The following is a 71,164-nucleotide window of genomic DNA, read 5'->3' on the forward strand; positions in this document are numbered from 1 at the left end:
AGGGTTAGGGCTAGGGTTAGGGCTAGGGTTAGGGCTAGGGTTAGGGCTAGGGTTAGGGCTAGGGTTAGGGTTAGGGTTGGGGCTACAGTTAGGGTTGGGGCTAAAGTTAGGGTTAGGGTTTAGATTACATTTACAGTTGGGAATAGGGTTGGGATTAGGGTTAGGGGTGTGTCAGGGTTAGAGGTGTGGTTAGGGTTACCGTTGGAATTAGGGTTAGGGGTGTGTTTAGATTAGGGTTTCAGTTATAATTGGGGGGTTTCCACTGTTTCGGCACATCAGGGGCTCTCCAAACACGACATGGCGTCCGATCTCAATTCCAGCCAATTCTGCGTTGAAAAAGTAAAACAGTGCTCCTTCCCTTCCGAGCTCTCCTGTGTGCCCAAACAGGGGTTTACCCCAACATATGGGGTATCAGCGTACTCAGGACAAATTGGACAACAACTTTTGTGGACCAATTTCTCCTGTTACCCTTGGGAAAATACAAAACTGGGGGCTAAAAAATAATTTTTGTGGGAAAACAAAAAGATTTTTTATTTTCACGGCTCTGCGTTATAAACTGTAGTGAAACACTTGGGGGTTCAAAGTTCTCACAACACATCTAGATAAGTTCATTGAGGGGTCTAGTTTCCAATATGGGGTCACTTGTGGGGGGTTTCTACTGTTTAGGTACATTAGGGGCTCTGCAAACGCAATGTGACGCCTGCAGACCAATCCATCTAAGTCTGCATTCCAAATGATGCTCCTTCCCTTCCGAGCCCTCCCATGCGCCCAAACGGTGGTTCCCCCCCACATATCGGGTATCAGCGTACTCAGGACAAATTGGACAACAACATTTAGGGTCCAATTTCTCCTGCTAACCTTGGAAAAATACAAAACTGGGGGCTAAAATATAATTTTTGTGGAAAAAAAAATATTTTTTATTTGCATGGCTCTGCGTTATAAACTGTAGTGAAATACTTGGGGGTTCAAAGCTCTCACAACACATCAAGATGAGTTCCTTAGGGGGTCTACTTTCCAAAATGGTGTCACTTGTGGGGGGTTTCTACTGTTTAGGTACATTAGGGGCTCTGCAAACGCAATGTGACGCCTGCAGACCATTCCATCTAAGTCTGCATTCCAAATGGCGCTCCTTCCCTTCCGAACCCTCCCATGCGCCCAAACGGTGGTTCCCCCCCACATATGGGGTATCAGCGTACTCAGGACAAATTGGACAACAACTTTTGGGGTCCAATTTCTCCTGTTACCCTAGGGAAAATACAAAACTGGGGGCTAAAAAATAATTTTTGTGGGAAAAAAATTTGTTTTATTTTTATGGCTCTGCATTATAAACTTCTGTGAAGCCCTTGGTGGGTCAAAGTGCTCACCACACATCCAGATAAGTTCCTTAGGGGGTCTACTTTCCAAAATGGTGTCACTTGTGGGGGGTTTCAATGTTTAGGCACATCAGTGGCTCTCCAAACGCAACATGGCGTCCCATCTCAATTCCTGTCAATTTTGCATTGAAAAGTCAAACGGCGCTCCTTCCCTTCCGAGCTCTCCCATGCGCCCAAACAGTGGTTTACTGCCACATATGGGGTATCACCGTACTCGGGACAAATTGGACAACAACTTTTGAGGTCCAATTTCTTCTCTTACCCTTGGAAAAATAAAAAATTGGGGGCAAAAATATAATTTTTGTGAAAAAATATGATTTTTTATTTTTACGGTTCTGCATTATAAACTTCTGTGAAGCACTTGGTGGGTCAAAGTGCTCACCACACCTCTAGATAAGTTCCTTAGGGGGTCTACTTTCCAAAATGGTATCACTTGTGGGGGGTTTCAATGTTTAGGCACATCAGTGGCTCTCCAAACGCAACATGGCGTCCCATCTCAATTTCTGTCAATTTTGCATTGAAAAGTCAAACTGCGCTCCTTCCCTTCCGAGCTCTCCCATGCGCCCAAACAGTGGTTTACTGCCACATATGGGGTATCAGCGTACTCAGGACAAATTGGACAACAACTTTATTGGTCCAATTTCTCCTGTTACCCTTGGTAAAATAAAACAAATTGGAGCTGAAGTAAATTTTTTGTGTAAAAAAGTTAAATGTTCATTTTTATTTAAACATTCCAAAAATTCCTATTAAACACCTGAAGGGTTAATAAACTTCTTGAATGTGGTTTTGAGCACCTTGAGGGGTGCAGTTTTTAGAATGGTGTCACACTTGGGCATTTTCTATCATATAGACCCCTCAAAATGACTTCAAATGAGACGTGGTCCCTAAAAAAAAATGGTGTTGTAAAAATGAGAAATTGCTGGTCAACTTTTAACCCTTATAACTCCCTAACAAAAAAAAAAATTGGTTCCAAAATTATGCTGATGTAAAGGAGACATGTGGGAAATGTTACTTATTAAGTATTTTGTGTGACATATCTCTGTGATTTAATTGCATAAAAATTCAAAGTTTGAAAATTGCGAAATTTTCAAAATTTTCGCCAAATTTCCGTTTTTTTCACAAATAAACGCAGGTACTATCAAAGAAATTTTACCACTATCATGAAGTACAATATGTCACGAGAAAACAATGTCAGAATCACCAGGATCCGTTGAAGCGTTTCGGAGTTATAACCTCATAAAGGGACAGTGGTCAGAATTGTAAAAATTGGCCTGGTCATTAACGTGCAAACCACCCTTGGGGGTAAAGGGGTTAATACGCACAAGATTATACGCACCACGAAGATCTATCTTGGTGAACCAACTAGCCCCCTTAATCCGAGCAAACAAATCAGATAACAGCGGCAAGGGGTACTGAAATTTAACCATGATCTTATTTAGAAGGCGGTAATCTATACAAGGTCTCAGCGCACCATCCTTCTTGGCCACAAAAAAGAACCCCGCTCCTAATGGCGACGATGACGGGCGAATATGCCCCTTCTCCAAGGACTCCTTCACGTAACTCCGCATAGCGGCGTGCTCAGGCACAGATAAATTAAACAGTCGACCTTTTGGGAATTTACTACCAGGAATCAAATCGATAGCACAATCACAATCCCTATGCGGAGGTAGGGTATCGGACTTGGGCTCATCAAATACATCCCGGTAATCAGACAAGAACTCTGGAACCTCAGAAGGGGTGGATGACGAAATAGACAGAAATGGGACATCACCATGTACCCCCTGACAACCCCAGCTGGACACAGACATGGATTTCCAATCTAACACTGGATTATGGACTTGTAGCCATGGCAACCCCAACACGACCACATCATGCAGATTATGCAACACCAGAAAGCGAATAACCTCCTGATGTGCAGGAGCCATGCACATGGTCAGCTGGGTCCAGTACTGAGGCTTATTCTTGGCCAAAGGCGTAGCATCAATTCCTCTCAATGGAATAGGACACTGCAAGGGCTCCAAGAAAAACCCACAACGCCTAGCATACTCCAAGTCCATCAAATTCAGGGCAGCGCCTGAATCCACAAATGCCATGACAGAATAAGATGACAAAGAGCAGATCAAGGTAACGGACAAAAGAAATTTTGACTGTACCGTATCAATGGTGGCAGACCTAGCGAACCGCTTAATGCGCTTAGGACAATCAGAGATAGCATGAGTGGAATCACCACAGTAGAAACACAGCCCATTCTGACGTCTGTGTTCTTGCCGTTCAACTCTGGTCAAAGTCCTATCGCACTGCATAGGCTCAGGTTTATGCTCAGATAATACCACCAAATGGTGCACAGATTTACGCTCACGCAAGCGTCGACCGATCTGAATGGCCAAAGACATAGACTCATTCAGACCAGCAGGCATAGGAAATCCCACCATGACATCCTTAAGGGCTTCAGAGATGCCCTTTCTGAAAGTAGCTGCGAGCGCACCTTCATTCCATTGAGTGAGTACGGACCACTTTCTAAATTTCTGACAAGATACCTCTATCTCATCCTGACCCTGACACAGAGCCAGCAAATTTTTCTCTGCCTGATCCACTGAATTAGGTTCATCGTACAGCAATCCGAGCGCCAGGAAAAATGCATCAATATTACTTAATGCAGGATCTCCTGGCGCAAGAGAAAATGCCCAGTCCTGAGGGTCGCCACGTAAAAAAGAAATAATGATCCTAACTTGTTGAACTGGGTCACCAGAGGAGCGAGGTTTCAAAGCCAGAAATAGTTTACAATTATTTTTGAAACTCAGAAATTTAGTTCTATCTCCAAAAAACAAATCAGGAATAGGAATTCTTGGTTCTAACATAGAATTCTGAACCACAAAGTCTTGAATATTTTGTACTCTTGCCGTGAGCTGATCCACACATGAAGACAGACCTTTAATATCCATCGCTACACCTGTGTCCTGAACCACCCAAATGTCTATGGGAAAAAAAAGGCAAAACACAGTGCAGAGAAAAAAAAATGGTATCAGAACTTCTTTTTTCCCTCTATTGAGAATCATTAGTACTTCCGGCCTCCAGTACTGTTATGATAAGGTAATTCAGTACCACAATGGACATAGAAGTCAGAGCATATACAGTGACCTGACAATAACCCAAAAACAAAGAACGAGCTCTGAGTCGTGGGAACTCTGCTGACCGCAATCCCTAATCCTCTCCAACCACACTAGAGGCAGCCGTGGATTGCGCCTAACGCTCCCTATGCAACTCGGCACAGCCTGAGAAACTAGCTAGCCTGAAGATAGAAAATAAGCCTACCTTGCCTCAGAGAAATACCCCAAAGGAAAAGGCAGCCCCCACATATAATGACTGAGTTAAGATGAAAAGACAAACGTAGAGATGAAATAGATTTAGCAAAGTGAGGCCCGACTTTCTGAACAGAGCGAGGATAGGAAAGGTAACTTTGTGGTCAACACAAAACCCTACAAACAACCACGCAAAGGGGGCAAAAAGACCCTCCGTACCGACTAACGGCACGGAGGTACACCCTCTGCGTCCCAGAGCTTCCAGCAAGCAAGAAAAACCAAACAAGCTGGACAGAAAAACAGCAAACAAAAAAAAAACACAAGAGCAACTTAGCTATGCAGAGCAGCAGGCCACAGGAACGATCCAGGAGGAAGCAAGTCCAATACTAGAACATTGACTGGAGGCCAGGATCAAAGCACTAGGTGGAGTTAAATAGAGCAGCACCTAACGACTTCACCACATCACCTGAGGAAGGAAACTCAGAAGCCGCAGTACCACTTTCCTCCACCAACGGAAGCTCATAGAGAGAATCAGCCGGCACCCCGGCCTTAAGCCTAGCCCGCACTTGTGCCCCGGCCTTAAGCCTAGCCTGGGCACAAGTGTGGGCTAGGCTTAAGGCCGGGGCACAAGTGCGGGCTAGGCTTAAGGCCGGGGCACAAGTGCAGTGCTGGCTAGGATCAAGGCAGGGGGCACAAGTGCTGGCTAGGCTTAAGGCATGGGCACAAGTGCTGGCTAGGCTTAAGGCATACAGCTAACTCTTTGCACTCTTTGCATAATGGGTTAGGCACCCATAGGGGTGAAAAGCTAGCTTTCACCCCTCTACTCTGTACTTGGACATTTAAGACTAGATCCTTTGTTGTACAGTGCGGAGCCTCTCCATAACCCCATGCTCCAAGCGACCAGGCAATTCATGTCTGTCCTCCGTAAATGGGTAATGCCTTCTTCCCCAATTACAGTTGTGCATGCGCATTCAGATGGGACAAGAGCAAAGAGCGTAAAGCTGGCCCTATGTGCATAACCAACATGAAGCTGAAGACAAAAAACAAACAAACAAGCATTCAAGGGGCTCAAAAGTGCGGGCTATGCTTAAGGCCTGGGCACAAGTGCGGGCTAGGCTTAAGGCCTGGGCACAAGTGCGGGCTAGGCTTAAGGCCGGGGCACAAGTGCAGGCTAGGCTTAAGGCCGGGGCACAAGTGCGGGCTAGGCTTAAGGCCGGGGCACAAGTGCAGGCTAGGCTTAAGGCCGGGGCACAAGTGCGGGCTAGGCTTAAGGCCAGGGCACAAGTGCGGGCTAGGAATAAGGCTGGGGCACAGGTGCGGGCTAGGCTTAAGGCCGGGGCACAGGTGCGGGCTAGGTTTAAGGCCGGGGCACAGGTGCGGGCTAGGCTTAAGGCCGGGACACAGGTGCGGGCTAGGCTTAAGGCCGGGGCACAGGTGCGGGCTAGGCTTAAGGCCGGGTCACAGGTGCGGACTAGGCTTAAGGCCGGGGCACAGGTGCGGGCTAGGCTTAAGGCCGGGGCACAGGTGCGGGCTAGGCTTAAGGCCGGGGCACAGGTGCGGGCTAGGCTTACGGCCGGGGCACAAATGCTGGCTAGGCTTAAGGCATGGGAACAAGTGCCAGCTAGGCTTAAGGCCTGGGCACAAGTGCAGGCTAGGCTTAAGGCCTGAGCAAAAGTGCAGGCTAGGCTTAAGGCCTGGGCACAAGTGCGGGCTAGGCTTAAGGCATGGGCACAAGTGCAGTGCTGGCTAGGATCAAGGCAGGGGGCACAAGTGCTGGCTAGGCTTAAGGCACGGGCACAAGTGCTGGCTAGGCTTAAGGCATACAGCTAACTCTTTGCACTCTTTGCATAAAGGGATAGGCACCCATAGGGGTGAAGAGCTAGCTTTCACCCCTCTACTCTGTACTTGGACATTTAGGACTAGATCCTTTGTTGTACAGTGCGGAGCCTCTCCATAACCATATGCTCCAAGCGACCAGGCACTTCTTGTCTGTCCTCTGTAAATGGGTAATGCCTTCTTCCCCAATTACAGTCGTGCATGCGCATTCAGACGGGACGAGAGCGAAGAGCGTAAAGCTGGCCCTATGTGCATAACCAACATGAAGCTGAAGACAAAAACAAACAAACAAACAAGCATTCAAGGGGCTCAAAAGTGCGGGCTAGGCTTAAGGCCTGGGCACAAGTGCGGGCTAGGCTTAAGGCCTGGGCACAAGTGCGGGCTAGGCTTAAGGCCTGGGCACAAGTGCGGGCTAGGCTTAAGGCCTGAACACAAGTGCGGGCTAGGCTTAAGGCCGGGGCACAAGTGCGGGCTAGGCTTAAGGCTGAGGCACAAGTGCGGGCTAGGCTTAAGGCCTGGGCACAAGTGCGGGCTAGGCTTAAGGCCTGGGCACAAGGGCGGGCTAGGCTTAAGGCCTGGGCACAAGGGCGGACTAGGCTTAAGGCAGGGGCACAAGGGCATGCTTGGCTTAAGGCAGGGTCACAAGTGCGGGCTTGGCTTAAGGCAGGGGCACAAGTGCTGGCTAGGCTTAAGGCCGGGGCACAAGTGCGGGCTAGGCTTAAGGCCTGGGCACAAGTGCGGGCTAGGCTTAAGGCCTGGGCAGAAGTGCGGGCTAGGCTTAAGGCCAGGGCACAAGTGCGGGCTAGGCTTTATGCCTGGGCACAAGTGCGGGCTAGGCTTAAGGCCTGGGCACAAGTGCGGGCTAGGCTTAAGGCCTGGGCACAAGGGCGGGCTAGGCTTAAGGCAGGGGCACAAGGGCAGGCTAGGCTTAAGGCAGGGGCACAAGGGCGGGCTTGGCTTAAGGCAGGGGCACAAGGGCGGGCTTGGCTTAAGGCAGGGGCACAAGGGCGGGCTTGGCTTAAGGCCGGGGCACAAGTGCGGGCTAGGCCTAAGGCCTGGGCACAAGTGCGGGCTAGGCTTAAGGCCTGGGCACAAGTGCGGGCTAGGCTTAAGGCCTGGGCACAAGTGCGGGCTAGGCTTAATGCCTGGGCACAAGTGTGGGCTAGGCTTAAGGCCGGGGCAGAAGTGCGGGCTAGGCTTAAGGCCGGGGCCCAAGTGCAGTGCTGGCTAGGATCAAGGCAGGGGGCACAAGTGCTGGCTAGGCTTAAGGCATGGGCACAAGTGCTGGCTAGGCTTAAGGCATACAGCTAACTCTTTGCACTCTTTGCATAAAGGGTTAGGCACCCATAGGGGTGAAGAGCTAGCTTTCACCCCTCTACTCTGTACTTGGACATTTAGGACTAGATCCTTTGTTGTACAGTGCGGAGCCTCTCCATAACCCCATGCTCCAAGCGACCAGGCAATTCTTGTCTGTCCTCCATAAATGGGTAATGCCTTCTTCCCCAATTACAGTCGTGCATGCGCATTCAGACGGGACGAGAGCGAAGAGCGTAATGCTGGCCCTATGTGCATAACCAACATGAAGCTGAAGACAAAAACAAGCAAACAAACAAGCATTCAAGGGGCTCAAAAGTGCGGGCTAGGCTTAAGGCCTGGGCACAAGTGCGGGCTAGGCTTAAGGCCTGGGCACAAGTGCGGGCTAGGCTTAAGGCCTGGGCACAAGTGCGGGCTAGGCTTAAGGCCTGAACACAAGTGCGGGCTAGGCTTAAGGCCGGGGCACAAGTGCGGGCTAGGCTTAAGGCTGAGGCACAAGTGCGGGCTAGGCTTAAGGCCTGGGCACAAGGGCGGGCTAGGCTTAAGGCCTGGGCACAAGGGCGGACTAGGCTTAAGGCAGGGGCACAAGGGCAGGCTTGGCTTAAGGCAGGGTCACAAGTGCGGGCTTGGCATAAGGCAGGGGCACAAGTGCTGGCTAGGCTTAAGGCCGGGGCACAAGTGCGGGTTAGGCTTAAGGCCTGGGCACAAGTGCGGGCTAGGCTTAAGGCCGGGGCACAAGTGCGGGCTAGGCTTTATGCCTGGGCACAAGTGCGGGCTAGGCTTAAGGCCTGGGCACAAGTGCGGGCTAGGCTTAAGGCCTGGGCACAAGGGCGGGCTTGGCTTAAGGCAGGGGCACAAGGGCGGGCTTGGCTAAGGCAGGGGCACAAGGGCGGGCTTGGCTTAAGGCCGGGGCACAAGTGCGGGCTAGGCCTAAGGCCTGGGCACAAGTGCGGGCTAGGCTTAAGGCCTGGGCACAAGTGCGGGCTAGGCTTAAGGCCTGGGCACAAGTGCGGGCTAGGCTTAATGTCTGGGCACAAGTGTGGGCTAGGCTTAAGGCCGGGGCAGAAGTGCGGGCTAGGCTTAAGGCCGGGGCACAAGTGCAGTGCTGGCTAGGATCAAGGCAGGGGGCACAAGTGCTGGCTAGGCTTAAGGCATGGGCACAAGTGCTGGCTAGGCTTAAGGCATACAGCTAACTCTTTGCACTCTTTGCATAAAGGGTTAGGCACCCATAGGGGTGAAGAGCTAGCTTTCACCCCTCTACTCTGTACTTGGACATTTAGGACTAGATCCTTTGTTGTACAGTGCGGAGCCTCTCCATAACCCCATGCTCCAAGCGACCAGGCAATTCTTGTCTGTCCTCCATAAATGGGTAATGCCTTCTTCCCCAATTACAGTCGTGCATGCGCATTCAGACGGGACAAGAGCGAAGAGCGTAAAGCTGGCCCTATGTGCATAACCAACATGAAGCTGAAGACAAAAAACAAACAAACAAGCATTCAAGGGGCTCAAAAGTGCGGGCTAGGCTTAATTCCTGGGCACAAGTGCGGGCTAGGCTTAAGGCCTGGGCACAAGTGCAGGCTAGGCTTAAGGCCTGGGCACAAGTGCGGGCTAGGCTTAAGGCCGGGGCACAAGTGCGGGCTAGGCTTAAGGACGGGGCACAAGTGAGGGCTAGGCTTAAGGACGGGGCACAAGTGCGGGCTAGGCTTAAGGCCGGGGCACAAGTGCGGGCTAGGCTTAAGGCCGGGGCACAAGTGCGGGCTAGGCTTAAGGCCGGGGCACAAGTGCGGGCTAGGCTTAAGGCCGGGGCACAAGTGCGGGCTAGGCTTAATGCCGGGGCACAAGTGCGGGCTAGGCTTAAGGCCGGGGCACAAGTGCGGGCTAGGCTTAATGCCGGGGCACAAGTGCGGGCTAGGCTTAAGGCCGGGGCACAAGTGCGGGCTAGGCTTAAGGCCGGGGCACAAGTGCGGGCTAGGCTTAAGGCCGGGGCACAAGTGCGGGCTAGGCTTAATGCCGGGGCACAAGTGCGGGCTAGGCTTAAGGCCGGGGCACAAGTGCGGGCTAGGCTTAATGCCGGGGCACAAGTGCGGGCTAGGCTTAAGGCCGGGGCACAAGTGCGGGCTAGGCTTAAGGCCGGGGCACAAGTGCGGGCTAGGCTTAAGGCCGGGGCACAAGTGCGGGCTAGGCTTAAGGCCGGGGCACAAGTGCGGGCTAGGCTTAAGGCCGGGGCACAAGTGCGGGCTAGGCTTAAGGCCGGGGCACAAGTGCGGGCTAGGCATAAGGCTGAGGCACAAGTGCGGGCTAGGCTTAAGGCCGGGGCACAAGTGCGGGCTAGGCTTAAGGCCGGGGCACAAGTGCGGGCTAGGCTTAAGGCCGGGGAACAAGTGCGGGATAGGCTTAAGGCCGGGGCACAAGTGCGGGCTAGGCTTAAGGCCGGGGCACAAGTGCAGGCTAGGCTTAAGGCCGGGGCACAAGTGCGGGCTAGGCTTAAGGCCGGGGCACAAGTGCGGGCTAGGCTTAAGGCCGGGGCACAGGTGCGGACTAGGCTTAAGGCCGGGGCACAGGTGCGGGCTAAGCTTAAGGAAGGGGCACAGGTGCGGGCTAGGCTTAAGACCGGGGCACAAGTGTGGGCTAGGCTTAAGGCCGGGGCAGAAGTGCGGGCTAGGCTTAAGGCCGGGGCACAAGTGCAGTGCTGGCTAGGATCAAGGCAGGGGGCACAAGTGCTGGCTAGGCTTAAGGCATGGGCACAAGTGCTGGCTAGGCTTAAGGCATACAGCTAACTCTTTGCACTCTTTGCATAAAGGGTTAGGCACCCATAGGGGTGAAGAGCTAGCTTTCACCCCTCTACTCTGTACTTGGACATTTAGGACTAGATCCTTTGTTGTACAGTGCGGAGCCTCTCCATAACCCCATGCTCCAAGCGACCAGGCAATTCTTGTCTGTCCTCCGTAAATGGGTAATGCCTTCTTCCCCAATTACAGTCGTGCATGCGCATTCAGACGGGACAAGAGCGAAGAGCGTAAAGCTGGCCCTATGTGCATAACCAACATGAAGCTGAAGACAAAAATAAACAAACAAGCATTCAAGGGGCTCAAAAGTGCGGGCTAGGCTTAAGGCCTGGGCACAAGTGCGGGCTAGGCTTAAGGCCGGGGCACAAGTGCAGGCTAGGCTTAAGGCCGGGGCACAAGTGCGGGCTAGGCTTAAGGACGGGGCACAGGTGCGGGCTAGGCTTAAGGCCGGGGCACAGGTGCGGACTAGGCTTAAGGCCGGGGCACAGGTGCGGGCTAGGCTTAAGGCCGGGGCACAGGTGCGGGCTAGGCTTAAGGCCGGGGCACAAGTGTGGGCTAGGCTTAAGGCCGGGGCACAAGTGCGGGCTAGGCTTAAGGCCGGGGCACATGTGCAGTGCTGGCTAGGATCAAGGCAGGGGGCACAAGTGCTGGCTAGGCTTAAGGCCGGGGCACAAGTGCGGGCTAGGCTTAAGGCCGGGGCACAAGTGCGGGCTAGGCTTAAGGCCGGGGCACAAGTGCGGGCTAGGCTTAAGGCCGGGGCACAAGTGCGGGCTAGGCTTAAGGCCGGGGCACAAGTGCGGGCTAGGCTTAAGGCCGGGGCACAAGTGCGGGCTAGGCTTAAGGCCGGGGCACAAGTGCGGGCTAGGCTTAAGGCCGGGGCACAGGTGCGGGCTAGGCTTAAGGCCGGGGCACAGGTGCGGGCTAGGCTTAAGGCCGGGGCACAGGTGCGGGCTAGGCTTAAGGCCGGGGCACAGGTGCGGGCTAGGCTTAAGGCCGGGGCACAGGTGCGGGCTAGGCTTAAGGCCGGGGCACAGGTGCGGGCTAGGCTTAAGGCCGGGGCACAGGTGCGGGCTAGGCTTAAGGCCGGGGCACAGGTGCGGGCTAGGCTTAAGGCCAGGGCACAGGTGCAGGCTAGGCTTAAGGCCGGGGCACAGGTGCGGGCTAGGCTTAAGGCCGGGGCACAGGTGCGGGCTCTTCCTGAGCATAACCCTTCCACTTAACCAGATACTGGAGTTTCCGTCTTGAAACACGAGAATCCAAAATCTTTTCCACAATATACTCCAACTCCCCCTCCACCAAAACCAGGGCAGGAGGATCAACAGATGGAACCATAGGTGCCATGTATCTCCGCTACAATGACCTATGGAATACGTTATGGATGGAAAAAGAATCTGGAAGGGTCAAACGAAAAGACACAGGATTAAGAACCTCAGAAATCCTATACGGACCAATGAAATGAGGTTTAAACTTAGGAGAGGAAACCTTCATAGGAATATGACGAGAAGACAACCAAACCAAATCCCCAACACGAAGTCGGGGACCCACACAGCGTCTGCGATTAGCGAAACGTTGAGCCTTCTCCTGGGACAAGGTCAAATTGTCCACCACATGAGTCCAAATCTGCTGCAACCTGTCCACCACAGTATCCACACCAGGACAGTCCGAAGACTCAACCTGCCCTGAAGAGAAATGAGGATGGAACCCAGAGTTGCAGAAAAACGGCGAAACCAAGGTAGCCGAGCTGGCCCGATTGTTAAGGGGGAACTCAGCCAAAGGCAAAAAGGACACCCAGTCATCCTGATCAGCAGAAACAAAGCATCTCAGATATGTTTCCAAGGTCTGATTGGTTCGCTCGGTCTGGCCATTAGTCTGAGGATGGAAAGCCGAGGAAAAAGACAAGTCAATGCCCATTCTAGCACAAAAGGCTCGCCAAAACCTCGAAACAAACTGGGAACCTCTGTCAGAAACGATATTCTCTGGAATGCCATGTAAACGAACCACATGCTGGAAGAACAATGGCACCAAATCAGAGGAGGAAGGTAATTTAGACAAGGGCACCAAATGGACCATCTTAGAGAAGCGATCACAAACCACCCAAATGACTGACATTTTTTGAGAGACGGGAAGATCTGAAATAAAATCCATAGAGATATGTGTCCAAGGCCTCTTCGGGACCGGCAAGGGCAAAAGCAACCCACTGGCACGAGAACAGCAGGGCTTAGCCCGAGCACAAATCCCACAGGACTGCACAAAAGAATGCACATCCCGCGACAGAGATGGCCACCAAAAGGATCTAGACACCAACTCTCTGGTACCAAAGATTCCAAGATGACCAGCCAACACCGAACAATGAACCTCAGAGATAACTTTATTTGACCATCTATCAGGGACAAACAGTTTCTCCGCTGGGCAACGATCAGGTTTATTAGCCTGAAATTTTTGCAGCACCCGCCGCAAATCAGGGGAGATGGCAGACACAATTACTCCCTCTTTGAGAATACCCGCCGGCTCAGATAAACCCAGAGAGTCGGGCACAAAACTCCTAGACAGGGCATCCGCCTTCACATTTTTAGAGCCCGGAAGGTACGAAAGCACAAAATTAAAACGGACAAAAAACAGCGACCAATGAGCCTGTCTAGGATTCAACCGCTTGGCAGACTCGAGATAAGTCAAGTTCTTATGATCAGTCAAGACCACCACGCGATGCTTAGCTCCTTCAAGCCAATGACGCCACTCCTTGAATGCCCACTTCATGGCCAGCAACTCTCGATTGCCAACATCATAATTTCGCTCAGCAGGCGAAAACTTCCTGGAAAAGAAGGTGCATGGTTTCATCACCGAGCAATCAGAACTTCTCTGCGACAAAACAGCCCCTGCTCCAATCTCAGAAGCATCAACCTCGACCTGGAATGGAAGCGAAACATCTGGTTGACACAACACAGGGGCAGAAGAAAAACGACGCTTCAACTGTTGAAAAGCTTCCACAGCAGCAGAAGATCAATTGACCACATCAGCACCTTTCTTGGTCAAATCGGTCAATGGTTTAGCAATACTAGAAAAATTGCAGATGAAGCGACAATAAAAATTAGCAAAGCCCAGGAACTTTTGCAGACTTTTCAGAGATGTCGGCTGAGTCCAATCATGGATGGCTTGGACCATAACAGGGTCCATCTCGATAGTAGAAGGGGAAAAAATGAACCCCAAAAATGAAACCTTCTGAACACCAAAGAGACACTTTGATCCCTTCACAAACAAAGAATTAGCACGCAGGACCTGAAACACCGTTCTGACCTGCTTCACATGTGACTCCCAATCATCCGAGAAGATCAAAATATCATCCAAGTATACAATCAGGAATTTATCCAGGTACTCTCGGAAGATGTCATGCATAAAGGACTGAAACACTGATGGAGCATTGGCAAGTCCGAATGGCATCACTAGGTACTCAAAATGGCCCTCGGGCGTATTAAATGCAGTTTTCCATTCATCGCCTCGCTTAATACGCACAAGATTATACGCACCACGAAGATCTATCTTGGTGAACCAACTAGCCCCCTTAATCCGAGCAAACAAATCAGATAACAGCGGAAAGGGGTACTGAAATTTAACCGTGATCTTATTTAGAAGGCGGTAATCTATACAAGGTCTCAGCGAACCATCCTTCTTGGCCACAAAAAAGAACCCCGCTCCTAATGGCGATGATGACGGGCGAATATGCCCCTTCTCCAAGGACTCCTTCACGTAACTCCGCATAGCGGCGTGCTCAGGCACAGATAAATTAAACAGTCGACCTTTTGGGAATTTACTACCAGGAATCAAATCGATAGCACAATCACAATCCCTATGCGGAGGTAGGGTATCGGACTTGGGCTCATCAAATACATCCCGGTAATCAGACAAGAACTCTGGAACCTCAGAAGGGGTGGATGACGAAATAGACAGAAATGGGACATCACCATGTACCCCCTGACAACCCCAGCTGGACACAGACATGGATTTCCAGTCTAAGACTGGATTATGGACTTGTAGCCATGGCAACCCCAACACGACCACATCATGCAGATTATGCAACACCAGAAAGCGAATAACCTCCTGATGTGCAGGGCAGTGCCTGAATCCACAAATGCCATGACAGAATAAGATGACAAAGAGCAGATCAAGGTAACAGACTAAGAAATTTTGACTGTACCGTACCAATGGTGGCAGACCTAGCGAACCGCTTAATGCGCTTAGGACAATCAGAGATAGCATGAGTGGAATCACCACAGTAGAAACACAGCCCATTCTGACGTCTGTGTTCTTGCCGTTCAACTCTGGTCAAAGTCCTATCGCACTGCATAGGCTCAGGTTTATGCTCAGATAATACCACCAAATGGTGCACAGATTTACGCTCACGCAAGCGTCGACCGATCTGAATGGCCAAAGACATAGACTCATTCAGACCAGCAGGCATAGGAAATCCCACCATGACATCCTTAAGGGCTTCAGAGATGCCCTTTCTAAAAATAGCTGCGAGCGCACCTTCATTCCATTGAGTGAGTACGGACCACTTTCTAAATTTCTGACAATATACCTCTATCTCATCCTGACCCTGACACAGAGCCAGCAAATTTTTCTCTGCCTGATCCACTGAATTAGGTTCATCGTACAGCAATCCGAGCGCCAGGAAAAACGCATCAATATTACTTAATGCAGGATCTCCTGGCGCAAGAGAAAATGCCCAGTCCTGAGGGTCGCCACGTAAAAAAGAAATAATGATCCTAACTAGTGTTGAGCGATACCTTCCGATATCGGAAAGTATCGGTATCGGATTGGATCGGCCGATATTCAAAAAATATCGGATATCGCCGATACCGATACCCGATCCCAATGCAAGTCAATGGGACCAAAATATCGGAATTAAAATAAACCCTTTCTTGCCTTGTAGGTTCATTCTACATGAAGGAAAACAACTAAGAATAATGCCGGATGTATTTGGGGAGGTGGCGGAGACATTAAAGGCATAGAGGTTTATCCCAATCAAATAGAATAGCATGTTTTTTGTTTTTTTTTTAAGACGTTCGGAGTGACAAAGATATTGACTATGTAAATTTTTTTTTTTATTTTGTCAGATATTGATGTTTCACTATTCCACGCCCTTCCCCTTCTTTTTTTTCTTTTTTTTTTTTTCTTTTCCCACACTTTCATCTTCATCATCATCAGCATCTTTGACATCAACTTCTTCTTCACCTTATTCATCATCTTCTTCATCCTTTACCTTTTTTTTTTTTTTGATTACATTCATCATATTCATTTTATTCAACTATTATTATTCTTCCTATTCTACATATTCTTTTTATTCCACTGTTATTATTATTCCTATTCTACTTCTTCATCATATTCTCATTTGTGACAGGCATTCCCGCAGTTGTTATCTATAAAAGTTGGAAGATTACACCTTCCGTTCTGCCAGTCACAAAAGTTACATTTGTCCGCGTTCAGTTTGGCCTGCAGCATCAGGCTTTATCCAGGGGCACCACGAGGAGGAACGGACTCACCCCCATACACTGCTTAGTCTTCTTCTGCATATAATTTAGATAATATCTTTTGCTCTGATATTAAGTCTTATGCTTAATGTTCTTCTGCTCTTTGTTCTGCAGCCTCTTGTTCTTCTGCTTCTCGGTCTTCCATGTCGTCGTCTCCAGGGTCGTCGTCTCCAGTGTCGTCATCTCCGCCGTCGTCGTCTCAGCCGTCGTCGTCTCCGCCGTCGTCGTCTCCGCCGTCGTCGGGGTGGTCTTCCGGGTCGTCGTCGTCATCGGGGTGGTCTTCCGGGTCGTCGACTTTAGGGTCTTCAACTTGGAAATGTAGCAGAAGGTACAAGAAGGCTGAGAAAATGCCAAGAACCAGCTGATGGAACTGGAACTCGGATGGCTACCCGAAGGTTCAAGAGCCTATGGAACTACCGAGGACCAGCTGACGTTACTGGAACCCGGTTACTAAGCAGGAGGTACCCGTGCTAAAAAGCACTACCAAGGACCGCCTGACGTTGGCGGAACTCGGATACCCAGAAGGAGGCACCTAAGCCAAAGGCTCTGCCCGGAACCAGCTGACGGTACTGGAACCAGGATGGGGAGCAGAAGGTACAAGAGCAAAAGACACTGCCGAGAACCAGCTGATGGTACTGGAACCCGGATGGGTAGCCGAAGGTCCAAGAGCTAATGGAACTACCGAGGACCAGCTGACGTTACTGGAACCCGGTTACTAAGCAGGAGGTACCCGTGCCTGAAAGCACTACCAAGGACCACCTGACGTTGGTGGAACTTGGATACCCAGAAGGAGGCACCTAAGCCAAAGGCTCTGCCTGGAACCAGCTGACGGTACTGGAACCAGGATGGGGAGCAGAAGGTACAAGAGCAAAAGACACTGCCGAGAACCAGCTGACGGTGCTGGAACCAGGTGGTGGACCCGAAGGCCCACAGGAGAGGAGAGAACAGCTAGGCCGTGAGGCAGCCGCAGTTACCGAACCCCAACAGTCCTTCAGGGGGAGCTGGGCCTACTGGCACTACAGAACCAGCCTTGACTACCAGTTCACGCAGCCCACATAGGAAGCTCCTAAACTGGAGGCACCCTGGAGTTGGCTAACTCGACCGCAACACGACGGGGCAACGCATAGGTGTCTCAGTGAGTTTGACAGTACCCGGAAACAGCTGAAGGTGCTGGAACCAGGCTGGGCACGAGGGAGTACCCGTGACAAAAACACTGCCGGGAACCAGCTGGCGGTGCTGGAACCCGGATGCGTCGCCCCAGTGTGCAAGAGCCAATGGCACGACCGAGGACCAGCTGACGGTGCTGGAACCCGGTTACTAAGCTGTAGGTGCCCGCGCTTAAAAGCACTACCAAGGACCGCCTGGCGTTGGCGGAACTCGGATACCCAGGAGGAGACACCTAAGCCAAAGGCTCGGCCCGGAACCAGCTGACGGTGCTGGAACCAGGAGGTGGACCCGAAGGCCCACAGGAGAGGAGAGAACAGCTAGGCCGCGAGGCAGCCGCAGTTACCGAACCCCAACAGTCCTACAGGGGGAGCTGGGCCTACTGGCACTACAGAACCAGCCTTGACTACCAGTTCACGCAGCCCACATAGGAAGCTCCTAAACTGGAGGCACCCTGGAGTTGGCTAACCCGACTGCACCACGACGGGGCAAGCATAGGCGTCTCAGTGAGCTTGACACAACCCAGAAACAGCTGACGGTGCTGAGACCAGGCTTGGCACGAGGGAGTACCTGTGTCAAGAACACTGCCGAGAACCAACTGGCGGTGCTGGAACCCAGATGCGTTGCCCCAGTGTGCAAGAGCCAATGGCACGACCGAGGACCAGCTGGTGGTGCTGGAACCCGGTTACTAAGCTGTAGGTGCCCGCGCTTCAAAGCACTACCAAGGACCGCCTGACGTTGGCGGAACTCGGATACCCAGGAGGAGGCACCTAAGCCAAAGGCTCGGCCCGGAACCAGCTGACGGTGCTGGAACCAGGAGGTGGACCCGAAGGCCCACAGGAGAGGAGAGAACAGCTAGGCCGCGAGGCAGCCGCAGTTACCGAACCCCAACAGTCCTACAGGGGGAGCTGGGCCTACTGGCACTACAGAACCAGCCTTGACTACCAGTTCACGCAGCCCACATAGGAAGCTCCTAAACTGGAGGCACCCTGGAGTTGGCTAACCCGACTGCACCACGACGGGGCAAGCATAGGCGTCTCAGTGAGCTTGACACAACCCGGAAACAGCTGACGGTGCTGAGACCAGGCTGGGCACGAGGGAGTACCTGTGTCAAGAACACTGCCGAGAACCAGCTGGCGGTGCTGGAACCCAGATGCGTTGCCCCAGTGTGCAAGAGCCAATGGCACGGCCGAGGACCAGCTGGCGGTGCTGGAACCCGGTTACTAAGCTGTAGGTGCCCGCGCTTAAAAGCACTACCAAGGACCGCCTGGCGTTGGCGGAACTCGGATACCCAGGAGGAGGCACCTAAGCCAAAGGCTCGGCCTGGAACCAGCTGACGGTGCTGGAACCAGGTGGTGGACCCGAAGGCCCATAGGAGAGGAGAGAACAGCTAGGCCGCGAGGCAGCCGCAGTTACCGAACCCCAACAGTCCTACAGGGGGAGCTGGGCCTACTGGCACTACAGAACCAGCCTTGACTACCAGTTCACGCAGCCCACATAGGAAGCTCCTAAACTGGAGGCACCCTGGAGTTGGCTAACCCGACCGCAACACGACGAGGCAAGCATAGGCGTCTCAGCAAGTTTGACACAACCCGTAAACAGCTGACGGTGCTGAAACCAGGTTTGGCACGAGGGAGTACCTGTGACAAAAACACTGCCGAGAACCAGCTGGCGGTGCTGGAACCCAGATGCGTTGCCTATTAAAGATTGTCTTCCTAGAGCCCCAACTAGCGGTGCTGGAGCAAAGGGTAAGCAGGGGGAGCAGAGTGTAGGCCGAAGCCTGCACTGGTGGCAGCTTTTGGTCGGTTGTGCCAGCATGGCTTGTGCTGGACACGATGCCGGCTACACAGCAGGGGAACAGCTGGCGGTGCTGAACCCCACTAACACATTGGCTGGTGTTTTTCTCTGTGCAGCTAGCACTTCCAGGCTACAACTGGCGATGTTATAGCCCAGGGTCAGCAGGAGGAGGAGAGGAGCAGGTAACCTTTAACCCCCCCTCGGGTGTTGCAAGGTACAAGAGCCACACCTTGAACTGCATTAATGCTGCACAAGTAAAAGGTTGCTCTCTTAATTTTGCTCCCTGCACACGCTGAATAAAACGCGTACACTATTTAGCCCATTATACTGTCAAACAGTAGTGGAGGCGTGACTTGTCTTTTTAAGGAGACGCAGCACAGGTGTACAAATTTACACCTAGGTGCTGGGCGCAGATTCCTTACCGTTGTTATTTGCAGTACAGGAAACTGCGCTCTTGTGTTATCCCTTGGCAATACTCTGTTAGTGCAGGCCGTCTCATGACCTCATTTCATGTTGGCCGGTGCGGTTAACGATGGACATGAATCCCAGACCCACAGTGCCTTTTCCTAAAGTCACACTGCGGTGCTGGGATTCGTGGCCTTGTGCAGTAAATATGTTCGCTGCTCACACATGTCCTTACACCTGCTTCAGACTGGGCGGCCTCAGCTGATCCCTTATTGCCTGCCGCGGCCATGAGGCCGCACAGTCTGAAGAAGGCGGAAGGAGGGGAGTGAAGACAGGCGAACATATGCACTGCTCGTGCCCATCAATCACACCCTCGCAGTCAAAATATATGAGACAACTAGGGGGGTTGTGTCGGGCAGGGCGGACGCACAGGCACAGCCAGCCAACCAATGATGTCAGAAGACGGGCAGCGCTAACAATGGGGGTGCTGCGTGTCATTAGAAAGGAAAGTCACACCTCAGGGACAGTGGAATGGTCTCAATGAGACACATTTTTTACGTGTTGAGTTCCACGTGGGCAAGGAGAAAAAAGTCAGCCACCTTGTACAAATGCAGCAGTACTGCTGTACAAGGTGGCTGTTATACATAGAAACACCTGGGGGTGGGGGGCAGGCTCCCTTCAATTTCAGTTCATGTGCCTGCGTGGCGTTTGCAGGTCACGTTGCAAGCTACACAGCAGGGGAACAGATGGCGTTGCTGAACCCCACTGACACATTGACTGGTGTTTTTCTCTGTGCAGCTCGCATGTCCGGGCAAAAACTGGCGGTGTTAGAGCCCAGGGTCAGCAGGAGGAGGAGAGGAGCAGAGTGTAGGCCGAAGCCTGCACTGGTGGCAGCTTTTGGTCAGTTGTGCCAGCGTGGCTTGTGCTGGACACGATGCCGACTACACAGCAGGGGAACAGCTGGCGGTGCTGAACCCCACTAACACATTGACTGGTGTTTTTCTCTGTGCAGCTAGCAGTTCCAGGCAAAAACTAGCGGTGTTTGAGCCCAGGATCAGAAGGAGAGGAGCAGAGTGTAGGCCGAAGCCTGCACTGGTGGCAGCTTTTGGTCAGTTGTGCCAGCGTGGCTTGTGCTGGACACGATGCCGACTACACAGCAGGGGAACAGCTGGCGGTGCTGAACCCCACTAACACATTGACTGGTGTTTTTCTCTGTGCAGCTAGCAGTTCCGGGCAAAAACTAGCGGTGTTTGAGCCCAGGGTCAGCAGGAGAGGAGCACAGTGTAGGCCGAAGCCTAGTTGAACCAATTTCAAAGGTTACCTTTAACCCCCCCTCAGGTGTTGCAAGGTACAAGAGCCACACCTTGTGCAGCATTAATGCTGCACAAGTAAAAGGTTGCTCTATTTAATTTGCTCCTTGCACACGCTGAATAAAACACGTACACTATTTAGCCCACTATACTGTCAAACAGTAGTGGAGGCGTGACTTGTCTTTTTAAGGAGATGCAGCACAGGTGTCAAAATGTACACCTAGCTGCTGGGCGCAGATTCCTGAGCGTTGTTAGTTGCTGTACAGGAGTCTGCGCTATTGTGATCCCTTGGCCATGCGCTGTGAGCGCTTCCTGTCTTCTGACCTCATTTCATGTTGGCCGTTGCGGTTAGCGATGGACATGAATCCCAGACCCACAGTGTGTTTTCAAAAAATCACACTGCGTGGCTGGGATTCGTGGCCTTGTGCAGTAAATAGGTTTGCCGCTCACACATGTCCTTACACCTGCTTCAGACTGGGCGGCCTCAGCTGATCCTTATCGCCTACCACGGCCAGGAGGCCGCACAGTCTGAAGAAGGCGGAAGGAGATGAGTTAAGACAGGCGAACATATGCACTGCTCGTGCCCATAAACCACACCCTCGCTGACAAAATAAATACGACAACGAGGGGCGTTGTTTCTAGCAGGGCGGATGCACAGGCGCAGCCAGCTAACCATGATGACAAAATACGGGAAACGCTACCAAGGGGGGTGCTGCGTATCATTAGAAAGGAAAGTCACACCTCAGGGACAGTGGAATGGTCTCAATGAGACACATTTTGTACGTGTTGAGTTCAACGTGGGCAAGGAGAAAAAGTCAGCCACCTTGTACAAATGCAGCAGTACTGCTGTACCAGGTGGCTGTTATACATAGAAACACCTGGGGGTGGGGCCAGGTTCCCTTTAATTTCAGTTCATGTGCCTGCGTGGCGTTTGCAGGTCACGTTGCCGGCTACACAGCAGGGGAACAGCTGGCGGTGCTGAACCCCACTAACACATTGGCTGGTGTTTTTCTCTGTGCAGCTAGCACTTCCGGGCAAAAACTAGCGGTGTTTGAGCCCAGGGTCAGCAGGAGGAGGAGAGGAGCAGAGTGTAGGCTGAAGCCTGCACTGGTGGCAGCTTTTGTTCTGTTGTGCCAGCGTGGCTTGTGCTGGACACGTTGCCGACTACACAGCAGGGGAACAGCTGGCGGTGCTGAACCCCACTGACACATCACCTAGTGTTTTTTCTGTGTAGACAACACTTCCAGGTGGCAACTGACAGTGTTGAAACCCAGGGAATCAAAGAGGAGCAGAGTGTAGGCCGAAGCCTGCAGTGGAGCAAGTTGAAAGGGAACCTTTAACCCCCCCCCAGGCATTTGTTGCTGAAAGAGCCATCTTGTACAGCAGTAATACTGCACATGGAAAATAGTGGCTCCGAAAATTATGCTCCTTGCAAACGCTGAAGTACACACTCATATAATGTGTCCCCTCACACCGTCAAACCATCCCGGAAGTGGGACTTTCCTTTGTAATGTGACACAGCACAGCCGTCATTCCAACCCCCTTGGTGCCGGGCGCCACCTCCTCAACGTTGTTTGGTTCTGCCACGGAGCCCGCGCTGTAATGTTATCCCTTGGCCATGCACAGTTAGCGGTGGCCGTCTTCTGACATCATGTAGGTGTCAGGCTGGCAGTGCCTGTGCGTCCAAGCTGCCCGAGATCCAACCTTGCAGTGTCATCTAATGTAGTCCCACTGCGGGCCAGGGATCCATGGGCATGCGCAGTGCATATCATCGCCTCTCACTCACCTCCTTCCTGCTTCTTCAGACTGTGCGGCGTCACGGCCGTGGCATGCTATTAGGGATCAGCTGACGCCGCCTAGTCTGAAGAAGCGTGAAGAAGGGGAGTGAGAGGCTAGTAGATGCACTGCGCATGGCCATGGATGCCAGGCCCACTGTGGGATCACATTAGACGACACTGCGAGGTGTGATTTCGGGCAGCGTGGACGCACAGGCGCAGCCAGGACGACAACAAATGATGTCAGAGGACGGGCAGCGCAAACGGTGCATGGCCAAGGGATAACATAACAGCGCAGGGTCCATGACGGAATCAAACAACGCTAAGGAGGCAGCGCACGGTGCCAAGGGGGTAGCAATGACGGCTGTGCTGCGTCACATTACAAAGGAAAGTCCCACCTCCGGGACGGGTGGACGGTGTGAGGGGACACATTACATGAGTGTGTAGTTCAGCGTTTGCAAGGAGCATAATTTCAAGAGCGACCTTTCCCTTGTGCAGTATTAGTGCTGCACATGGTGGCTCTTTCAGTAACAAACGCCTAGGGGGGGGAAGACAGGTCCCCTTACATTTTAGTTGTGCCGGCGTGGCGGTCGCATGACACGTTGCCGGATACACAGCTGGGGATCAGCTGACGTTACTGAACCCCAATAACAGAGGAGCGACTGTTGACTGTGCACACAGCACTTCCAGGCACCAACTGGCGGTGTTAGAGCCCAGGGACAGCAGGAGGAGCAGATTGGAGGTATTGCCGCACACACAGCTGGGGATCAGCTGACGTTACTGAACCCCAATAACAGAGGAGCGACTGTTGACTGTGCACACAGCACTTCCAGGCACCAACTGGCGGTGTTAGAGCCCAGGGACAGCAGGAGGAGCAGATTGGAGGTATTGCCGCACACACAGCTGGGGATCAGCTGACGTTACTGAACCCCAATAACAGAGGAGCGACTGTTGACTGTGCAGACAGCACTTCCAAGCACCAACTGGCGGTGTTAGAGCCCAGGGACAGCAGGAGGAGCAGATTGGAGGTATTGCCGCACACACAGCTGGGGATCAGCTGACGTTACTGAACCCCAATAACAGAGGAGCGACTGTTGACTGTGCACACAGCACTTCCAGGCACCAACTGGCGGTGTTAGAGCCCAGGGACAGCAGGAGGAGCAGAGGAACAGAGTGTAGGCCGAAGCCTGATTGTAGCAAGTTGAAAGGGAACCTTTAACCCCCCCCCCCAAGACGTTTGTAGCTGAAAGAGCCATCTTGTGCAGCACTAACGATGCAAAAGGAAAAGGTGGTTCTTTTAATTATGCTCCTTGCAAACACCGAAGTAAACACTAAAAATGTGTCCCCTTATACCGTTAAACCGTCCCGGAGGTGCGAATTTCCTTCGTAATGGGACACAGCACAGCTGACATTCCTATCCCCTTGGTGCCGTGCGCTGCCTCCTCAGCGTTGTTTTAAGCTGTCACGGAGCCTGCGCTGTTCTGTTAGCCCTTGGCCATGCCCAATTAGCGCTGCCTGTCTTCTGACATAATTTGGTGTCAGGCTGTCACTGCCTGTGCGTCCACGCTGCTCCAGATCCCACCTCGCAGTCTCGTCCAACGTAATCCCACTGCGGGCTTTGGAACCATGGACATGCACAGTGCATATCCTCGACTCTCACTCCCCTCCTTCCCTCTTCTTCAGACTGTGCGGTGTCACGGCCGTGGCATGCTATTATGGATCAGCTGACGGCGCACAGTCTAAAGAAGGCGGAGGGAGATGGGCGAGAGCCCGAGGGGAAGATATGCACTGCGCATGCCCATGGATCCCAGGCCCGCAGTGTGACTCAATCAGAAGACACAGCGAGGCGGGATCTCGGGCAGCGCGGCCGCACAGGCGCAGCCAGCCTGACACCAAATTATGTCAGAAGACAGGCAGCGCAAATAGGGCATGCCCAAGGGATAACAGAACAGCGCAGGCTCCGTGACAGCTTAAAACAACGCTGAGGAGGCAGCGCATGGCACCAAGGGGGTAGAAATGACGGCTGTGCTGCGTCACATTGCGAAGGAAAGTCCCAGCTCCGGGACAGTATAACGGTATCAGTGAACACATTTTATAAGTGTTAAGTTCTGCGTGTGCAAGGAGCTAAAAAAAAGAGCTACCTTTTCCTTGTGCAGCATTACTGCTGCACAAGATGGCTCTTTCAGTAACAAACGACGGGGGGGGGGGGGGACAGGTTCCCTTACATTTAGGTTGTTGTGCCAGCGTGGCGGTCGCAGGACACATTGCCGGCTACACAGCTGGGGATCAGCTGACGTTACTGAAACCCAATAACACTGGGTCGTATGTTTTTACTGTGCAGCCTGCACTTCTGAGCCGCAACTGGCGGTGTTGGAGCCCAGGAATAGCAGTTCAGGTGGTAGAAAGATGAACACAGCAGAAGACCTGGATGACACCCAATTACTTAATCAGGCAGAGGAGTGGCAAATTCCTGCGAGATCCAGGCCTGGTTCATTTTCAGGAAAGTAAGCCGGTCAACGTTATCGGAGGATAGTCGCATGCGACGGTCTGTTAGTACACCACCTGCGGCACTAAAGACACGTTCCGATAAGACACTAGCCGCAGGGCAAGCCAGCACCTCCAATGCATACTGGCTTAGCTCTGGCCATGTATCCAGCTTAGAGACCCAAAACTTGAACGGGGAAGAGCCGTCTGGGAGTACAGTAAGAGGGCAAGCCATGTAGTCTGTCACCATCTGACGGAACCGTTGCCTCCTGCTGACTGGAGCCGCCGGTGATGGTGTAGACATTTGGGGCGGGCACACAAAAGTGTGCCAGAGTTGTGCCATACTGGGCTTGCCTTGGGCAGAGGCACTGCTTCTGCTCCCTCTTTGGGCAGAGCCTCCCCCACTGCCTCGACGCACTGAGCTGCTTTGTAAAGCACTAGCAGCACTCCTCTCAGTTGGACAGGAGAAGATGATGGAATTCACCAGTGTGTCGTGGTACTCCCGCAATTTACGCTCCTGGGTCAACGCAGGGATGAGGTTTTGGACGTTGTCCCGGTAGCGAGGATCGAGGAGGGTGAACACCCAATAATCAGGCATGTTGAGAATGTGGTCGATGCGGCGGTCGTTTCTCAGGCACTGCAGCATGAAATCCACCATGTGCTGCAGAGTGCCAACTGGCCCAGAAACGCTGTCCCCTGCTTGAGACATGATCTCTGCCCGCTCGTCATCACCCCACCCTCGCTGTACACACTGACCACTGGACAATTGTGTCGCTCCCTCCTCTGGATGGAGCTCTTCCTCCTCCATTGACTCCTCCTCATCCTCCTCACAAATTGGCCCCTGCGTACCCCTTTGTGAGGAACCACGTGGCGCTGACTCTCCAGAAGCTGATGGAAAAGATGACTCCTCATCCTCCACCTCTTCCACAACATCATCCCTTAACCCTTGCAAAGTTTGCTGAAGCAGGCAGATAAGGGGGACAGTCATGCTGACTAGTGCATCATCTGCACTTGCCATCCGCGTGGAATAATCAAAAGGACGCAAAACCTGGCAGACGTCCTTCATAGTGGCCCACTCTGTGGTTGTGAAGTCTGATCGGCGCTGACTGCGACTTCTTTGCGCCTGATGCAGCTGGTACTCCATAACTGCTTGCTGCTGCTCACACAACCGCTCCAACATATGTAACGTGGAATTCCACCGGGTAGGTAGGTCACATATGATGCGGTGTTCCGGAAGGCGGAACGGCGCCGCAGAGCAGCAATGCGGGATCTGGCCAAGCTGGAACGCCGCAAGTGAGCACACTCTAGGCGGACCTTGTGCAGCAGGGCATCAAGATCCGGATAGTCCCTCAGAAAACTCTGCACAACCAAATTGAGCACATGTGCCAGACATGGGATGTGAGTGAGGTTGCCAAGGGCCAAAGCTGCCACCAGATTTCGGCCATTGTCACACACTACCATGCCTGGCTGGAGATTCGCTGGCAGTAACCACACATCGCTCTCCTGCTTGATGGCATTCCAGAGCTCCTGCGCTGTGTGGCTTCGATGCCCCAATGAAACTAGTTTCAAGACGGCCTGCTGACGTTTGGCCACGGCTGTGCTCATGTCGGTCATAGGTAAACGTTCACGGGTCCATGTGGAGGTGGACTGTGACGGATCCTGCAGAGAGGAATCTGAGGAACTGGTGTAAGAGGAGGAGTCGATGCGTACAGACTGGATTCCTGCAATCCTTGGAGTGGGCAGGACACGTCCTGCGCCACTCTCACGATCTGTACCTGGCTCAACAACATTAACCCAATGGGCAGTGAGGGAAACATATCACCCCTGTCCATGCTGACTGGTCCACGCATCGGTGGTGAGGTGGACCTTGCTACTGACGGCGTTCAGTAGCGCATGTTTTATGTTTGCCTCAACATGCCTGTGCAGGGCAGGGACAGCCTGCCTGCTGAAGTAAAAGCGGCTGGGCACCTTGTACTGTGGGACTGCCAATGCCATCAAGTCACGGAAGCTGTCAGTCTCCACCAGCCTGAACGAGAGCATTTCCAGGGACAACAGTTTGGCAATGCCTGCATTCAGAGCCTGTGCTCGGGGGTGGTTGGCCGAGAATGCCCGCCTTTTCTCCCATGCCTGTACTACCGATGGCTGTAGAGTAGACTGGGAGTGTGAGGATGACTGGGAAGGTGGTGCTGTGGGTGGAATTACACTAGGTCTCTGGACAACAGTGGAGGAAGAGGCAACACAAGATGAAGAGGTGGTAGCTGCCGCTGTTGGTTGGCCTACGTCTTCACTGTGTTTCTGTAACTCCACCGCGTGCCTGTTCCGCACATGTTTCCACATATTTGTGGTATTGAGGTTGCTGACACTTTTACCTCTTTTTACTTTCTGATGACACAGCTTGCATTTGACAAAACAAATGTCATCTGCAACTTTGTCAAAAAAGGACCAGGCACTGCAAGTCTTGGGAGCGCCCTTTTTGGCTTTGGAAAGAGACAGGCTCCTAACGGGTGCCAAAGTGGAGGCTACAGGCTCCGCAGTCTTCCCCCTCCCTCTCCCTCTTTGGCCCGTAAGGGGAAGCTCTTCCTCAGAGCTGCTCCCACCACCTTCCTGTTCCTCACGCCACGATGGGTCAAGGACCTCATCATCTCCACTACCCTCTGCCACCAACTGCTCCTCCTGGGTAGTCTCGGCAGCACAGTACGCATCAGAAAGCGGCACCTGAGTTTCATCATCAGATGCGTACTGCGCTGTGGTCACCGGAGGCACTGGCCCACCTGCCTCTTCAGAGTCAGAGAGAAAAAGCTGTTGGGCATCACTGCACACTGCCTCTTCTTCGATTTCTCCAATGCTGCTTGGCTGGCCCCCTGTTTCCAAGCCAAGAGATTCAGAGAACAGAAGTAGAGACGGCTCCTGTCCTGGGCTCTCTGACTGTCTGGCCAATTTGGCAGGTGGTGAAGAGACAGATGGCTGCTCTCCAGTGCTCTGTGCCTGAGAGGATGTGGCACTAACTGAAGTCGATGCCGAGGCGTTCGCTGCCATCCACCCGACAACGGCTTCAATTTGGTCTTCACGCAGCAGCGGTGCACGGCGCTCTCCGACAAAGCTGCGCATGAAGGACTGTTCCCTGCTGAAACTGAGTGACGACGAGTCACCGGCGCCCGCAGCAGGCACAGAATCACCACGTCCTCTCCCTGCTCCTCTCCCTGCTCCGCGCCCACGCCCACGTGCCTTACTCCCTGCCCTCTTCATCTTGGTTGACAGATAAAGATAAGCAGAAAAGTACTAAGGCCTTAGCGTGCTTATTCCTGAAATGCTCCTCCTAACAGGTGTAAGAAACACTAATGTTGTAAAGTGTGGACTAAACTTTATTATTTTTCAAATGTGGCCTACACAAGTGTTAAGTTGTGTTTGGTGAACTTTACTTTTTTTTTGTGCAGATCGGGCTACAGAGCTAGTTTAAATCACACGGAGACCGTGCAGACAGCCGTAAACGGCGCTGCAAGGCCAAAAAACCCTCCTCTAGGTTATCCTATGTAGTGTTTTTCCACTATTTAGCTGGAGACGGGTGGAAAGACACTAATAGGAATTTTTTTTTTTTAAATTTTAAACAGGCTGCACTATTTGAAAAAAAGGAAATTGTTTTTCAAGGTATGAGGCAGTAACGCACCCTGAGCTGAATCCAACCGGCTATAGCTGCACACAGACTACAGGGCGAGCTGCGCTCACACAGAGACCGTGCAGACAGCCGTAAACGGCGCTGCAAGGCCAAAAAACCCTCCTCTAGGTTATCCTATGTAGTATTTTTCCACTATTTAGCTGGAGACGGGTGGAAAGACACTAATAGGAATTTTTTTGTTTAAATTTTTAACAGGCTGCACTATTTGAAAAAAAAGGAAATTGTTTTTCAAGGTATGAGGCAGTAACGCACCCTGAGCTGAATCCAACCGGCTAGAGCTGCACACAGACTACAGGGCGAGCTGCGCTCACACAGAGACCGTGCAGACAGCCGTAAACGGCGCTGCAAGGCCCAATAAACCCCCTCTAGGTTATCCTATGTAGTGTTTTTCCACTATTTAGCTGGAGACGGGTGGAAAAACACTAATAGGGAATTTTTTTTAAAATTTTTAAACAGGCTGCACTATTTGAAAAAAAGGAAAATTTTTCTCAAGGTATGAGCCAGTAACGAACCCTGAGCTGAATCCAACCGGCTATGGCTGCACACAGACTACAGGGCGAGCTGGGCTCACACGGAGACCGTGCAGACAGCCGTAAACGGCGCTGCAAGGCCCAAAAACCCCCCTCTAGGTTATCCTATGTAGTGTTTTTCCACAATTTAGCTGGAGACGGGTGGAAAAACACTAATAGGGATTTTTTTTTAAAATTTTTAAACAGGCTGCACTATTTGAAAGAAAGGAAAATTTTTCTCAAGGTATGAGCCAGTAACGAACCCTGAGCTGAATCCAACCGGCTATGGCTGCACACAGACTACAGGGCGAGCTGGGCTCACACGGAGACCGTGCAGACAGCCGTAAACGGCGCTGCAAGGCCCAAAAACCCCCCTCTAGGTTATCCTATGTAGTGTTTTTCCACAATTTAGCTGGAGACGGGTGGAAAAACACTAATAGGAAATTTGAGAAAAAATGTGCAGCAGGCTGCACTATGAGCAAAAAAGGACAACTGTGTGAGGCAGTGTGAACCCCCCCTAAGCTGAATACAACCGGGTATATGGCTGCACACAGACTACAGAGTGAGCTGCACACACACACACACACACAGAGACCTTGCAGAACGCTGTTAAAACAGCGCTGCAAGGCAAGAGCAAGGTGAACAGTGAAGAACACACAGCGTTTTGCTAAATTAGCCTTTGGAAAGGAAAATAAAGCAATTAGCTAGCTCAACTGGCCCTCAGTTAGAACACAGCGTCCTGTCCCTAACTGAAATCACAGCAGAGTGAGCGCAAAATGGCGGCAGCGTTTTTTATAGTGCAGAGTGACATCATTTCAGCAGCCAATCACAGCCTTGCCAGTACTTACATGCCCACCATGCTAAACAGGATGTGCCCACACTTCCAATCATTCCTCATTGGCTGCTGCGTGCAGTTTGAATTCTGGGAACTTCCGATTCCGGTATCCGATACACGGGAAGTATCGGAATTCGGTATCGGAATTCCGATACCGCAAATATCGGCCGATACCCGATACTTGCGGTATCGGAATGCTCAACACTAATCCTAACTTGTTGAACTGGGTCACCAGAGGAGCGAGGTTTCAAAGCCAGAAATAGTTTACAATTATTTTTGAAACTCAGAAATTTAGTTCTATCTCCAAAAAACAAATCAGGAATAGGAATTCTTGGTTCTAACATAGAATTCTGAACCACAAAGTCTTGAATATTTTGTACTCTTGCCGTGAGCTGATCCACACATGAAGACAGACCTTTAATATCCATCGCTACACCTGTGTCCTGAACCACCCAAATGTCTATGGGAAAAAAAAGGCAAAACACAGTGCAGAGAAAAAAAAATGGTATCAGAACTTCTTTTTTCCCTCTATTGAGAATCATTAGTACTTTGGGCCTCCAGTACTGTTATGATAAGGTAATTCAGTACCACAATGGACATAGAAGTCAGAGCACATACAGTGACCTGACAATAACCCAAAAACAAAGAATGAGCTCTGAGACGTGGGAACTCTGCTGACCGCAATCCCTAATCCTCTCCAACCACACTGGAGGCAGCTGTGGATTGCGCCTAACGCTCCCTATGCAACTCGGCACAGCCTGAGAAACTAGCTAGCCTGAAGATAGAATATAAGTCTACCTTGCCTCAGAGAAATACCCCAAAGGAAAAGGCAGCCCCCACATATAATGACTGTGAGTTAAGATGAAAAGACAAACGTAGAGATGAAATAGATTTAGCAAAGTGAGGCCCGACTTTCTGAACAGAGCGAGGATAGGAAAGGTAACTTTGCGGTCAACACAAAACCTGTTGTGAATTCTGTGGCAGAGCTCCCTCCTGTGGTCACAAATGGTATTGCGGCTTCTGAGTTTCCTACCTCAGGTGATGTGGTGAGGTCGTTAGGTACTGCTCTACTTAACTCCACCTAATGCTTTGATCCTGACTTCCTGTCAATGTTCCAGTGTTGGACTTGTTTTCCCCTGGATCATTCCTGTGGCCTGCTGCTCTGCATAGCTAAGTTCTTCTTGCTATTTGTTTGCTATTTTTTTCTGTCCAGCTTGTCTAATTGTTTTGCTGGAAGCTCTGGGACGCAAAGGGTGTACCTCCGTGCCGTTAGTTCGGTACGGAGGGTCTTTTTGCCCCCTTTGCGTGGTTTCCTTTAGGGTTTTGTGTAGACCGCAAAGTTATCTTTCCTATCCTCGCTCTGTTAAGAAAGTCGGGCCTCACTTTGCTGAATCTATTAATTCCTACGTTTGTCTTTTCATCTTACTCACAGTCATTATATGTGGGGGGCTGCCTTTTCCTTTGGGGTATTTCTCTGAGGCAAGGTAGGCTTATTTTCTATCTTCAGGCTAGTTAGTTTCTCAGGCTGTGCCGAGTTGCATAGGCAGAGTTAGGCGCAATCCACGGCTGCCTCTAGTGTTGTTTGGAGAGGATTAGGGATTGCGGTCTGCAGAGTTCCCACGTCTCAGAGCTCGTTCTATGATTTTGGGTTATTGTCAGATCACTGTATATGCTCTGACTTCTATGTCCATTGTCGTACTGAATTACCTTATCATAACAGTACTGGAGGCCGGAAGTACTAATGGTTCTCAATAGAGGGAAAAAAGAAGTTCTGAGACCATTTTTTTTTCTTTGCACTGTGTTTTGCCTTTTTTTTCCCCTAGACATTTGGGTGGTTCAGGACACAGGTGTGGACATGGACATTCAGGGTCTGTGCTCTTCAATGGATAATCTCGTTATAAATGTACAAAAGATTCAAGATTTGGTGGTCCAGAAGCCTATGTTTGAACCAAGAAATCCTATTCCTGATTTGTTTTATGGTGATAGAGTCAAGTTTGTGAATTTCAAAAATAATTGCAAACTGTTTCTGGCCTTGAAACCTCACTCCTCTGGTGACCCAGCTCAACAAGTGAAAATTATTATTTCTTTTTTGCGTGGCGACTCTCAAGACTGGGCATTTTCCCTTGCGCCAGGAGATCCTGCATTAAGTAATATTGATGCGTTTTTCCTGGCGCTCGGATTGCTGTACGATGAGCCTAATTCAGTGGATCAGGCAGAGAAAAATTTGCTGGCTTTGTGTCAGGGTCAGGATGAGGTAGAGGTATATTGTCAGAAATTTAGAAAGTGGTCCATACTCACTCAATGGAATGAAGCTGCGCTCGCAGCGATTTTCAGAAAGGGTCTCTCTGAAGCCCTTAAGGATGTCATGGTGGGATTTCCTATGCCTGCTGGTCTGAATGAATCTAGGTCTTTGGCCATTCAGATCGGTCGACGCTTGCGTGAGCGTAAATCTGTGCACCATTTGGCGGTATTACCTGAGAATAAACCTAAGCCTATGCAGTGCGATAGGACTTTGACCAGAGTTGAACGGCAAGAACACAGACGTCTGAATGGTCTGTGTTTCTACTGTGGTGATTCCACTCATGCCATCTCTGATTGTCCTAAGCGCTCTAAGCGGTTCGCTAGGTCTGCCACCATTGGTACGGTACAGTCAAAATTTCTTCTGTCCGTTACCTTGATCTGCTCTTTGTCATCGTATTCTGTCATGGCATTTGTGGATTCAGGCGCTGCCCTGAATTTGATGGACTTGGAGTATGCTAAACGTTGTGGGTTTTTCTTGGAGCCCTTGCAGTGTCCTATTCCATTGAGAGGAATTGATGCTACACCTTTGGCCAAGAATAAGCCTCAGTACTGGACCCAGCTGACCATGTGCATGGCTCCTGCACATCAGGAGGATATTCGCTTTCTGGTGTTGCATAATCTGCATGATGTGGTCGTGTTGGGGTTGCCATGGCTACAAGTCCATAATCCAGTATTAGATTGGAAATCCATGTCGGTGTCCAGCTGGGGTTGTCAGGGGGTACATGGTGATGTTCCATTTCTGTCAATTTCGTCATCCACCCCTTCTGAGGTCCCAGAATTCTTGTCTGATTACCGGGATGTATTTGACGAGCCCAAGTCCGATACCCTACCTCCGCATAGGGATTGTGATTGTGCTATCAATTTGATTCCTGGTAGTAAATTCCCAAAAGCACACCGCTATGCACAGTTATGTGAAGGAATCCCTGGAGAAGGGGCATATTCGCCCGTCATCGTCGCCATTAGGAGCAGGGTTCTTTTTTGTAGCCAAGAAGGATGGTTCGCTGAGACCTTATATAGATTACCGCCTTCTTAATAAGATCACGGTTAAATTTCAGTACCCCTTGCCATTGTTATCTGATCTGTTTGCTCGGATTAAGGGGGCTAGTTGGTTCACCAAGATAGATCTTCGTGGTGCGTATAATCTGGTGCGAATTAAGCAAGGCGATGAATGAAAAACTGCATTTAATACGCCCGAGGGTCATTTTGAGTATCTAGTGATGCCATTTGGACTTGCCAATGCTCCATCAGTGTTTCAGTCCTTTATGCATGACATCTTCCGAGAGTACCTGGATAAATTCCTGATTGTGTACTTGGATGACATTTTGATCTTCTCGGATGATTGGGAGTCTCATGTGAAGCAGGTCAGAACGGTTTTTCAGGTCCTGCGTGCTAATTCTTTGTTTGTGAAGGGATCAAAGTGTCTCTTTGGTGTGCAGAAGGTTTCATTTTTGGGGTTCATCTTTTCCCCTTCTACTATCGAGATGGATCCTGTTAAGGTCCAAGCCATCCATGATTGGACTCAGCCGACATCTCTGAAAAGTCTGCAAAAGTTCCTGGGCTTTGCTAATTTTTATCGTCGCTTCATCTGCAATTTTTCTAGTATTGCTAAACCATTGACCGATTTGACCAAGAAGGGTGCTGATGTGGTCAATTGGTCTTCTGCTGCTGTGAAAGCCTTTCAAGAGTTGAAGCGTCGTTTTTCTTCTGCCCCTGTGTTGTGTCAACCAGATGTTTCTCTTCCGTTCCAGGTCGAGGTTGATGCTTCTGAGATTGGAGCAGGGGCTGTTTTGTCGCAGAGAGGTTCTGATTGCTCAGTGATGAAACCATGCGCTTTTTTTTCCAGGAAGTTTTCGCCTGCTGAGCAAAATTATGATGTGGGCAACCGAGAGTTGCTGGCCATGAAGTGGGCATTCGAGGAGTGGCGTCATTGGCTTGAAGGAGCTAAGCATCGCGTGGTGGTATTGACTGATCATAAGAACTTGACTTATCTTGAGTCTGCTAAGCGGTTGAATCCTAGACAGGCTCGTTGGTCGCTGTTTTTTGCCCGTTTTGACTTTGTAATTTCGTACCTTCCGGGCTCTAAAAATGTGAAGGCGGATGCTCTGTCTAGGAGTTTTGTGCCCGACTCTCCGGGTTTGTCTGAGCCGGCGGGTATCCTCAAGGAGGGAGTAATTGTGTCTGCCATCTCCCCTGATTTGCGGCGGGTGCTGCAAAAATTTGCTAATAAACCTGATCGTTGTCCAGCGGAGAAACGGTTTGTCCCTGATAGGTGGACGAATAAAGTTATCTCTGAGGTTCATTGTTCAGTGTTGGCTGGTTATCCTGGAATCTTTGGTACCAGAGAGTTAATGGCTAGATCCTTTTGGTGGCCATCTCTGTCGCGGGATGTGCGTACTTTTGTGCAGTCCTGTGGGATTTGTGCTCGGGCTAAGCCCTGCTGTTCTCGTGCCAGTGGGTTGCTTTTTTCCCTTGCCGGTCCCGAAGAGACCTTGGACACATATCTCTATGGATTTTATTTCAGATCTTCCCGTTTCTCAAAAGATGTCAGTCATTTGGGTGGTCTGTGATCGCTTTTCTAAGATGGTCCATCTGGTACCCTTGTCTAAATTGCCTTCCTCCTCTGATTTGGTGCCATTGTTCTTCCAGCATGTGGTTCGTTTACATGGCATTCCAGAGAATATCATTTCTGACAGAGGTTCCCAGTTTGTTTCGAGGTTTTGGCAAGCCTTTTGTGGTAGGATGGGCATTGACTTGTCTTTTTCCTCGGCTTTCCATCCTCAGACTAATGGCCAGACCGAACGAACCAATCAGACCTTGGAAACATATCGGAGATGTTTTGTTTCTGCTAATCAGGATGACTGGGTGTCCTTTTTGCCTTTGGCTGAGTTCGCCCTTAATAAGCGGGCCAGCTCGGCTACCTTGGTTTCGCCATTTTTCTGCAACTCTGGGTTCCATCCTCGTTTCTCTTCAGGACAGGTTGAGTCTTCGGACTGTCCTGGTGTGGATACTGTGGTGGACAGGTTGCAGCAGATTTGGACTCATGTAGTGGACAATTTGACCTTGTCCCAGGAGAGGGCTCAACGTTTTGCTAATCGCAGACGCTGTGTGTGTCCCCGACTTCGTGTTGGGGATCTGGTTTGGTTATCTTCTCGTCATATTCCTATGAAGGTTTCCTCTCCTAAGTTTAAACCTCGTTTCATTGGTCCGTATAGGATTTCTGAGGTTCTTAATCCTGTGTCTTTTCGTCTGACCCTTCCAGATTCCTTTTCCATACATAATGTATTCCATAGGTCATTGTTGCGGAGATACGTGGCACCTATGGTTCCATCTGTTGACCATCCTGCCCCGGTTTTGGTGGAGGGGGAGTTGGAGTATATTGTGGAGAAGATTTTGGATTCTCGTGTTTCAAGACGGAAACTCCAGTATCTGGTTAAGTGGAAGGGTTATGCTCAGGAAGATAATTCCTGGGTCTTTGCCTCTGATGTCCATGCTCCCGATCTTGTTCGTGCCTTTCATGTGGCTCATCCTGGTCGGCCTGGGGGCTCTGGTGAGGGTTCGGTGACCCCTCCTCAAGGGGGGGTACTGTTGTGAATTCTGTGGCAGATCTCCCTCCTGTGGTCACAAGTGGTATTGCGGCTTCTGAGTTTCCTACCTCAGGTGATGTGGTGAGGTCGTTAGGTACTGCTCTACTTAACTCCACCTAATGCTTTGATCCTGGCTTCCTGTCAATGTTCCAGTGTTGGACTTGTTTTTCCCTGGATCATTCCTGTGGCCTGCTGCTCTGCATAGCTAAGTTCTTCTTGCTATTTGTTTGCTATTTTTTTCTGTCCAGCTTGTCTAATTGTTTTGCTGGAAGCTCTGGGACGCAAAGGGTGTACCTCCGTGCCGTTAGTTCGGTACGGAGGGTCTTTTTGCCCCCTTTGCGTGGTTTCCTTTAGGGTTTTGTGTAGACCGCAAAGTTATCTTTCCTATCCTCGCTCTGTTAAGAAAGTCGGGCCTCACTTTGCTGAATCTATTTAATTCCTACGTTTGTCTTTTCATCTTACTCACAGTCATTATATGTGGGGGGCTGCCTTTTCCTTTGGGGTATTTCTCTGAGGCAAGGTAGGCTTATTTTCTATCTTCAGGCTAGTTAGTTTCTCAGGCTGTGCCGAGTTGCATAGGCAGAGTTAGGCGCAATCCACGGCTGCCACTAGTGTTGTTTGGAGAGGATTAGGGATTGCGGTCTGCAGAGTTCCCACGTCTCAGAGCTCGTTCTATGATTTTGGGTTATTGTCAGATCACTGTATGTGCTCTGACCGCTATGTCCATTGTGGTACTGAATTGCCTTTCATAACAAAAACCCTACAAACAACCACGCAAAGGGGGCAAAAAGACCCTCCGTACCGACTAACGGCACGGAGGTACACCCTCTGCGTCCCAGAGCTTCCAGCAAGCAAGAAAAACCAAATAAACAAGCTCGACAGAAAAAACAGCAAACAAAAATAACACAAGAGCAACTTAGCTATGCAGAGCAGCAGGCCACAGGAACGATCCAGGAGGAAGCAAGTCCAATACTAGAACATTGACTGGAGGCCAGGATCAAAGCACTAGGTGGAGTTAAATAGAGCAGCACCTAACGACTTCACCACATCACCTGAGGAAGGAAACTCAGAAGCCGCAGTACCACTTTCCTCCACCAACGGAAGCTCATAGAGAGAATCAGCCAAAGTACCACTTGTGACCACAGGAGGGAGCTCTGCCACAGAATGCACAACACCGTGCCTTACGCCTTAGCCAGCACTTGTGACCGTGCCTTACGCCTTAGCCAGCACTTGTGCCCATGCCTTAAGCCTTAGCCAGCACTTGTGCCCATGCCTTAAGCCTTAACCAGCACTTGTGCCCGTGCCTTAAGCCTTAGCCAGCACTTGTGCCCGTGCCTTAAGCCTTAGCCAGCACTTGTGCCCGTACCTTAAGCCATAGCCAGCACTTGTGCCCATGCCTTACGCCTTAGCCAGCACTTGTGCCCATGCCTTATGCCTTAGCCAGCACTTTTGCACATGCGTTAAGCCTTAGCCAGCACTTTTGAGCCCCTTGCATGTTTGTTTTTCTGTCTTTAGTTACATGATGGTTATGCACACAGGGCATGCTTTACGCTCTTCGCTCTGGACCCGTCTGAATGCGCATGCACGACTGTAATTGGGGAAGAAGGCATTACCCATTTACGGAGGAAATACAAGAAGTGCCTGGTCGCTTGGAGCATGGGGTTATGGAGAGGCTCCGCACTGTACAACAAAGGATCTAGTCCTAAATGTCCAAGTACAGAGTAGAGGGGTGAAAGCTAGCTCTTCACCCCTATGGGTGTCTAACCCTTTATGCAAAGAGTGCAAAGAGTTAGCCGTATGCCTTAAGCCTAGCCAGCACTTGTGCCCATGCCTTAAGCCTAGCCAGCACTTGTGCCCATGCCTTAAGCCTTAGCCAGCACTTGTGCCCATGCCTTAAGCCTTAGCCAGCACTTGTGCCCGTGCCTTAAGCCTTAGCCAGCACTTGTGCCCGTGCCTTAAGCCTTAGCCAGCACTTGTGCCCGTGCCTTAAGTCTTAGCCAGCACTTGTGCCCGTGCCTTAAGTCTTAGCCAGCACTTGTGCCCATGCCTTAAGCCTTAGCCAGCACTTGTATCCATGCCTTAAGCCTTAGCCAGCACTTGTGCCCATGCCTTAAGCCTTAGCCAGCACTTGTGCCCATGCCTTAAGCTTTAGCCAGCACTTGTGCCCATGCCTTAAGCCTTAGCCAGCACTTGAGCCCATGCCTTAAGCCTTAGCCAGCACTTGTGCCCATGCCTTAAGCCTTAGCCAGCACTTGTGCCCATGCCTTAACTCTTAGCCAGCACATGTGCCCATGCCTTAAGCCTTAGCCAGCACGTGTGCCCATGCCTTATGCCTTAGCCAGCACTTGTGCCCGTGCCTTAAGCCTTAGCCAGCACTTGTGCCCGTGCTTTAAGCCTTAGCCAGCACTTGTGCCCGTGCCTTAAGCCTTAGCCAGCACTTGTGCCCGTGCCTTAAGCCTTAGCCAGCACTTGTGCCCATGCCTTAAGCCTTAGCCAGCAATAGTGCCCGTGCCTTAAGCCTTAGCCAGCACTTTTGCCCATGCCTTAAGCCGTAGCCCGCACTTTTGCCCATGCCTTAAGCCTTAGCCAGCACTTTTGCCCATGCCTTAAGCCGTAGCCCGCACTTTTGCCCATGCCTTACGCCTTAGCCAGCACTTGTGCCCGTGCCTTACGCCTTAGCCAGCACTTGTGCCCGTGCCTTACGCCTTAGCCAGCACTTGTGCCCGTGCCTTACGCCTTAGCCAGCACTTGTGCCCGTGCCTTACTCCTTAGCCAGCACTTGGGGGTTTAATGAAGAGCTGCTTTTCACTGGCTTTTTGGGTTAATTTACCCCTCTCTCTTCTTCTCTTCTCTGCTCCGATCTAGGTGATACTCCAGGATCCTCAGCAGTTTTATATATACACCTGGAAGGAAACACCTGGATTAGTTTTTCCATAATGTCTGGTGACTGCATTCCTTTTCGTTGGACTTCCTTTTCTGATGTGATTGGTGATCAGCTGCTCTCATGGGTCGGGATTCCTTCGGACCTGTTTGTGTGGAGGCTGGGATATTTGGTTTCTCCTTTGGTCAGGTCATCTGACCCCCTGTTTTTGATTAATGGACTTTATGGTATATGACCTTCTTGCATACGGTCCCCTTCTTTTTGGGGCTGGAGCTGACTTACCATTTCGGGTTTATTACATCACCCTCTTATGGCTCATGGGGCGGTTCGGACATATGTCATCAGGCGTTTGCTACCTTTTTCTATTTCCCCTTCCCCTCCCCCCCCCTCTGTTTGAATAGCTACCATGCAGTTTTCCTCGAGATCTCCATTGGGAATATCACAGGGTTCGCTCTATACTAGCACACTGATTTTAGGGCCTTATGATCTCCTCAAGTCCTAATAGGCCTTATTTGGGGCTTTGTGCAATTGGGATACATTCTTATGTTACAATATTTTGATAGTATGATATATAATAATAAAACTGTTTACATGCTTTGTCTAATTTATTATGTTATTCCTGGTCCCTGAATTCTTTTGTGTTGTATGATATGAATGGTGGTCTGCCCCCGGGGGTGAGTGGTGATATGGTGTGTCTGTCTGCCGTATGGGTGTCAGAGTATGGTGATATGATTGCTCAATGCACCTTTGGTGGACCTTATTTTTGTGGCCCTCTTTTTGTTAAGCCCCTCGGTTGGCCACTATCATATGGCTTTACACATTCTGACCGTCGATTTGGTGGCTTTCCCTGCACTAAGGGTGGTTTCACCTACAGTCCGGGCATTATGGAGGGGGTTTTGCGCCTATTTTATTTATTTATTTATTCAGTTAGGCGCATTCTGCAGTGCCTTCTATGCAGCACACAAATGGGGTCTTCTAGGGTGCACTCTGCCATATCATGACGGCAGCACATATGTGGGATTTGGCATTGCGCCACCTATCGGGGTGGGCCCGGTTTTTGGGATGGCGTACATTTATTTGAGTCCATCTAGCGTACTGCGGCGATCTTGTCTCTTTGCACCCTACATGGCTGAGTCTGTTCTGCGGCGGCCAGATACATGGCCGGTGATCTTGGAGCGTCGCTCCTTCAGGCAGGCAGATCGCGCCTGCGCACTGTCTATTCCGATGGGGAGGCGTGTCGGTTCTGCGTCTCTGCCTTTCTGGCTGTGGGCGTTCCTCCTAAGCGCCGTGTTTCCGGTTTCGCCAGCACTTTGCTCACCGGCTTCATATCAGGTGGGTTGTATGTACACTATTTAAGCAGGGGGTATTTGGCAGACAATACCTTCCCCTGACGAAGCCCTCTTTAGCAGGGCGATACGCGTTGGGCTGCATCTTTCTGGTCCACACGGGTCTGCACTTGGGGACGGTCTGTCTCCCCCTCTCGCTTTGGCTACGTGGGTATGTTATACTTTGCTGCCTTATTAGGGGCATGAGGTGCCTCTGGGCCTTATGATGTTTTTCCAACATTGCATCTTGAGCCATTATATCAGGGGGGTTTTTCCTGCAAGTGGCTTTCTTAAGGGTTACTCCCTAGGTTCGGTAGGTGCTTCTGTCTGCTATTAGGCTGTGCAGATTTGCCCACTTTTTGCATTTAGCTCCATGAGCCAGAGGGTTACTTCTATTATTATATATATTGTGGTTTGCAGACTGTTATTATGGATATATGGACTGTATATGTTATTTCTACATGTGGACCATATGTATTCAGTACCGTTGTTTTTAATTATGTTTTATGTTTTTGAAGTTGTTGTTTGTCAATAAAATTCCTGTGTTTATTATTTCATGATTGTTCTTTATTAGCCCTGGGTGTGCATTCTATTGAGCAGCTTCTTTTTCTTTTGGTTTTAGTTTCATGCCTTAAGCCTTAGCCAGCACGTGTGCCCATGCCTTACGCCTTAGCTAGCACTTGTGCCCATGCCTTAATCCTTAGCCAGCACTAGTGCCCGTGCCTTAAGCCTTAGCCAGCACTTGTGCCCATGCCTTAAGCCTTAGCCAGCACGTGTGCCCATGCCTTACGCCTTAGCCAGCACTTGTGCCCATACCTTAAGCCTTAGCCAGCACTTGTGCCCATGCCTTAAGCCTTAGCCAGCACGTGTGCCCATGCCTTACGCCTTAGCCAGCACTTGTGCCCATACCTTAAGCCTTAGCCAGCACGTGTGCCCATGCCTTACGCCTTAGCCAGCACTTGTGCCCAGGCCTTAAGCCTTAGCCAGCACTAGTGCCCATGCCTTAAGCCTTAGCCAGAACTTGTGCCCATGCCTTAACCCTTAGCCAGCACGTGTGCCCGTGCCTTAAGCCTTAGCCAGCACTTGTGCCTGTGCCTTATGCCTTAGCCAGCACTTGTGCCTGTGCCTTATGCCTTAGCCAGCACTTGTGCCTGTGCCTTAAGCCTTAGCCAGCACTTGTGCCCGTGCCTTAAGCCTTAGCCAGCACTTGTGCCCGTGCCTTAAGCCTTAGCCAGCACGTGTGCCCAAGCCTTATGCCTTAGCCAGCACTTGTGCCCATGCCTTAAGCCTTAGCCAGCACTTGTGCCCGTGCCTTAAGCCTTAGCCAGCACTTGTGCCCGTGCCTTAAGCCTTAGCCAGCACGTGTGCCCAAGCCTTATGCCTTAGCCAGCACTTGTGCCCATGCCTTAAGCCTTAGCCAGCACTTGTGCCCATGCCTTAAGCCTTAGCCAGCACGTGTGCCCAAGCCTTATGCCTTAGCCAGCACGTGTGCCCATGCCTTATGCCTTAGCCAGCACGTGTGCCCATGCCTTACGCCTTAGCCAGCCCTTGTGCCCATGCCTTAAGCCTTAGCCAGCACTTGTGCCCATGCCTTAAGCCTTAGCCAGCACTTGTGCCCGTGCCTTAAGCCTTAGCCAGCACTTGTGCCCGTGCCTTAAGCCTTAGCCAGCACTTGTGCCCGTGCCTTAAGCCTTAGCCAGCACTTGTGCCCGTGCCTTAAGCCTTAGCCAGCACTTGTGCCCGTGCCTTAAGCCTTAGCCAGCACTTGTTCCCGTGCCTTAAGCCTTAGCCAGCACTTGTGCCCGTGCCTTAAGCCTTAGCCAGCACTTGTGCCCGTGCCTTAAGCCTTAGCCAGCACTTGTGCCCGTGCCTTAAGCCTTAGCCAGCACTTGTGCCCGTGCCTTAAGCCTTAGCCAGCACTTGTGCCCGTGCCTTACGCCTTAGCCAGCACTTGTGCCCGTGCCTTACGCCTTAGCCAGCACTTGTGCCCGTGCCTTACGCCTTAGCCAGCACTTGTGCCCGTGCCTTACGCCTTAGCCAGCACTTGTGACCGTGCCTTACGCCTTAGCCAGCACTTGTGACCGTGCCTTACGCCTTAGCCAGCACTTGTGCCCGTGCCTTACGCCTTAGCCAGCACTTGTGACCGTGCCTTACGCCTTAGCCAGCACGTGTGCCCGTGCCTTACGCCTTAGCCAGCACGTGTGCCCGTGCCTTACGCCTTAGCTAGCACGTGGGCCCATGCCTTACGCCTTAGCCAGCACTTGTGCCCATGCCTTAAGCCAAAGCCAGCACTTGGGCCCATGCCTTAAGCCAAAGCCAGCACTTGTGCCCATGCCTTAAGCCTTAGCCAGCACTTGTGCCCATGCCTTATGCCTTAGCCAGCGCTTGTGTCCATGCCTTACGCCTTAGCCAGCACTTGTGCCCGTGCCTTAAGCCTTAGCCAGCACTTGTGCCCGTGCCTTACGCCTTAGCCAGCACTTGTGCCCGTGCCTTACGCCTTAGCCAGCACTTGTGCCCGTGCCTTACGCCTTAGCCAGCACTTGTGACCGTGCCTTACACCTTAGCCAGCACTTGTGACCGTGCCTTACGCCTTAGCCAGCACTTGGGTCCGTGCCTTACGCCTTAGCCAGCACTTGTGACCGTGCCTTACACCTTAGCCAGCACGTGTGCCCGTGCCTTACGCCTTAGCCAGCACTTGTGCCCATGCCTTAAGCCTTAGCCTGCACTTGTGCCCAAGCCTTAAGCCTTAGGCAGCACTTTTGAGCACCTTGCATGTTTGTTTTTCTGTCTTTAGTTACATGATGGTTATGCACACAGGGCAGGCTTTACGCTCTTCGCTCTTCTCCCGTCTGAATGCGCATGCACGATTGTAATTGGGGAAGAAGGCATTACATATTTACGGAGGACATACAAGAACTGCCTGGTTGCTTGGAGCATGGGGTTATGGAGAGGCTCCGCACTGTACAACAAAGGATCTAGTCCTAAATGTCCAAGTACAGAGTAGAGGGGTGAAAGCTAGCTCTTCACCCCTATGGGTGCCTAACCCTTTATGCAAAGAGTGCAAAGAATTAGCCGTATGCCTTAAGCCTAGCCAGCACTTGTGCCCAAGCCTTAAGCCTAGCCAGCACTTGTGCCCATGCCTTAAGCCTTCGCCAGCACTTGTGCCCGTGCCTTAAGCCTTAGCCAGCACTTGTGCCGATGCCTTAAGCCTTAGCCAGCACTTGTGCCCGTGCCTTAAGCCTTAGCCAGCACTTTTGCCCGTGCCTTAAGACTTAGCCAGCACTTGTGCCCGTGCCTTAAGCCTTAGCCAGCACTTGTGCCCGTGCCTTAAGCCTTAGCCAGCACTTGTGCCCGTGCCTTAAGCCTTGGCCAGCACTTGTGCCCGTGCCTTAAGCCTTAGCCAGCACTTGTGCCCGTGCCTTAAGCCTTAGCCAGCACTTGTGCCCGTGCCTTAAGCCTTAGCCAGCAATAGTGCCCGTGCCTTAAGCCTTAGCCAGCACTTTTGCCCATGCCTTAAGCCTTAGCCAGCACTTTTGCCCATGCTTTACGCCTTAGCCAGCACGTGTGCCCATGCCTTACGCCTTAGCCAGCACTTGTGCCCATGCCTTAAGCCTTAGCCAGCACTTGTGCCCATGCCTTAAGCCTTAGCCAGCACGTGTGCCCATGCCTTACGCCTTAGCCAGCACTTGTGCCCATGCCTTAATCCTTAGCCAGCATTTGTGCCCATGCCTTAAGCCTTAGCCAGCACTTGTGCCCATGCCTTAAGCCTTAGCCAGCACTTGTGCCCATGCCTTAAGCCTTAGCCAGCACTTGTGCCCATGACTTGAGCCTTACTTAGCACTTGTGCCCATGCCTTAAGCCTTAGCCAGCACTTGTGACTGTGCCATATGCCTTAGCCAGCACTTGTGCCCGTGCCTTAAGATTTAGCCAGCACTTGTGCCCATGCCTTAAGCCTTAGCCAGCACTTGTGCCCATGCCTTAACTCTTAGCCAGCACGTGTGCCCATGCCTTAAGCCTTAGCCAGCACGTGTGCCCATGCCTTATGCCTTAGCCAGCACTTGTGCCCGTGCCTTAAGCCTTAGCCAGCACTTGTGCCCGTGCCTTAAGCCTTAGCCAGCACTTGTGCCCGTGCCTTAAGCCTTAGCCAGCACTTGTGCCCGTGCCTTAAGCCTTAGCCAGCACTTGTGCCCATGCCTTAAGCCTTAGCCAGCAATAGTGCCCGTGCCTTAAGCCTTAGCCAGCACTTTTGCCCATGCCTTAAGCCTTAGCCTGCACTTTTGCCCATGCCTTACGCCTTAGCCAGCACGTGTGCCCATGCCTTACGCCTTAGCCAGCACTTGTGCCCATGCCTTAAGCCTTAGCCAGCACTTGTGCCCGTGCCTTAAGCCTTAGCCAGCACTTGTGCCCGTGCCTTAAGCCTTAGCCAGCACTTTTGCCCATGCCTTAAGCCTTAGCCCGCACTTTTGCCCATGCCTTACGCCTTAGCCAGCACGTGTGCCCATGCCTTATGCCTTAGCCAGCACTTGTGCCCATGCCTTAAGCCTTAGCCAGCACTTGTGCCCATGCCTTAAACCTTAGCCAGCACTTGTGCCCGTGCCTTAAGCCTTAGCCAGCACTTGTGCCCGTGCCTTACGCCTTAGCCAGCACTTGTGCCCGTGCCTTACGCCTTAGCCAGCACTTGTGCCCGTGCCTTACGCCTTAGCCAGCACTTGGGTCCGTGCCTTACGCCTTAGCCAGCACTTGTGACCGTGCCTTACACCTTAGCCAGCACGTGTGCCCGTGCCTTACGCCTTAGCCAGCACTTGTGCCCATGCCTTAAGCCTTAGCCTGCACTTGTGCCCAAGCCTTAAGCCTTAGGCAGCACTTTTGAGCACCTTGCATGTTTGTTTTTCTGTCTTTAGTTACATGATGGTTATGCACACAGGGCAGGCTTTACGCTCTTCGCTCTTCTCCCGTCTGAATGCGCATGCACGATTGTAATTGGGGAAGAAGGCATTACATATTTACGGAGGACATACAAGAACTGCCTGGTTGCTTGGAGCATGGGGTTATGGAGAGGCTCCGCACTGTACAACAAAGGATCTAGTCCTAAATGTCCAAGTACAGAGTAGAGGGGTGAAAGCTAGCTCTTCACCCCTATGGGTGCCTAACCCTTTATGCAAAGAGTGCAAAGAGTTAGCCGTATGCCTTAAGCCTAGCCAGCACTTGTGCCCAAGCCTTAAGCCTAGCCAGCACTTGTGCCCATGCCTTAAGCCTTAGCCAGCACTTGTGCCCGTGCCTTAAGCCTTAGCCAGCACTTGTGCCGATGCCTTAAGCCTTAGCCAGCACTTGTGCCCGTGCCTTAAGCCTTAGCCAGCACTTGTGCCCGTGCCTTAAGTCTTAGCCAGCACTTGTGCCCGTGCCTTAAGCCTTAGCCAGCACTTTTGCCCGTGCCTTAAGACTTAGCCAGCACTTGTGCCCGTGCCTTAAGCCTTAGCCAGCACTTGTGCCCGTGCCTTAAGCCTTAGCCAGCACTTGTGCCCGTGCCTTAAGCCTTGGCCAGCACTTGTGCCCGTGCCTTAAGCCTTAGCCAGCACTTGTGCCCGTGCCTTAAGCCTTAGCCAGCACTTGTGCCCGTGCCTTAAGCCTTAGCCAGCAATAGTGCCCGTGCCTTAAGCCTTAGCCAGCACTTTTGCCCATGCCTTAAGCCTTAGCCAGCACTTTTGCCCATGCTTTACGCCTTAGCCAGCACGTGTGCCCATGCCTTACGCCTTAGCCAGCACTTGTGCCCATGCCTTAAGCCTTAGCCAGCACTTGTGCCCATGCCTTAAGCCTTAGCCAGCACGTGTGCCCATGCCTTACGCCTTAGCCAGCACTTGTGCCCATGCCTTAATCCTTAGCCAGCATTTGTGCCCATGCCTTAAGCCTTAGCCAGCACTTGTGCCCATGCCTTAAGCCTTAGCCAGCACTTGTGCCCATGCCTTAAGCCTTAGCCAGCACTTGTGCCCATGACTTGAGCCTTACTTAGCACTTGTGCCCATGCCTTAAGCCTTAGCCAGCACTTGTGCCCGTGCCTTAAGCCTTAGCCAGCACTTGTGACTGTGCCATATGCCTTAGCCAGCACTTGTGCCCGTGCCTTAAGATTTAGCCAGCACTTGTGCCCATGCCTTAAGCCTTAGCCAGCACTTGTGCCCATGCCTTAACTCTTAGCCAGCACGTGTGCCCATGCCTTAAGCCTTAGCCAGCACGTGTGCCCATGCCTTATGCCTTAGCCAGCACTTGTGCCCGTGCCTTAAGCCTTAGCCAGCACTTGTGCCCGTGCCTTAAGCCTTAGCCAGCACTTGTGCCCGTGCCTTAAGCCTTAGCCAGCACTTGTGCCCGTGCCTTAAGCCTTAGCCAGCACTTGTGCCCATGCCTTAAGCCTTAGCCAGCAATAGTGCCCGTGCCTTAAGCCTTAGCCAGCACTTTTGCCCATGCCTTAAGCCTTAGCCTGCACTTTTGCCCATGCCTTACGCCTTAGCCAGCACGTGTGCCCATGCCTTACGCCTTAGCCAGCACTTGTGCCCATGCCTTAAGCCTTAGCCAGCACTTGTGCCCATGCCTTAAGCCTTAGCCAGCACTTGTGCCCGTGCCTTAAGCCTTAGCCAGCACTTTTGCCCATGCCTTAAGCCTTAGCCCGCACTTTTGCCCATGCCTTACGCCTTAGCCAGCACGTGTGCCCATGCCTTACGCCTTAGCCAGCACTTGTGCCCATGCCTTAAGCCTTAGCCAGCACTTGTGCCCATGCCTTAAACCTTAGCCAGCACTTGTGCCCGTGCCTTAAGCCTTAGCCAGCACTTGTGCCCGTGCCTTACGCCTTAGCCAGCACTTGTGCCCGTGCCTTACGCCTTAGCCAGCACTTGTGCCCGTGCCTTATGCCTTAGCCAGCACTTGTGCCCGTGCCTTACGCCTTAGCCAGCACTTGTGCCCGTGCCTTACGCCTTAGCCAGCACTTGTGCCCGTGCCTTACGCCTTAGCCAGCACTTGTGCCCGTGCCTTACTCCTTAGCCAGCACTTGGGGGCTTAATGAAGAGCTGCTTTTCACTGGCTTTTTGGGTTAATTTACCCCTCTCTCTTCTTCTCTTCTCTGCTCCGATCTAGGTGATACTCCAGGATCCTCAGCAGTTTTATATATACACCTGGAAGGAAACACCTGGATTCGTTTTTCCATAATGTCTGGTGACTGCATTCCTTTTCGTTGGACTTCCTTTTCTGATGTGATTGGTGATCAGCTGCTCTCATGGGTCGGGATTCCTTCGGACCTGTTTGTGTGGAGGCTGGGATATTTGGTTTCTCCTTTGGTCAGGTCGTCTGACCCCCTGTTTTTGATTAATGGACTTTATGGTATATGACCTTCTTGCATACGGTCCCCTTCTTTTTGGGGCTGGAGCTGACTTACCATTTCGGGTTTATTACATCACCCTCTTATGGCTCATGGGGCGGTTCGGACATATGTCATCAGGCGTTTGCTACCTTTTTCTATTTCCCCTTCCCCTCCCCCCCCTCTGTTTGAATAGCTACCATGCAGTTTTCCTCGAGATCTCCATTGGGAATATCACAGGGTTCGCTCTATACTAGCACACTGATTTTAGGGCCTTATGATCTCCTCAAGTCCTAATAGGCCTTATTTGGGGCTTTGTGCAATTGGGATACATTCTTATGTTACAATATTTTGATAGTATGATATATAATAATAAAACTGTTTACATGCTTTGTCTAATTTATTATGTTATTCCTGGTCCCTGAATTCTTTTGTGTTGTATGATATGAATGGTGGTCTGCCCCCGGGGGTGAGTGGTGATATGGTGTGTCTGTCTGCCGTATGGGTGTCAGAGTATGGTGATATGATTGCTCAATGCACCTTTGGTGGACCTTATTTTTGTGGCCCTCTTTTTGTTAAGCCCCTCGGTTGGCCACTATCATATGGCTTTACACATTCTGACCGTCGATTTGGTGGCTTTCCCTGCACTAAGGGTGGTTTCACCTACAGTCCGGGCATTATGGAGGGGGTTTTGCGCCTATTTTATTTATTTATTTATTCAGTTAGGCGCATTCTGCAGTGCCTTCTATGCAGCACACAAATGGGGTCTTCTAGGGTGCACTCTGCCATATCATGACGGCAGCACATATGTGGGATTTGGCATTGCGCCACCTATCGGGGTGGGCCCGGTTTTTGTGATGGCGTACATTTATATGAGTCCATCTAGCGTACTGCGGCGATCTTGTCTCTTTGCACCCTACATGGCTGGGTCTGTTCTGCGGCGGCCAGATACATGGCCGGTGATCTTGGAGCGTCGCTCCTTCAGGCAGGCAGATCGCGCCTGCGCACTGTCTATTCCGATGGGGAGGCGTGTCGGTTCTGCGTCTCTGCCTCTCTGGCTGTGGGCGTTCCTCCTAAGCGCCGTGTTTCCGGTTTCGCCGGCACTTTGCTCACCGGCTTCATATCAGGTCGGTTGTATGTACACTATTTAAGCAGGGGGTATTTGGCAGACAATACCTTCCCCTGACGAAGCCCTCTTTAGCAGGGCGATACGCGTTGGGCTGCATCTTTCTGGTCCACACGGGTCTGCACTTGGGGACGGTCTGTCTCCCCCTCTCGCTTTGGCTACGTGGGTATGTTATACTTTGCTGCCTTATTAGGGGCATGAGGTGCCTCTGGGCCTTATGATGTTATTCCAACATTGCATCTTGAGCCATTATATCAGGGGGGTTTTTCCTGCAAGTGGCTTTCTTAAGGGTTACTCCCTAGGTTCGGTAGGTGCTTCTGTCTGCTATTAGGCTGTGCAGATTTGCCCACTTTTTGCATTTAGCTCCATGAGCCAGAGGGTTACTTCTATTATTATATATATTGTGGTTTGCAGACTGTTATTATGGATATATGGACTGTATATGTTATTTCTACATGTGGACCATATGTATTCAGTACCGTTGTTTTTAATTATGTTTTATGTTTTTGAAGTTGTTGTTTGTCAATAAAATTCCTGTGTTTATTATTTCATGATTGTTCTTTATTAGCCCTGGGTGTGCATTCTATTGAGCAGCTTCTTTTTCTTTTGGTTTTAGTTTCATGCCTTAAGCCTTAGCCAGCACGTGTGCCCATGCCTTACGCCTTAGCTAGCACTTGTGCCCATGCCTTAATCCTTAGCCAGCACTAGTGCCCGTGCCTTAAGCCTTAGCCAGCACTTGTGCCCATGCCTTAAGCCTTAGCCAGCACGTGTGCCCATGCCTTACGCCTTAGCCAGCACTTGAGCCCATACCTTAAGCCTTAGACAGCACGTGTGCCCATGCCTTACGCCTTAGCCAGCACTTGTGCCCAGGCCTTAACCCTTAGCCAGCACTAGTGCCCATGCCTTAAGCCTTAGCCAGCACTTGTGCCCATAACTTAAGCCTTAGCCAGCACTTGTGCCCGTGCCTTAACCCTTAGCCAGCACTTGTGCCCGTGCCTTAAGCCTTAGCCAGCACTTGTGCCCGTGCCTTAAGCCTTAGCCAGCACTTGTGCCCGTGCCTTAAGCCTTAGCCAGCACTTGTGCCCGTGCCTTAAGCCTTAGCCAGCACTTGTGCCCGTGCCTTAAGCCTTAGCCAGCACTTGTGCCCGTGCCTTAAGCCTTAGCCAGCACTTGTGCCCGTGCCTTAAGCCTTAGCCAGCACTTGTGCCCGTGCCTTAAGCCTTAGCCAGCACTTGTGCCCGTGCCTTAAGCCTTAGCCAGCACTTGTGCCCGTGCCTTAAGCCTTAGCCAGCACTTGTGCCCGTGCCTTAAGCTTTAGCCAGCACTTGTGCCCGTGCCTTAAGCCTTAGCCAGCACTTGTGCCCGTGCCTTACGCCTTAGCCAGCACTTGTGCCCGTGCCTTACGCCTTAGCCAGCACTTGTGCCCGTGCCTTACGCCTTAGCCAGCACTTGTGCTCGTGCCTTACGCCTTAGCCAGCACTTGTGACCGTGCCTTACGCCTTAGCCAGCACTTGTGACCGTGCCTTACGCCTTAGCCAGCACTTGTGACCGTGCCTTACGCCTTAGCCAGCACTTGTGCCCGTGCCTTACGCCTTAGCCAGCACTTGTGACCGTGCCTTACGCCTTAGCCAGCACGTGTGCCCGTGCCTTACGCCTTAGCCAGCACGTGGGCCCCTGCCTTACGCGTTAGCCAGCACTTGTGCCCATGCCTTAAGCCAAAGCCAGCACTTGTGCCCATGCCTTAAGCCAAAGCCAGCACTTGTGCCCATGCCTTAAGCCTTAGCCAGCACTTGTGCCCATGCCTTATGCCTTAGCCAGCACTTGTGCCCATGCCTTACGCCTTAGCCAGCACTTGTGCCCGTGCCTTAAGCCTTAGCCAGCACTTGTGCCCGTGCCTTACGCCTTAGCCAGCACTTGTGCCCGTGCCTTACGCCTTAGCCAGCACTTGTGCCCGTGCCTTACGCCTTAGCCAGCACTTGTGCCCGTGCCTTACGCCTTAGCCAGCACTTGTGACCGTGCCTTACACCTTAGCCAGCACTTGTGACCGTGCCTTACGCCTTAGCCAGCACTTGGGTCCGTGCCTTACGCCTTAGCCAGCACTTGTGACCGTGCCTTACACCTTAGCCAGCACGTGTGCCCGTGCCTTACGCCTTAGCCAGCACTTGTGCCCATGCCTTAAGCCTTAGCCTGCACTTGTGCCCAAGCCTTAAGCCTTAGGCAGCACTTTTGAGCCCCTTGCATGTTTGTTTTTCTGTCTTTAGTTACATGATGGTTATGCACACAGGGCAGGCTTTACGCTCTTCGCTCTTCTCCCGTCTGAATTCGCATGCACGATTGTAATTGGGGAAGAAGGCATTACATATTTACGGAGGACATACAAGAACTGCCTGGTTGCTTGGAGCATGGGGTTATGGAGAGGCTCCGCACTGTACAACAAAGGATCTAGTCCTAAATGTCCAAGTACAGAGTAGAGGGGTGAAAGCTAGCTCTTCACCCCTATGGGTGCCTAACCCTTTATGCAAAGAGTGCAAAGAGTTAGCCGTATGCCTTAAGCCTAGCCAGCACTTGTGCCCATGCCTTAAGCCTAGCCAGCACTTGTGCCCATGCCTTAAGCCTTAGCCAGCACTTGTGCCCGTGCCTTAAGCCTTAGCCAGCACTTGTGCCGATGCCTTAAGCCTTAGCCAGCACTTGTGCCTGTGCCTTAAGCTTTAGCCAGCACTTGTGCCCGTGCCTTAAGTCTTAGCCAGCACTTGTGCACGTGCCTTAAGCCTTAGCCAGCACTTTTGCCCGTGCCTTAAGACTTAGCCAGCACTTGTGCCCGTGCCTTATGCCTTAGCCAGCACTTGTGCCCGTGCCTTAAGCCTTGGCCAGCACTTGTGCCCGTGCCTTAAGCCTTAGCCAGCACTTGTGCCCATGCCTTAAGCCTTAGCCAGCACTTGTGCCCGTGCCTTAAGCCTTAGCCAGCAATAGTGCCCGTGCCTTAAGCCTTAGCCAGCACTTTTGCCCATGCCTTAAGCCTTAGCCAGCACTTTTGCCCATGCTTTACGCCTTTGCCAGCACGTGTGCCCATGCCTTACGCCTTAGCCAGCACTTGTGCCCATGCCTTAAGCCTTAGCCAGCACTTGTGCCCATGCCTTAAGCCTTAGCCAGCACGTGTGCCCATGCCTTACGCCTTAGCCAGCACTTGTGCCCATGCCTTAATCCTTAGCCAGCACTTGTGCCCATGCCTTAAGCCTTAGCCAGCACTTGTGCCCATGCCTTAAGCCTTAGCCAGCACTTGTGCCCATGCCTTAAGCCTTAGCCAGCACTTGTGCCCATGACTTGAGCCTTACTTAGCACTTGTGCCCATGCCTTAAGCCTTAGCCAGCACTTGTGCCCGTGCCTTAAGCCTTAGCCAGCACTTGTGACTGTGCCATATGCCTTAGCCAGCACTTGTGCCCGTGCCTTAAGACTTAGCCAGCACTTGTGCCCATGCCTTAAGCCTTAGCCAGCACTTGTGCCCATGCCTTAAGCCTTAGCCAGCACGTGCACCCATGCCTTACGCCTTAGCCAGCACTTGTGCCCATACCTTAAGCCTTAGCCAGCACTTGTGCCCGTGCCTTAAGCCTTAGCCAGCACTTGTGCCCGTGCCTTACGCCTTAGCCAGCACTTGTGACCGTGCCTTACACCTTAGCCAGCACTTGTGACCGTGCCTTACACCTTAGCCAGCACTTGTGCCCGTGCCTTACTCCTTAGCCAGCACTTGTGCCCGTGCCTTAAGCCTTAGCCAGCACTTGTGCCCGTGCCTTAAGCCTTAGCCAGCACTTGTGCCCATGCCTTAAGCCTTAGCCAGCACTTGTGAACATGCCTTAAGCCTTAGCCAGCACTTGTGAACATGCCTTAAGCCTTAGCCAGCACTTGTGCCCATGCCTTGAGCCTTAGCCAGCACTTGTGCCCATGCTTTAAGCCTTAGCCAGCACTTGTGCCCATGCCTAAAGCCTTAGCCAGCACTTGTGCCCATGCCTTAAGCCTTATCCAGCACTTGTGCCCATGCGTTAAGCCTTAGCCAGCACTTGTGTCCATGCCTTAAGCCTTAGCCAACACTTGTGCCCATGCTTTAAGCCTTAGCAGCACTTGTGCCCATGCCTTAAGCCTTAGCCAGCACTTGTGCCCATGCCTTAAGCCTTAGCCAGCACTTGTGCCCATGCCTTAAGCCTTAGCCAGCACTTGTGCCCATGCCTTAAGCCTTAGCCAGCACTTGTGCCCGTGCCATAAGCCTTAGCCAGCACTTGTGCCCGTGCCTTACGCCTTAGCCAGCACTTGTGCCTGTGCCTTACGCCTTAGCCAGCACTTGTGACCGTGCCTTACGCCTTAGCCAGCACTTGTGACCGTGCCTTACGCCTTAGCCAGTACTTGTGCCCGTGCCTTACGCCTTAGCCTGCACTTGTGTCCGTGCCTTACGCCTTAGCCAGCACTTGTGCCCGTGCCTTACGCCTTAGCCAGCACTTGTGCCCGTGCCTTAAGCCGTAGCCAGCACTTGTTCCCGTGCCTTAAGCCTTAGCCAGCACTTGTGCCCGTGCCTTAAGCCTTAGCCAGCACTTGTGCCCGTTCCTTAAGCCTTAGCCAGCACTTGTGCCCGTGCCTTAAGCCTTAGCCAGCACTTGTGCCCGTGCCTTAAGCCTTAGCCAACACTTGTGCCCGTGCCTTTAGCCTTAGCCAGCACTTGTGCCCATGCTTTAAGCCTAGCCAGCACTTGTGCCCATGCCTGATGCCTAGCCAGCACTTGTGCCCATGCCTTATGCCTAGCCAGCACTTGTGCCCATGCCTTATGCCTTAGCCAGCACTTTTGCCCATGCCTTATGCCTAGCCAGCACTTGTGCCCATGCCTTATGCCTAGCCAGCACTTGGGCCCATGCCTTAAGCCTATCCAGCACTTGTGCCCATGCCTTATGCCTAGCCAGCACTTGGGCCCATGCCTTAAGTCTAGCCAGCACTTGTGCCCATGCCTTAAGCCTAGCCAGCACTTGTGCCCATACCTTAAGCCTTAGCCAGTACTTGTGCCCATGCGTTAAGCCTTAGCCAGCACTTGTGCCCGTGCCTTAAGCCTTAGCCAGCACTTGTGCCCATGCCTTAAGCCTTAGCCAGCACTTGTGCCCATGCCTTAAGCCTTAGCCAGCACTTGTGCCCATGCCTTAAGCCTTAGCCAGCACTTGTGCCCATGCCTTAAGCCTTAGCCAGCACTTGTGCTCATGCCTTAAGCCTTAGTCAGCACCTGTGCCCATGCCTTAAGCCTTAGCCAGCACTTGTGTCCATGCCTTAAGCCTTAGCTAGCACTTGTGCCCATGCCTTAAGCATTAGCAGGCACTTGTGCCCATGCCTTAAGCCTTAGCCAGCACTTTTGAGCCCCTTGCATGTTTGTTTTTCTGTCTTTAGTTACATGATGGTTATGCACACAGGCTTTACGCTCTTCGCTCCTGTCCCGTATGAATGCGCATGCACGACTGTAATTGGGTAAGAAGGCATTACCCATTTATGGAGGACAGACAAGAAGTGCCTGGTTGCTGAAAGCATGGGGTTATGGAGAGGCTCCGCACTGGACAACAAAGGATCTAGTCTTAAATGTCCAAGTACAGAGTAGAGGGGTGAAAGCTAGCTCTTCACCCCTATGGGTGCCTAAACCTTTATGCAAAGAGTGCAAAGAGTTAGCTGTATGCCTTAAAGGGACACTGTCACCTGAATTTGGAGGGAACAATCTTCAGCCATGGAGGCGGGGTTTTGGGGTTTTTGATTCACCCTTTCCTTACCCGCTGGCTGCATGCTGGCTGCAATATTGGATTGAAGTTCATTCTTTGTCCTCCGTAGTACATGCCTGCACAAGGCAATCTTGTCTTGTGCAGGCATGTACTATGGAGGACAGAGAATGAACTTCAATCCAATATTGCAGCCAGCATGCAGCCAGCGGGTAAGGAAAGGGTGAATCAAAAACCCCGAAACCTCGCCTCCATGGCTGAAGATTGTTCCCTCCAAATTCAGGTGACAGTGTCCCTTTAAGCCTAGCCAGCACTTGTGCCCATGCCTTAAGCCTAGCCAGCACTTGTGCCCACGCCTTAAGCCTAGCCAGCACTTGTGCCCATGCCTTAAGCCTTGGCCAGCACTTGTGCCCATGCCTTATGCCTAGCCAGCACTTGTGCCCATGCCTTATGCCTAGCCAGCACTTGTGCCCATGCCTTATGTCTTAGCCAGCACTTGTGCCCATGCCTTATGCCTTAGCCAGCACTTGTGCCCATGCCTTAAGCCTTAGCCAGCACTTGTGCTCATGCCTTAAGCCTTAGTCAGCACCTGTGCCCATGCCTTAAGCCTTAGCCAGCACTTGTGTCCATGCCTTAAGCATTAGCAGGCACTTGTGCCCATGCCTTAAGCATTAGCAGGCACTTGTGCCCATGCCTTAAGACAGCCAGCACTTGTGCCCATGCCTTAAGCCTTAGCCAGCACTTTTGAGCCCCTTGCATGTTTGTTTTTCTGTCTTTAGTTACATGATGGTTATGCACACAAGGCAGGTTTTACGCTCTTCGCTCCTGTCCCGTCTGAATGCGCATGCACGACTGTAATTGGGTAAGAAGGCATTACCCATTTATGGAGGACAGACAAGAAGTGCCTGGTTGCTTAAAGCATGGGGTTATGGAGAGGCTCCGCACTGGACAACAAAGGATCTAGTCCTAAATGTCCAAGTACAGAGTAGAGGGGTGAAAGCTAGCTCTTCACCCCTATGGGTGCCTAAACCTTTATGCAAAGAGTGCAAAGAGTTAGCTGTATGCCTTAAAGGGACACTGTCACCTGAATTTGGAGGGAACAATCTTCAGCCATGGAGGCGGGGTTTTGGGGTTTTTGATTCACCCTTTCCTTACCCGCTGGCTGCATGCTGGCTGCAATATTGGATTGAAGTTCATTCTTTGTCCTCCGTAGTACATGCCTGCACAAGGCAATCTTGTCTTGTGCAGGCATGTACTATGGAGGACAGAGAATGAAATTCAATCCAATATTGCAGCCAGCATGCAGCCAGCGGGTAAGGAAAGGGTGAATCAAAAACCCCGAAACCTCGCCTCCATGGCTGAAGATTGTTCCCTCCAAATTCAGGTGACAGTGTCCCTTTAAGCCTAGCCAGCACTTGTGCCCATGCCTTAAGCCTAGCCAGCACTTGTGCCCATGCCTTAAGCCTAGCCAGCACTTGTGCCCATGCCTTAAGCCTTGGCCAGCACTTGTGCCCATGCCTTAAGCATTAGCAGGCACTTGTGCCCATGCCTTAAGACAGCCAGCACTTGTGCCCATGCCTTAAGCCTTAGCCAGCACTTGTGTCCATGCCTTAAGCCTTAGCCAGCACTTGTTCCCGTGCCTTAAGCCTTAGCCAGCACTTGTGCCCGTGCCTTATGCCTTAGCCAGCACTTGTGCCCATGCCTTATACCTTAGCCAGCACTTGTGCCCATGCCTTAAGCCTTAGCCAGCACTTGTGAACATGCCTTAAGCCTTAGCCAGCACTTGTGAACATGCCTTAAGCCTTAGCCAGCACTTGTGCCCATGCCTTGAGCCTTAGCCAGCACTTGTGCCCATGCTTTAAGCCTTAGCCAGCACTTGTGCCCATGCCGAAAGCCTTAGCCAGCACTTGTGCCCATGCCTTAAGCCTTATCCAGCACTTGTGCCCATGCGTTAAGCCTTAGCCAGCACTTGTGTCCATGCCTTAAGCCTTAGCCAACACTTGTGCCCATGCTTTAAGCCTTAGCAGCACTTGTGCCCATGCCTTAAGCCTTAGCCAGCACTTGTGCCCATGCCTTAAGCCTTAGCCAGCACTTGTGCCCATGCCTTAAGCCTTAGCCAGCACTTGTGCCCGTGCCTTAAGCCTTAGCCAGCACTTGTGCCCGTGCCTTACGCCTTAGCCAGCACTTGTGCCCGTGCCTTAAGCCTTAGCCAGCACTTTTTCCCATGCCTTAAGCCTTAGCCTGCACTTTTGCCCATGCCTTACGCCTTAGCCAGCACGTGTGCCCATGCCTTACGCCTTAGCCAGCACTTGTGCCCATGCCTTAAGCCTTAGCCAGCACTTGTGCCCATGCCTCTTGTCTTGTGCAGGCATGTACTATGGAGGACAGAGAATGAAATTCAATCCAATATTGCAGCCAGCATGCAGCCAGCGGGTAAGGAAAGGGTGAATCAAAAACCCCGAAACCTCGCCTCCATGGCTGAAGATTGTTCCCTCCAAATTCAGGTGACAGTGTCCCTTTAAGCCTAGCCAGCACTTGTGCCCATGCCTTAAGCCTAGCCAGCACTTGTGCCCATGCCTTAAGCCTAGCCAGCACTTGTGCCCATGCCTTAAGCCTTGGCCAGCACTTGTGCCCATGCCTTAAGCATTAGCAGGCACTTGTGCCCATGCCTTAAGACAGCCAGCACTTGTGCCCATGCCTTAAGCCTTAGCCAGCACTTGTGTCCATGCCTTAAGCCTTAGCCAGCACTTGTGCCCATGCCTTAAGCCTTAGCCAGCACTTGTGCCCATGCCTTAAGCCTTAGCCAGCACTTGTGCCCATGCCTTAAGCCTTAGCCAGCACTTGTGCCCATGCCTTAAGCCTTAGCCAGCACTTGTGCCCATGCCTTAAGCCTGAGCCAGCACTTGTGCCCATGCCTTAAGCCTTAGCCACCACTTTTGCCCATGCCTAAAGCCTTAGCCAGCACTCTTGCCCATGCCTTAAGCCTTAGCCAGCACTTGTGCCCATGCCTTAAGCCTTAGCCAGCACTTTTGCCCATGCCTAAAGCCTTAGCCAGCACTCTTGCCCATGCCTTAAGCCTTAGCCAGAACTAGTGCCCGTGCCTTAAGCCTTAGCCAGCACTTGTGCCCGTGCCTTAAGCCTTAGCCAGCACTTGTGCCCGTGCCTTAAGCCTTAGCCAGCACTTGTGCCCGTGCCTTAAGCCTTAGCCAGCACTTGTGCCCGTGCCTTAAGCCTTAACCAGCACTTGTGCCCGTGCCTTAAGCCTTAGCCAGCACGTGTGCCCGTGCCTTACGCCTTAGCCAGCACTTGTGCCCATGCCTTAAGCCAAAGCCAGCACTTGTGTCCATGCCTTAAGCCAAAGCCAGCACTTGTGCCCATGCCTTAAGCCTTAGCCAGCACTTGTGCCCATGCCTTATGCCTTAGCCAGCACTTGTGCCCATGCCTTATGCCTTAGCCAGCACTTGTGCCCGTGCCTTAAGCCTTAGCCAGCACTTGTGCCCGTGCCTTACGCCTTAGCCAGCACTTGTGCCTGTGCCTTACGCCTTAGCCAGCACTTGTGCCCGTGCCTTACGCCTTAGCCAGCACTTGTGCCGTGCCTTACGCCTTAGCCAGCACTTGTGACCGTGCCTTACACCTTAGCCAGCACTTGTGACCGTGCCTTACGCCTTAGCCAGCACTTGGGTCCGTGCCTTACGCCTTAGCCAGCACTTGTGACCGTGCCTTACACCTTAGCCAGCACGTGTGCCCATGCCTTACGCCTTAGCCAGCACTTGTGCCCATGCCTTATGCCTTAGCCAGCACTTGTGCCCATGCCTTATGCCTTAGCCAGCACTTGTGCCCATGCCTTAAGCCTTAGCCAGCACTTGTGAACATGCCTTAAGCCTTAGCCAGCACTTGTGAACATGCCTTAAGCCTTAGCCAGCACTTGTGCCCATGCCTTGAGCCTTAGCCAGCACTTGTGCCCATGCTTTAAGCCTTAGCCAGCACTTGTGCCCATGCCGAAAGCCTTAGCCAGCACTTGTGCCCATGCCTTAAGCCTTATCCAGCACTTGTGCCCATGCGTTAAGCCTTAGCCAGCACTTGTGTCCATGCCTTAAGCCTTAGCCAACACTTGTGCCCATGCTTTAAGCCTTAGCAGCACTTGTGCCCATGCCTTAAGCCTTAGCCAGCACTTGTGCCCATGCCTTAAGCCTTAGCCAGCACTTGTGCCCATGCCTTAAGCCTTAGCCAGCACTTGTGCCCGTGCCTTAAGCCTTAGCCAGCACTTGTGCCCGTGCCTTACGCCTTAGCCAGCACTTGTGCCCGTGCCTTAAGCCTTAGCCAGCACTTTTTCCCATGCCTTAAGCCTTAGCCTGCACTTTTGCCCATGCCTTACGCCTTAGCCAGCACGTGTGCCCATGCCTTACGCCTTAGCCAGCACTTGTGCCCATGCCTTAAGCCTTAGCCAGCACTTGTGCCCATGCCTCTTGTCTTGTGCAGGCATGTACTATGGAGGACAGAGAATGAAATTCAATCCAATATTGCAGCCAGCATGCAGCCAGCGGGTAAGGAAAGGGTGAATCAAAAACCCCGAAACCTCGCCTCCATGGCTGAAGATTGTTCCCTCCAAATTCAGGTGACAGTGTCCCTTTAAGCCTAGCCAGCACTTGTGCCCATGCCTTAAGCCTAGCCAGCACTTGTGCCCATGCCTTAAGCCTAGCCAGCACTTGTGCCCATGCCTTAAGCCTTGGCCAGCACTTGTGCCCATGCCTTAAGCATTAGCAGGCACTTGTGCCCATGCCTTAAGACAGCCAGCACTTGTGCCCATGCCTTAAGCCTTAGCCAGCACTTGTGTCCATGCCTTAAGCCTTAGCCAGCACTTGTGCCCATGCCTTAAGCCTTAGCCAGCACTTGTGCCCATGCCTTAAGCCTTAGCCAGCACTTGTGCCCATGCCTTAAGCCTTAGCCAGCACTTGTGCCCATGCCTTAAGCCTTAGCCAGCACTTGTGCCCATGCCTTAAGCCTGAGCCAGCACTTGTGCCCATGCCTTAAGCCTTAGCCACCACTTTTGCCCATGCCTAAAGCCTTAGCCAGCACTCTTGCCCATGCCTTAAGCCTTAGCCAGCACTTGTGCCCATGCCTTAAGCCTTAGCCAGCACTTTTGCCCATGCCTAAAGCCTTAGCCAGCACTCTTGCCCATGCCTTAAGCCTTAGCCAGAACTAGTGCCCGTGCCTTAAGCCTTAGCCAGCACTTGTGCCCGTGCCTTAAGCCTTAGCCAGCACTTGTGCCCGTGCCTTAAGCCTTAGCCAGCACTTGTGCCCGTGCCTTAAGCCTTAGCCAGCACTTGTGCCCGTGCCTTAAGCCTTAACCAGCACTTGTGCCCGTGCCTTAAGCCTTAGCCAGCACGTGTGCCCGTGCCTTACGCCTTAGCCAGCACTTGTGCCCATGCCTTAAGCCAAAGCCAGCACTTGTGTCCATGCCTTAAGCCAAAGCCAGCACTTGTGCCCATGCCTTAAGCCTTAGCCAGCACTTGTGCCCATGCCTTATGCCTTAGCCAGCACTTGTGCCCATGCCTTATGCCTTAGCCAGCACTTGTGCCCGTGCCTTAAGCCTTAGCCAGCACTTGTGCCCGTGCCTTACGCCTTAGCCAGCACTTGTGCCTGTGCCTTACGCCTTAGCCAGCACTTGTGCCCGTGCCTTACGCCTTAGCCAGCACTTGTGCCGTGCCTTACGCCTTAGCCAGCACTTGTGACCGTGCCTTACACCTTAGCCAGCACTTGTGACCGTGCCTTACGCCTTAGCCAGCACTTGGGTCCGTGCCTTACGCCTTAGCCAGCACTTGTGACCGTGCCTTACACCTTAGCCAGCACGTGTGCCCATGCCTTACGCCTTAGCCAGCACTTGTGCCCATGCCTTAAGCCTTAGCCTGCACTTGTGCCCAAGCCTTAAGCCTTAGGCAGCACTTTTGAGCCCCTTGCATGTTTGTTTTTCTGTCTTTAGTTACATGATGGTTATGCACACAGGGCAGGCTTTACACTCTTCGCTCTTCTCCCGCCTGAATGCGCATGCACGATTGTAATTGGGGAAGAAGGCATTACATATTTACGGAGGACATACAAGAACTGCCTGGTTGCTTGGAGCATGGGGTTATGGAGAGGCTCCGCACTGTACAACAAAGGATCTAGTCCTAAATGTCCAAGTACAGAGTAGAGGGGTGAAAGCTAGCTCTTCACCCCTATGGGTGCCTAACCCTTTATGCAAAGAGTGCAAAGAGTTAGCCGTATGCCTTAAGCCTAGCCAGCACTTGTGCCCATGCCTTAAGCCTTAGCCAGCACTTGTGCCCGTGCGTTAAGCCTTAGCCAGCACTTGTGCCGATGCCTTAAGCCTTAGCCAGCACTTGTGCCCGTGCCTTAAGCCTTAGCCAGCACTTGTGCCCATGCCTTAAGTCTTAGCCAGCACTTGTGCCCGTGCCTTAAGCCTTAGCCAGCACTTTTGCCCGTGCCTTAAGACTTAGCCAGCACTTGTGCCCATGCCTTAAGCCTTAGCCAGCACTTGTGCCCGTGCCTTAAGCCTTGGCCAGCACTTGTGCCCGTGCCTTAAGCCTTAGCCAGCACTTGTGCCCATGCCTTAAGCCTTAGCCAGCACTTGTGCCCGTGCCTTAAGCCTTAGCCAGCAATAGTGCCCGTGCCTTAAGCCTTAGCTAGCACTTTTGCCCATGCCTTAAGCCTTAGCCAGCACTTTTGCCCATGCTTTACGCCTTAGCCAGCACGTGTGCCCATGCCTTACGCCTTAGCCAGCACTTGTGCCCATGCCTTAAGCCTTAGCCAGCACTTGTGCCCATGCCTTAAGCCCTAGCCAGCACGTGTGCCCATGCCTTACGCCTTAGCCAGCACTTGTGCCCATGCCTTAATCCTTAGCCAGCACTTGTGCCCATGCCTTAAGCCTTAGCCAGCACTTGTGCCCATGCCTTAAGCCTTAGCCAGCACTTGTGCCCATGCCTTAAGCCTTAGCCAGCACTTGTGCCCATGCCTTAAGCCTTAGCCAGCACTTGTGCCCATGACTTGAGCCTTACTTAGCACTTGTGCCCATGCCTTAAGCCTTAGCCAGCACTTGTGCCCGTGCCTTAAGCCTTAGCCAGCACTTGTGACTGTGCCATATGCCTTAGCCAGCACTTGTGCCCGTGCCTTAAGACTTAGCCAGCACTTGTGCCCAAGCCTTACGCCTTAGCCAGCACTTGTGCCCATGCCTTAAGCCTTAGCCAGCACGTGTACCCATGCCTTACGCCTTAGCCAGCACTTGTGCCCATGCCTTAAGCCTTAGCCACCACTTTTGCCCATGCCTAAAGCCTTAGCCAGCACTCTTGCCCATGCCTTAAGCCTTAGCCAGCACTTGTGCCCATGCCTTAAGCCTTAGCCAGCACTTGTGCCCATGCCTTAAGCCTTAGCCAGCACTTGTGCCCATGCCTTAAGCCTTAGCCAGCACTTGTGCCCATGCCTTAAGCCTTAGCCAGCACTTGTGCCCATGCCTTAAGCCTTAGCCAGCACTTGTGCCCATGCTTTAAGCCTTAGCCAGCACTTGTCCCCATGCCTTAAGCCTTAGCCAGCACTTGTGCCCTTGCCTTAAGCCTTAGCCAGCACTTGTGCCCATGCCTTAAGCCTTAGACAGCACTTGTGCCCATGCCTTACGCCTTAGCCAGCACTTGTGCCCATGCCTTACGCCTTAGCCAGCACTTTTGCCCATGCCTTAAGCCTTAGCCAGCACTTTTGAGCCCCTTGCATGTTTGTTTTTCTGTCTCTAGTTACATGATGGTTATGCACACAGGGCAGGCTTTACGCTCTTCGCTCTTGTCCCGTCTGAATGCGCATGCACGACTGTAATTGGGGAAGAAGGCATTACCCATTTAGGAGGACATACAAGAAGTGCCTGGTCGCTTGGAGCATGGGGTTATGGAGAGGCTCCGCACTGTACAACAAAGGATCTAGTCCTAAATGTCCAAGTACAGAGTAGAGGGTGAAAGCTAGCTTTTCACCCCTATGGGTGCCTAACCCTTTATGCAAAGAGGGCAAAGAGTTAGCCGTATGCCTTAAGCCTAGCCAGCACTTGTGCCCATGCCTTAAGCCTAGCCAGCACTTGTGCCCATGCCTTAACCCTAGCCAGCACTTGTGCCCATGCCTTAAGCCATAGCCAACACTTGTGCCCATGCCTTAAGCCTTAGCCAGCACTTGTGCCCATGCCTTAAGCATAGCCAGCACTTGTGCCCATGCCTTAAGCCTAACCAGCACTTGTGTCCATGCCTTAAGCCTTAGCTAGCACTTGTGCCCATGCCTTAAGCCTTAGCCATGACTTGTGCCCATGCCTTAAGCATAGCCAGCACTTGTGCCCATGCCTTAAGCCTAACTAGCACTTGTGTCCATGCCTTAAGCCTTAGCCAGCACTTGTGCCCATGCCTTAAGCCTTAGCTAGCACTTGTGCCCATGCCTTAAGCCTTAGCCAGCACTTGTGCCCATGCCTTAAGCATAGCCAGCACTTGTGCCCATGCCTTAAGCCTTAGCCAACACTTGTGCCCATACCTTAGCCAGCACTTGTGCCCATGCCTTAAGCCTTAGACATCACTTGTGCCCATGCCTTACGCCTTAGCCAGGACTTGTCCCCATGCCTTAAGCCTTAGCCAGCACTTGTCCCCATGCCTTGAGCCTTAGCCAGCACTTGTGCACGTGCCTTAAGCCTTAGCCAGCACTTGTGCCAATGCCTTAAGCCTTAGCCAGCACTTGTGCCCATGCCTTAAGCCTTAGCCAGCACTTGTGCCAATGCCTTAAGCCTTAGCCAGCACTTGTGCCCATGCCTTAAGCCTTAGCCAGCACTTGTGCCCATGCCTAAAGCCTTAGCCAGCACTTGTGCCCATGCCTTAAGCCTAACCAGCACTTTTGCCCATGCCTTAAGCCTTAGCCAGCACTTGTGCCCATGCCTTAAGCCTTAGCCAGCACTTGTGCCCATGCCTTAAGCATTAGCAGGCACTTGTGCCCATGCCTTAAGATAGCCAGCACTTGTGCCCATGCCTTAGCCAGCACTTGTGTCCATGCCTTAAGCCTTAGCCAGCACTTGTGCCCATGCCTTAAGCCTTAGCCAGGACTTGTGCCCAAGCCTTAAGCCTTAGCCAGCACTTGTGCCCATGCCTTAAGCCTTAGCCAGCACTTGTGCCCATACTTTAGCCAGCACTTGTGCCCATGCCTTAAGCCTTAGACAGCACTTGTGCCCATGCCTTACGCCTTAGCCAGGACTTGTCCCCATGCCTTAAGCCTTAGCCAGCACTTGTCCCCATGCCTTAAGCCTTAGCCAGCACTTGTGCCCATGCCTTAAGCCTTAGCCAGCACTTGTGCCCATGCCTTAAACCTTAGCCAGCACTTGTGCCCATGCCTTAAGCCTTAGCCAGCACTTGTGCCAATGCCTTAAGCCTTAGCCAGCACTTGTGCCAATGCCTTAAGCCTTAGCCAGCACTTGTGCCCATGCCTTAAGCCTTAGCCAGCACTTGTGCCCATGCCTTAAGCCTTAGCCAGCACTTGTGCCCATGCCTAATGCCTTAGCCAGCACTTGTGCCCATGCCTTAAGTCTTAGCCAGCACTTGTGCCCATGCCTTAAGCCTTAGCCAGCACTTGTGCCCATGCCTTAAGCTTTAGCCAGCACTTGTGCCCATGCCTTAAGCCTTAGTCAGCACTTGTGCCCATGCCTTAAGCCTTAGCCAGCACTTGTGCCCATGCCATGAGCCTTAGCCAGCACTTGTGCCAATGCCTTAAGCCTTAGCCAGCACTTGTGCCCATGCCTTAAGCCTAGCCAGCACTTGTGCCCATGCCTTAAGCCTAACCAGCACTTGTGCCCATGCCTTAAGCCTAGCCAGCACTTTTGCCCATGCCTTAAGCCTAACCAGCACTTGTGTCCATGCCTTAAGCCTTAGCTAGCACTTGTTCCCATGCCTTAAGCATTAGCAGGCACTTGTGCCCATGCCTTAGCCAGCACTTGTGCCCATGCCTTAAGCCTTAGCCAGGACTTGTGCCCAAGCCTTAAGCCTTAGCCAGCACTTGTGCCCAAGCCTTAAGCCTAACCAGCACTTGTGCCCATGCCTTAAGCCTAGCCAGCACTTTTGCCCATGCCTTAAGCCTAACCAGCGCTTGTGTCCATGCCTTAAGCCTTAGCTAGCACTTGTTCCCATGCCTTAAGCATTAGCAGGCACTTGTGCCCATGCCTTAAGATAGCCAGCACTTGTGCCCATGCCTTAGCCAGCACTTGTGCCCATGCCTTAAGCCTTAGCCAGGACTTGTGCCCAAGCCTTAAGCCTTAGCCAGCACTTGTGCCCATGCCTTAAGCCTTAGCCAGCACTTGTGCCCATACCTTAGCCAGCACTTGTGCCCATGCCTTAAGCCTTAGCCAGGACTTGTCCCCATGCCTTAAGCCTTAGCCAGCACTTGTCCCCATGCCTTAAGCCTTAGCCAGCACTTGTGCCCATGCCTTAAGCCTTAGCCAGCACTTGTGCCCATGCCTTAAGCCTTAGCCAGCACTTGTGCCCATGCCTTAAACCTTAGCCAGCACTTGTGCCCATGCCTTAAGCCTTAGCCAGCACTTGTGCCAATGCCTTAAGCCTTAGCCAGCACTTGTGCCAATGCCTTAAGCCTTAGCCAGCACTTGTGCCCATGCCTTAAGCCTTAGCCAGCACTTGTGCCCATGCCTTAAGCCTTAGCCAGCACTTGTGCCCATGCCTAATGCCTTAGCCAGCACTTGTGCCCATGCCTTAAGTCTTAGCCAGCACTTGTGCCCATGCCTTAAGCCTTAGCCAGCACTTGTGCCCATGCCTTAAGCTTTAGCCAGCACTTGTGCCCATGCCTTAAGCCTTAGTCAGCACTTGTGCCCATGCCTTAAGCCTTAGCCAGCACTTGTGCCCATGCCATGAGCCTTAGCCAGCACTTGTGCCAATGCCTTAAGCCTTAGCCAGCACTTGTGCCCATGCCTTAAGCCTAGCCAGCACTTGTGCCCATGCCTTAAGCCTAACCAGCACTTGTGCCCATGCCTTAAGCCTAGCCAGCACTTTTGCCCATGCCTTAAGCCTAACCAGCACTTGTGTCCATGCCTTAAGCCTTAGCTAGCACTTGTTCCCATGCCTTAAGCATTAGCAGGCACTTGTGCCCATGCCTTAGCCAGCACTTGTGCCCATGCCTTAAGCCTTAGCCAGGACTTGTGCCCAAGCCTTAAGCCTTAGCCAGCACTTGTGCCCAAGCCTTAAGCCTAACCAGCACTTGTGCCCATGCCTAAAGCCTTAGCCAGCACTTGTGCCCATGCCTTAAGCCTAACCAGCACTTTTGCCCATGCCTTAAGCCTTAGCCAGCACTTGTGCCCATGCCTTAAGCCTTAGCCAGCACTTGTGCCCATGCCTTAAGCATTAGCAGGCACTTGTGCCCATGCCTTAAGATAGCCAGCACTTGTGCCCATGCCTTAGCCAGCACTTGTGTCCATGCCTTAAGCCTTAGCCAGCACTTGTGCCCATGCCTTAAGCCTTAGCCAGGACTTGTGCCCAAGCCTTAAGCCTTAGCCAGCACTTGTGCCCATGCCTTAAGCCTTAGCCAGCACTTGTGCCCATACCTTAGCCAGCACTTGTGCCCATGCCTTAAGCCTTAGCCAGGACTTGTCCCCATGCCTTAAGCCTTAGCCAGCACTTGTCCCCATGCCTTAAGCCTTAGCCAGCACTTGTGCCCATGCCTTAAGCCTTAGCCAGCACTTGTGCCCATGCCTTAAGCCTTAGCCAGCACTTGTGCCCATGCCTTAAACCTTAGCCAGCACTTGTGCCCATGCCTTAAGCCTTAGCCAGCACTTGTGCCAATGCCTTAAGCCTTAGCCAGCACTTGTGCCAATGCCTTAAGCCTTAGCCAGCACTTGTGCCCATGCCTTAAGCCTTAGCCAGCACTTGTGCCCATGCCTTAAGCCTTAGCCAGCACTTGTGCCCATGCCTAATGCCTTAGCCAGCACTTGTGCCCATGCCTTAAGTCTTAGCCAGCACTTGTGCCCATGCCTTAAGCCTTAGCCAGCACTTGTGCCCATGCCTTAAGCTTTAGCCAGCACTTGTGCCCATGCCTTAAGCCTTAGTCAGCACTTGTGCCCATGCCTTAAGCCTTAGCCAGCACTTGTGCCCATGCCATGAGCCTTAGCCAGCACTTGTGCCAATGCCTTAAGCCTTAGCCAGCACTTGTGCCCATGCCTTAAGCCTAGCCAGCACTTGTGCCCATGCCTTAAGCCTAACCAGCACTTGTGCCCATGCCTTAAGCCTAGCCAGCACTTTTGCCCATGCCTTAAGCCTAACCAGCACTTGTGTCCATGCCTTAAGCCTTAGCTAGCACTTGTTCCCATGCCTTAAGCATTAGCAGGCACTTGTGCCCATGCCTTAGCCAGCACTTGTGCCCATGCCTTAAGCCTTAGCCAGGACTTGTGCCCAAGCCTTAAGCCTTAGCCAGCACTTGTGCCCAAGCCTTAAGCCTAACCAGCACTTGTGCCCATGCCTTAAGCCTAGCCAGCACTTTTGCCCATGCCTTAAGCCTAACCAGCGCTTGTGTCCATGCCTTAAGCCTTAGCTAGCACTTGTTCCCATGCCTTAAGCATTAGCAGGCACTTGTGCCCATGCCTTAAGATAGCCAGCACTTGTGCCCATGCCTTAGCCAGCACTTGTGCCCATGCCTTAAGCCTTAGCCAGGACTTGTGCCCAAGCCTTAAGCCTTAGCCAGCACTTGTGCCCATGCCTTAAGCCTTAGCCAGCACTTGTGCCCATACCTTAGCCAGCACTTGTGCCCATGCCTTAAGCCTTAGCCAGGACTTGTCCCCATGCCTTAAGCCTTAGCCAGCACTTGTCCCCATGCCTTAAGCCTTAGCCAGCACTTGTGCCCATGCCTTAAGCCTTAGCCAGCACTTGTGCCCATGCCTTAAGCCTTAGCCAGCACTTGTGCCAATGCCTTAAGCCTTAGCCAGCACTTGTGCCCATGCCTTAAGCCATAGCCAGCACTTGTGCCCATGCCTAAAGCCTTAGCCAGCACTTGTGCCAATGCCTTAAGTCTTAGCCAGCACTTGTGCCCATGCCTTAAGCCTAGCCAGCACTTGTGCTCATGCCTTAAGCCTTAGTCAGCACCTGTGCCCATGCCTTAAGCCTTAGCCAGCACTTGTGTCCATGCCTTAAGCCTTAGCTAGCACTTGTGCCCATGCCTTAAGCATTAGCAGGCACTTGTGCCCATGCCTTAAGACAGCCAGCACTTGTGCCCATGCCTTAAGCCTTAGCCAGCACTTTTGAGCCCCTTGCATGTTTGTTTTTCTGTCTTTAGTTACATGATGGTTATGCACACAGGGCAGGCTTTACGCTCTTCGCTCCTGTCCCGTCTGAATGCGCATGCACGACTGTAATTGGGTAAGAAGGCATTACCCATTTATGGAGGACAGACAAGAAGTGCCTGGTTGCTTAAAGCATGGGGTTATGGAGAGGCTCCGCACTGGACAACAAAGGATCTAGTCCTAAATGTCCAAGTACAGAGTAGAGGGGTGAAAGCTAGCTCTTCACCCCTATGGGTGCCTAAACCTTTATGCAAAGAGTGCAAAGAGTTAGCTGTATACCTTAAAGAGACACTGTCACCTGAATTTGGAGGGAACAATCTTCAGCCATGGAGGCGGGGTTTTGGGGTTTTTGATTCACCCTTTCCTTACCCTCTGGCGGCATGCTGGCTGCAATATTGGATTGAAGTTCATTCTTTGTCCTCCGTAGTACATGCCTGCACAAGGCAATCTTGTCTTGTGCAGGCATGTACTATGGAGGACAGAGAATGAACTTCAATCCAATATTGCAGCCAGCATGCAGCCAGCGGGTAAGGAAAGGGTGAATCAAAAACCCCGAAACCTCGCCTCCATGGCTGAAGATTGTTCCCTCCAAATTCAGGTGACAGTGTCCCTTTAAGCCTAGCCAGCACTTGTGCCCATGCCTTAAGCCTAGCCAGCACTTGTGCCCATGCCTTAAGCCTAGCCAGCACTTGTGCCCATGCCTTAAGCCTTGGCCAGCACTTGTGCCCATGCCTTAAGCATTAGCAGGCACTTGTTCCCATGCCTTAAGCCTTAGCCAGCACTTCTGCCCATGCCTTAACCCTGAGCCAGCACTTGTGCCCATGCCTTAAGCCTTAGCCACCACTTTTGCCCATGCCTAAAGCCTTAGCCAGCACTCTTGCCCATGCCTTAAGCCTTAGCCAGCACTTGTGCCCATGCCTTAAGCCTTAGCCAGCACTTGTGCCCATGCATTAAGCCTTAGCCAGCACTTGTGCCCATGCCTTAAGCCTTAGCCAGCACTTGTGCCCATGCCTTAAGCCTTAGCCAGCACTTGTGCCCATGCCTTAAGCCTTAGCCAGCACTTGTGCCCATGCCTTAAGCCTTAGCCAGCACTTGTGCCCATGCTTTAAGCCTTAGCCAGCACTTGTCCCCATGCCTTAAGCCTTAGCCAGCACTTGTGCCCTTGCCTTAAGCCTTAGCCAGCACTTGTGCCCATGCCTTAAGCCTTAGACAGCACTTGTGCCCATGCCTTACGCCTTAGCCAGCACTTGTGCCCATGCCTTACGCCTTAGCCAGCACTTTTGCCCATGCCTTAAGCCTTAGCCAGCACTTTTGAGCCCCTTGCATGTTTGTTTTTCTGTCTCTAGTTACATGATGGTTATGCACACAGGGCAGGCTTTACGCTCTTCGCTCTTGTCCCGTCTGAATGCGCATGCACGACTGTAATTGGGGAAGAAGGCATTACCCATTTAAGGAGGACATACAAGAAGTGCCTGGTCGCTTGGAGCATGGGGTTATGGAGAGGCTCCGCACTGTACAACAAAGGATCTAGTCCTAAATGTCCAAGTACAGAGTAGAGGGTGAAAGCTAGCTTTTCACCCCTATGGGTGCCTAACCCTTTATGCAAAGAGGGCAAAGAGTTAGCCGTATGCCTTAAGCCTAGCCAGCACTTGTGCCCATGCCTTAAGCCTAGCCAGCACTTGTGCCCATGCCTTAACCCTAGCCAGCACTTGTGCCCATGCCTTAAGCCTTAGCCAACACTTGTGCCCATGCCTTAAGCCTTAGCCAGCACTTGTGCCCATGCCTTAAGCATAGCCAGCACTTGTGCCCATGCCTTAAGCCTAACCAGCACTTGTGTCCATGCCTTAAGCCTTAGCTAGCACTTGTGCCCATGCCTTAAGCCTTAGCCAGGACTTGTGCCCATGCCTTAAGCATAGCCAGCACTTGTGCCCATGCCTTAAGCCTAACCAGCACTTGTGTCCATGCCTTAAGCCTTAGCCAGCACTTGTGCCCATGCCTTATGCCTTAGCTAGCACTTGTGCCCATGCCTTAAGCCTTAGCCAGCACTTGTGCCCATGCCTTAAGCATAGCCAGCACTTGTGCCCATGCCTTAAGCCTTAGCCAACACTTGTGCCCATACCTTAGCCAGCACTTGTGCCCATGCCTTAAGCCTTAGACAGCACTTGTGCCCATGCCTTACGCCTTAGCCAGGACTTGTCCCCATGCCTTAAGCCTTAGCCAGCACTTGTCCCCATGCCTTAAGCCTTAGCCAGCACTTGTGCACGTGCCTTAAGCCTTAGCCAGCACTTGTGCCCATGCCTTAAGCCTTAGCCAGCACTTGTGCCCATGCCTTAAGCCTTAGCCAGCACTTGTGCCAATGCCTTAAGCCTTAGCCAGCACTTGTGCCCATGCCTTAAGCCTTAGCCAGCACTTGTGCCCATGCCTAAAGCCTTAGCCAGCACTTGTGCCAATGCCTTAAGTCTTAGCCAGCACTTGTGCCCATGCCTTCAGCCTAGCCAGCACTTGTGCCCATGCCTTAAGCCTAACCAGCACTTTTGCCCATGCCTTAAGCCTTAGCCAGCACTTGTGCCCATGCCTTAAGCCTTAGCCAGCACTTGTGCTCATGCCTTAAGCCTTAGTCAGCACCTGTGCCCATGCCTTAAGCCTTAGCCAGCACTTGTGTCCATGCCTTAAGCCTTAGCTAGCACTTGTGCCCATGCCTTAAGCATTAGCAGGCACTTGTGCCCATGCCTTAAGACAGCCAGCACTTGTGCCCATGCCTTAAGCCTTAGCCAGCACTTTTGAGCCCCTTGCATGTTTGTTTTTCTGTCTTTAGTTACATGATGGTTATGCACACAGGGCAGGCTTTACGCTCTTCGCTCCTGTCCCGTCTGAATGCGCATGCACGACTGTAATTGGGTAAGAAGGCATTACCCATTTATGGAGGACAGACAAGAAGTGCCTGGTTGCTTAAAGCATGGGGTTATGGAGAGGATCCGCACTGGACAACAAAGGATCTAGTCCTAAATGTCCAAGTACAGAGTAGAGGGGTGAAAGCTAGCTCTTCACCCCTATGGGTGCCTAAACCTTTATGCAAAGAGTGCAAAGAGTTAGCTGTATACCTTAAAGGGACACTGTCACCTGAATTTGGAGGGAACAATCTTCAGCCATGGAGGCGGGGTTTTGGGGTTTTTGATTCACCCTTTCCTTACCCGCTGGCTGCATGCTGGCTGCAATATTGGATTGAAGTTCATTCTTTGTCCTCCGTAGTACATGCCTGCACAAGGCAATCTTGTCTTGTGCAGGCATGTACTATGGAGGACAGAGAATGAACTTCAATCCAATATTGCAGCCAGCATGCAGCCAGCGGGTAAGGAAAGGGTGAATCAAAAACCCCGAAACCTCGCCTCCATGGCTGAAGATTGTTCCCTCCAAATTCAGGTGACAGTGTCCCTTTAAGCCTAGCCAGCACTTGTGCCCAT

Source organism: Ranitomeya imitator, chromosome 2 (assembly GCF_032444005.1).
Source record: "Ranitomeya imitator isolate aRanImi1 chromosome 2, aRanImi1.pri, whole genome shotgun sequence".
In the NCBI taxonomy this organism is placed as follows: Eukaryota; Metazoa; Chordata; class Amphibia; order Anura; family Dendrobatidae; genus Ranitomeya; species Ranitomeya imitator.